General features: G+C 41.5%; 2 protein-coding genes across 2 annotated transcripts; one reads left to right on the top strand and one right to left on the bottom strand.

Moving 5' to 3' along the window:
- Positions 1 to 557: 557 nt before the first annotated feature.
- LOC145392251 (uncharacterized) lies at positions 558 to 9,775 on the bottom strand. Its single transcript, XM_080266715.1, has 13 exons — positions 9,603 to 9,775; positions 9,104 to 9,247; positions 8,606 to 8,718; positions 8,038 to 8,131; positions 7,543 to 7,717; positions 5,877 to 6,054; positions 5,254 to 5,433; positions 4,544 to 4,708; positions 4,267 to 4,361; positions 3,876 to 4,027; positions 1,609 to 1,801; positions 1,129 to 1,197; positions 558 to 668 (listed from the first exon to the last, which is right to left on the bottom strand). Exons 1-13 carry the CDS (start codon positions 9,773 to 9,775, stop codon positions 558 to 560), a joined length of 1,842 nt encoding a protein of 613 aa, XP_080122841.1.
- Positions 9,201 to 24,296, top strand: LOC145392138 (uncharacterized). Its single transcript, XM_080266590.1, has 14 exons — positions 9,201 to 9,267; positions 11,367 to 11,577; positions 12,502 to 12,741; positions 13,567 to 13,653; positions 14,988 to 15,101; positions 15,964 to 16,422; positions 16,897 to 18,162; positions 18,575 to 18,732; positions 19,251 to 19,340; positions 20,007 to 20,062; positions 20,671 to 20,792; positions 21,371 to 21,530; positions 21,766 to 21,911; positions 24,065 to 24,296. Exons 2-14 carry the CDS (start codon positions 11,374 to 11,376, stop codon positions 24,254 to 24,256), a joined length of 3,294 nt encoding a protein of 1,097 aa, XP_080122716.1. The 5' UTR covers positions 9,201 to 9,267; positions 11,367 to 11,373; the 3' UTR covers positions 24,257 to 24,296.
- Positions 24,297 to 60,948: the final 36,652 nt, after the last annotated feature.

Genomic DNA, 60,948 nt, shown 5'->3' with positions numbered 1-60,948 from the left:
CATGTGTTGTAAATCAGTGTTTGAAATAATTAACTTACATTTCATTTATAAAAACATATAAAAGTTCTCAACATTTCACAACTGCATAACAGTAATGCACATACATCAGACTTGCAAAAACTAGGATACATGGACTGAAGTTTGAAGAAGGAAGACAAGGAGGGGTTCAGGGTGGAGGTTAGGGCAGTGTTATGAAGTGATGCCTGGATAAAGTTAAACAGAAATCAGGCTTGGATAAAGAAAGGAAGTGTTAGGGCAATGTTATGGAGGTTTGGATAAAGACAGGATTGCTATAAGTTTCATAAAAAGTCAGATGAGAAAGAATTGACAAGATTGGATAAAGACAGAATTAAAATGGTCAGATAAAGATAAATGAGAATGACTTCAGAGACTTGGATAAAGAAAAGAAGTGTTAAGAGCCTCAGATAAAGATGGGGTGTGTAAATGAGGTTACGGCAATGTGATGAGGTGAAGTTTAGATGAAGTTATGGAGTTCGGCTTGGATGATGCCAGTGTGTGCTTGGAGGATGGGCTGAAGCTATGGTATGTGGGTGAGGCTAGGGTGTATATGTGAGACTAAGGGGTGGGAGTCTAGTGTTGGCTGGCCGCTCACCACCTATAGGCACACGTGGTCTCACTCGACTCGCCAATATGCTGCCACAGTCTTCCTGAAATTGAGGGGTAACATGACATTAAGCAGGGGCAGTAAGAAGGGGAATATTAGAGTCAGGGGAGGGAATATTACTGCAAGAAGGGGGAATATGACATTTTAAATCAAATCACATGTTGCCTGCCTTCCTCTTAAGGCATCCCCATACTGAGGTTAGCCATGGTACGCTAAGCTAAACTAAGCTCCAAACCTTGTAACTGCTTCCTAACAATTGCTGATAACAATTTTTCTTCATGTTCATTTTACTTTAAGTCTACATCTTCAAAATTAAGGGGTTAATGGAGATTGTTTCCATCCCAATGATTTCCACAGGTATCTAGGAGGCTAAAATGATCTAGCAACATAGAAAATAAAATACAGTATAAAAGATGTGACCGTATTAAAGGTGTTGATATAACCTAAACCAACATGAACATCCTATGCCAACCATTTTCAACCAATATAATATCGTTACTCACAGTGATCTGCTCTGGGTGCTGTCTTCTGTTGGCGATGTCCTTCAGCATGGCCTTCCCTTGCTCTCGAGTCTAAACAGTGAGTAAATATGTGGGTAAAGAAATCTCATAAAAAATATTGGTACAGTATGTCTGTCATGTACTGCAGCAGACATGGCCTGTACTACATTAAGAATTAGTCTAGCATCAACTGGAAATACGTTACCGATGAGGAATATTCGTATGGTTAGAGAACAGTAAACAAGAGGCTAATTATTTACCAAATGATTGTATCCTGAAAGGAATTAGGATATGACATAACTAGTTCTCTGTTAATACACCCACAAATATCAGGCTTAACAGTGATGTACAGTGTAGGCTATACCAGTAATCACATATGCCTTGGCTTGTAACCATCTATACAGTACATTCCCATAGCAGTCAGAACACAATAAGTACTGTACAATAACCTAATTCAGCAACAAAACATCTATACTCTCTCACCTCTGTAAACAGGGTACATTTCTGTGCATAGTCATAGGCCAAAACAAGCAGGTTCTTGTGAAGGCAGTGGTTGGCAAGAAATTGGTAAGCTTGGCCTCTGTCTTCACTTAGTCCTGCATCGGCTGTCTCCTGCAGGTAGCGCTCATACAACACCGCCCCTCTCTCTGCTTCACCAAGACGAGTGCTGTATAACCTGTACATACCATTATTTGGATACGGGAGGTATTGTAACACAAGGTACAAACTAGGCAGGCAATCACAAGGACCACTGACTGTACTACTGTATTAACCCTTTGAGGTTTCACGCCTGGGCAGTTTTTGTCTGTGCCAGAGTCAGCCACTCATGCTAACCCACATCTTCGTGGCCACTTTGATTGCTCTGTGTAAATACTGTACACTTTTCATGATAGAATGTTGGTTTTGGTGTCATTTTAAAGGTGAATAGTTGTACTTTATCGTAGTATGTTCAAAAAAGGAGAACAAAGAAAATAAAATGTCACAATGATGAGTTGAAGTTAGGCGAAAAGCAAAAATTTTATACCTTGCTGTAGAAAAATATTCGGCGAAAAATAATGAGGAAAGATATGTAAATTTGGTTTAAACCATGCAAAAATACAATAAATTACTTTTACAGTGATATATAGATTATGGTAATTTTTGCATTTCATTGTGCAGTAAAGCGAAAGGAAAGAGATGCACAATTTTATTTTAGTCTCGGCCGCATATTCGCTTCGCGATGTTTTTCTTTGATCGGTCAGTGTAAATACACTTTTTTATGATAGGATGCTGGTTGTGGTGTTATTTTGAAGCTGAATAGTTGTACTTTATCGTAGTATATTCATAAAATGAAAACAAAGAAAATCAAGTCAAAGTGACAAGTTGAAGTTAGGCAAAAACCAAAAATTTTATACAGTACCTTGCTGTAGAAAAATATTCACCATGAATAAAGTTATAAAGAAACAAAGCCATGAGTCAGACCTGCTATGCAGTACCGCCACACATAAAGCAACCATTCCGTGACATCATGCCCGAGCCTCTTTGTTATAATGCGTAAATGTGATTTATGGTGAATATTTTACAAAAGTTCCTGAAAATGACGATTAAAAGCGTCATCCGAATCTCTGAGGTTGGATTTGAAATGATGATCGAAATAGTCATCGGAATCTCAAAGGGTTAATATTGTATGTGGTCAAACAGATAAAATGCAATATACACAACATTATAATATACATGACAATGCTCATACGATGAAAAACTGGCACTTCTGTCAAATATGTTATTACAGTACCGGTATGTTAATAAAACAATGAACCTCCTTTCTACTACTAAGGATGCCATTTCCTACTCAAATAATAGGTATGGTAAGTTGTATTTCATTCTTTCTCTAAGTAACACATCCTTTTCCAACATAATCAAGCACCTCTCTTTACTAAGAAGTCTGTGGAGCATATGTCAAGTTATATGGTCTAGGTGCTGATGAGGGACACCTTCCAGATGTTGGGAACAACATAACTGGGCAGAGCTGCCAACTATACAAATGTCCTTCACCTCCTTGCCTATCCTCTGAAAGATAAATTCAGCCTGCAGTTCTCTAGGTTCATGTCCAGAAGAGCCTGAGGCTACAACAAAAACTATGTGACTCAAAAAACACAATCAACTGTAAATCCATCCATCCATCATCTAATCCTACGTTGCATCATGAGGAGCATGGAAGCCCGGGGCTAGGCAAGTTGGTCCTGACATTTAAGATGAGAGTGACCAGCCTCACTCATCCCTGAGTGGCATTACATGAGCAATAAACCCCAACCATCCCTTGGATATAAACCTTCTCCACTTCAATCCGATTGGAGCGCCATAATTACCCACTAAACCACCAGGTGCCAAAATTTGGTTATACGGTTACCACCCAGCATAGTAAATGGTTTCCTGGTGTACAGGAAACCATTTGGCTTGTCACTCAATGTAGAATCACCCATAGGCAGAAGGACGGGGAAAGAATGAAGGAAAGAAAGACAGAAGAGGGAGCATAAAGTCACCTGCAGGCACAAGGACGAGGAAAGAATGAAGGAAAGACAGAAGAGGATGGAAGGAAAGAAGGATGGAGGAGAAGGAAGGGCAGACACCTGAGAGCAGTACTACTTCCAGTGAGTGGATGGTGAGCGCCCCCACCTACCACCATCAACTGTAAAATCATTAATTAAACAACTAAAATTCCTCTGTGGAATCTTCCATAAAACTATTAAACTTTCACATGACAAAATGCTTACTTAGCCAGCCTAAGAAGTGCAATCCCCTCAATATCGCCAACACTGTGGGCCTTCAGGAAGCAACGTTTGGCCTCCTCCCACTTCTCCAGCTTTTCATAACTCTCGCCCAGTGCCACCAACATCCGAGAGTCATTGGGACGCAACTTCTGGGCCTGTCAGCAGGGAAATTTACACAAATTTTGTTGAATAATTTACAGAGCTTAGTACTATCAAGTTTTCTGTAATACAAGTATAACAGTTGGGACCTCTTCTGAATAACCCTAACACGTGACTTAAACACATGCTACTTTGCCCTACAATTAACAAACTTTCCCTAATGTACTTGTAATTTCAATGCAATATGGTGCAAAGGTAAGCACAAAACGTAACACAGCTAAGGGAGGATATATACCTGTTTGAAATAATAAAGGCAGTATGCCGGTAACTTTAGTAACTCATATGTCTGTCCAAGTCCATACCACGCACGGTAGTCTCGTCTGTTCACCTCTGAAATAATGTGGGAATAAGTAATTCAATCTGCAGTGCATATTCAGATCTCTGGGAACCTGATAAAATGAGAAAATCAGTGTTCTTCTGTTAACTAATATGGTAAAGAATATCAGATGATCACAAAGCAATAAAGACAAGAGAAAGATGCAATGATCAACACACATCTAATATACACCCACCAATAGCCTGTCTGTAGCACTGTATGGCTGCATTAGTGTTCTTCATCTCCATGTACTCATGTCCCATCAGTGTCCAGGCAGCCAGGTAGTGAGGGTTGAGGCGCAGGGCTCGCTGGAAGTACTGCACGGCCTTCTCGTGTTGTGACCGCAAGCTGTAGTAGTTTCCTGAGTTACCGAGACAAAGTATGTCAGCAACTACTCTGTCCTCTTTTAACTTGGCCTAAAAATCTACAACTGCCATCTCTCTAGCTCGAACAATGAGCTTTAACATGAGATGAATACTAAAATATGATGCTAGTTATGAAACAGTGTGATGGAAAGGATGGAAAGCTAAAGTACAATGTCTTGTTCTGCCACTGAGCTGTATAAGTTACAATAGGACAAAATCTCCACCAAGTTAAGCTCTATGAACTGTAGGTGGATGGTCTCCTACCATTAACCATTACAAAGCAATAATACCTCCACAGTGTAATATTAATGATACCTCCACAGTGTAATATCAAAATTAGAAAAGGGAACCCATACACCTGGAAGGGAGTAATATAAGATTGGCTGTTATAGTGCTCTTGTATTAGTTCACAGGACAACAACAGTTCTGGATAAATTATCATATTAGAGAACCTACTGTATACATTTATCTCACTCATCAACTTTTGACATTTAAAAGTACAGTATCTTTATTATACACAGGGGGGCTAAAACTAACTCACCAATGACGCAGCACGTCTCAACCCGATACTTCCCCACTTGAACAACTCGATGTGCCAGGTGTGAGAGCTCCACGCGCATCTCTTTGACGTACAGCAAGTTGGAGTATGTGTCCAGGTTGTCTAGGCGGAATGGGTCCAGAGCCTCTAGTTCTTTGAATATTGTTACTGCTTGGTCCACATCTGTCAGAAAAAAAACTGCATGAGTTAAGAGAGACCAGTGTATGGAATTATATGTAGTTTGATATGAATTTTACAGTGAATAACATTTAATCCAATATACTAAGATATGAATTATAAAAGCATAAATGTTAAGTAAATGGATGTACGGCTCACTTTACTGGGAACGCTATTAAAGAGTTCTCATACTTTCATTTTTCCTTTTATTATCTCTGGATCATACCCACCAGACTGAAAGAGCTGGAAACTGGGTTAAGAAATGATGATGATGATGATGATGTATGGTTATTATAGAATTAATGGATGACTAAAAATTAACTTAACTGCAAAAAATAATTGGTGATACAAGGTGGATCTCTAACTTGTAGCCTACAACTAAACTGAACTAAGAGCAAAAATTAAAACTACTGTACCAAACCTCATATAAATCTTTCCTAACACCATACCTCTCTGATTGTGATGTGTGATTGCAACTTGGGCCATGATATAAGTGGAGTGATTAAGGCCGGCATCTTGCAGGCCTGTGTAGATCTCCAGCGCTTCGTCATTAAGCTGGAGTTCTAAGTATGTGTGTGCGTGGAAGAGTTTGCGCATCCAGTGGTCCGGTAGTTTTAGTGTTGCCAACTGTTGGGAGAAGAGGAGAAAACTGGAACTCATTATCATCATCATCACTATCACCATCATCATATCTATCTAGCTATCTATCTATTGCCAGACGCCTCAATCCCGTTTGGGGTGGCCACAAACAAATCGCTTCCAAGTCGCCCTGTCCCCCATCATTTCACTGCCCTGCTCCCAACTCACACCCCCCTCTCTCATATACCTCTCCACCCCATCCCTCCATCTCATCCTCGGCCTCCCCCTCCCTCTTCCCCCCTCCACCCCACTCACATACACTCTCTTCGTCAGTCTTTCACCCTCCATCCTCTCCACATGGCCAAACCACCTCAGTGTGTTCCTCATAACGCTTTCTATCACATCCACATCAACACCACAACGCTCCTTTATATCATATCATTATTATTATTAATGTATTATTATTATTATCATTATTATTATTATTATTATTATCACCATCACCATCATCATCATTATCCAATCCTACGTTGCCCCATGAGGAGTGTAGGAGCCCGGGGCTAGGTAAGTTGGTTCTCACATTTAAGATGAGAGTGACCAGCCTCACTCATCCCTGAGTGGCATTATGTGAGCAATAAACCCCAACCACCCCTTGGATATAAACCTTCACCAAAAAAAAAAAAAAAAAAAAAAAAAACACCCCTTGGATATAAACCTTCACCAGTTCAATCTGATTGGAGCGCCATAGTTACCCACTAAACCACCAGGCACAAAAATCTGGTTATATGGTTACCACCCAGCATAGTAAATGATTTCCTGATGGACAGGAAACCATTTGGCTTGTCACTCATTGTAGAGTCACCCACAGGCAGAAGGAAGAGGAAAGAATGAAGGAAAAAAAGACAGAAGAGGGTGTGTTAAGTCACCCGTAAGCAGAAGGACGAGGAAATTATTATTCCTCGCCTGTTTTTCTTTCCTTCATTCTTTGCTCTTCCTTCTGCCTACAGGTGACTTTACACTCCCTCTTCTGTCTTTCCTTCCTCCATTCTTTCCTCTTCATTCTGACTGTGGGTGACTCTACACTTAGTGACAAGCCAAATGGTTTCCTGTACACCGGGAAACCATTTACTATGCTGGGTGGTAACCATACAACCAAATTTTGGCACCTGGCAGTTTAGTGGGTAACTGTGGCTCTCCAATTGGATCAAGCCAATGAAGGTTTACATCCAAAGGGTGGTTGGGGTTTATTGCTCACGTAATGCCACTCAGGGATGAGTGAGGCTTGTCACTCTCATCTTAAATGTCAGGACCAACTTGCCTAGCCCTGGGCTCCTACGCTCCTCATTGGGCAACATAGGATTGGATGATGGATGGATTATTATGATGATGATGATCATGATCATGAAGGGCAAATGAAAGACTGGATACTAATGGACAGATGGATGAGCAATTAGAATCATACTGAAAAAATAATTAAATTAATAAAAGTAAATGGCTAAATAAAATCAATAAGAAACAAAAGCATCCCACACCCACCATTTCCCTGTCAGTGATGAGTGCAGCGAGCTCAAGCCATGCGCCCCAATGCATAGGCTGGAGATACAGTGCCCGACACAGCACCTCCACTGCTTGCTGTGTTAGATCCAACCGCTTCAGCACCACCCCATACAGCCACAGCAGCCACGCGTCCATCTCGCCCTCGCTAACACTGCTGCTATGTGATTGGGTAATTATGATTCTTTTTATTTCCAAGCAGTTCTGATTCTAAGTCATGGCAATTTTTCAAATTATTTCAATTTCTGTCCATACATCTGGCACTGTAAATTGGGGAAAACTGGAAAATCTGATTTGATGGCTACAATGAAGGGTTAGTAGATATTTATGAATTAACTGGGAGATTTAATAGCAAAAAAAAAAAAAAAAAAAAAAAAAAAAAAAATATAAATATATATATAAATATATATATATATATATATATATATAAGGATTTACTGTACTGTGGTGAATCACTATAAATAAAATCACACTAACCCAGAGGTGGAAGTGGTAGAGAAGAGAGAGTACATTTTGGACAACTCTGAGTGTAGCTCCTTCAGATACACTCCCTTGTGTTGATCATTGGTCACTGCAAGAAAAGGAAAGCTCAGGGGGTCATAGTCTTATGCTTTGGAGACTTTCTAACATCTCCTCTTTAATGTTTTAATTCTGTATATGGCATGTTTGAACAGAGTATTCACTTAAAGCTGTAATATTTAGGCCAACTGGGGTAAACTTACCATTTTGGGTACTGCTACTCCAAAATGCATGTACAGTATGCTGATGCAATCTTACAAAATAAAATAAAAATCCTCCCCCCCAAAAAAAACTTGTATTCTTAAAACAATAAACTTGATGTAGAAATGATCAATTACCATCATGCTACAGTGTGTTCACACAAATATATTTTGTGCTAATTTTATATTTTTTCTGGGAGGTGGGGTTCATGGCATCCAAGTGAATGCATACTCAAGCAGCTATGTCCAAAATGATATGTTCACCGTATATCAATATTGGAAAGATACCAAAGTACTTATGACAGCAAATGTAGCCTTCAGCTTACCAAGTGTGTCCACTATGTCATCGTTCTTTTTCTTCTCCCCAGAGAGATATCGTGCGTAAAGATGGAGGAAGCGCGCCAGGGCAGTGGTGCAGTGCTCAGTAAAGTATGCACATCTGTGTAAATGTATATCTCAGTATACATATACATACATATATATATATATATATATATATATATATATACACATACTGTTTATATATTAGTTGACAGAAAAAGGTTGGACAGCAGAAAAGCTTGGAATACATTAAACGCTCCTCATCCTCCACATAATTTTTTGTATGTTCATGTTGACCTATTGTAGTGAACAGACTACGTAAGTGCATCTAATCCTTTCACCAGAAAATGTCTTCTCTAAACTGAAAATAAAAAACTGATTCATGGTAGCAAAAAATAAAAATAAAAGGCATCATCACACTGAATGGGGTAAAGATAAATATAATAAAAACTCTTATACAGTATAGAGTTATTTCATTTTACTGAACTTATGTGAGCTGTTACCTGTCATACTCTTTTAGGTCAAAGTATGATTTAGCCAGGTTGTAGTGGTCCAGCTCTGAGCCCAACTGGTCTGGCAGGGTTGGGGGGCAGGGTAGGGGCTCCTCCAGCTCAACATCGCGCACACACACCAGCAACTCACTCAGCCTGTCGACAACAAACACCAGGTAAGTAAAGCGATAAATGGTCATTAGTATATTTTATTTCAATGATTTATGATGGTACAATTAACAAGAAAAATTATGTACATACTGTAATACACCTACAACACATCAAAACTTACAGGACCCAGTTGACACTACTGGTATGGCGATAATCTTGAGAAAATCAACTCAACCAGTGACCACTGTTGTTACCTAACATGCATCTGACCACAGATTTGCTATGGCAGGTGATTACATGAAACAGGCAAAATAATATACAGAGAGTAACCGGCCACTTTTGCTGTTACCTTACGAAATACTGTGCTAAAAACTAAACATAAAAATATCTGCCATTTTACCACTTAGTTGTTTGCAGGAGACCTCGCTGGTAACACTGTTCTCTCGCCACCACCAAATCTCTCTTTACTTCTTGGAGGAAATGTAAATCTTTCAATGGCGAGACTGAGCCCGTTTCACTGACATCACCAAATCTTCCCGAGGATTTATCGCAAAGCCCCTCGTAACCCGCCATCATCACTTTGTAAACAAACGGTACGAGCTCAAATAATATAGAACAAAAAAAATACCTTCGATCGGAATAGAAACATTGTGAATGGAGTATTATAGTCATTATAAGAGGTACAGTATTTAATTTAAATGGAGTTAATTTTTAGTCATTCTAGTAGTCTGCTGGTAATTATCTTAGACATAGGACTTAATTTTATAAACGTTAATTTTAATGATACACTCAGCAAGTTGTATTGACATAACGATATTTTTGCTTTATATCAAATAAATTGGAACTCTCGCTTAATATAACATTATCTATCAATCTACTTAGGCGAATATGCAAATAGAGATTGTCCAAAGATTACGTAGCCTCATCAGCTCAGCTGGACCAGAGGTGTCAAATAAATGTAATGTCAAATAGGCCAGTAAGGTAAGGAAATTCAGCGGTAAAAGTTTAGAAAGTTTATTTGACTACATCTGGAGAAAAGAAGTAAGCCAGAAGTTTCCAAAGTGTTAGTTTGGATCCTTTATTGGTCTTCTATCACTTTCATTGCTCATTCATACCTTTACAAGGACACTGTAAGGACTTTGGCAGAAATGGTACCGGTATTGTGTTTCATATGTTAATTTAGCATCTGTCATATTGTGGAGTGCATGATTAAACTGTAGATCCCATTAGCATGTTAGGTTTGGAGAAAATCAGAAAATCCTGTTGTTAGAGTGGCTTCAGGAGTGTTCAGAAGTGCTTCATGTATTGTACAAACTTAATTCTATTGAAAAAGCTGCATCCATGCTCTCTGAAGCATTAGCATTGCTTTAAATCCTCATCATTAATGGAGGGCATGTAGCATACCAAAAAATGCATACTTGCCTCTTTTTCTGTACAGCACCCCAGTGCAAGAGTCAGCTGGTATTCTCGGTCCTTTATCTACCAAACTGATCAACTTTGGAAGTGTCATACTCTGTTTTCATTTCCTCTGACCTCCACATCTCCAAGTCTTTTAAACACTGTGTCCAAGCAGCATAAAATGCATGGTCTTTGATTTTGTCATTCTTTAGTTAGAACTTCATTTGGAAGGATATTTTTGTAGTGTCCCAGCCTTTGTTTGTTTTTTGTTTTAATTGTGTCTACTTTTTGTTTAGGTATTTTTAGTTATGTATCACAATAAAACTTTTACTGTAAATGATTCTCTCTTAAGTTCCAAAAGTCACAATGGTTGACAGGTTGAGCATATCTTCTTTCTGGGCATTGAGCAGTCACCTATGCCTTGATGTTCTGCATTACATTAGCCTAGCCTGGGGTCTTTATACCTAGCAATGGGTAATACTGTTTAGGATTTGTTGCAGTTTTCTGTGTGTCTTTTGGGTGCAACTGAGAGTGGTGAAGGTTGGAATGTTGATTGAATTGGTGTGTGGCATCATTTAATGGATATTGGTGACAGTGTCTGTGTTATTGCTGTCTGTTTTGCCAGGATGGTAATGATGATGATGATGAAGAATATGCTGGTGATTATAGAGAAAGTAATGCAGATGATGGCAGTGTTGATGATAACAACAGTGATAATTGTGATCTTCCATGTATGTGAGGTATCATGTATATTTTGACCCCACAGAGGCAGCATGGCAACAAGTGGTGGTGGTGGTGGTGGTGGGTGGGTGCCAGGCCACAGTATGCCTCCACTTGGGTTTGGGGTGGTACCACAGCAGCCCGGGGGTGGCATGGCAGTGGCGGCAGCAGCACCTTCACAACTGGCCACCATGGCACCAATGGGTCACCCCAGTACTCAGTTCACATGGCACCATCATCAGTTTATTGCATCACAGGTAATTCACAAGTGTTATATTTATTCTTTAATAATAATAGTAATAATAATAATAACAATAATACAGTGGTAATAAGGATGATGATGATACTGGAAATCACTCTCTCTCTCTCTCTCACTTTATCAGAAGCACCAGTTTTTCATAACCCCATCACTCCAGTTACTTTATTTATTTTTTTTATATATATGTTAATGCCTCTAGTCAGAGGAAATGACATTTTTATATTGTATTCTTGCTATATCTTGATGGTTTTATTTAGCTTAGAGGAGATGACTGTGGTGGAGATGTTAATGAGGGCTTTAGTGTACCTCTCTAGTTCCAAAAATCTCGAGTAAAATCATCTGGAGAGAATGGAGAATGAAAGACTGACTAAGAGGGTGTATGTAGGTGAGGTGGAGGGAGGGAGAGGGAGGGGTAGACCGAGGATGAGGTGGAGGGATGAAGTTGAGAGGTATATGAGGGAGGGGGGGGTGAGTTGGGGGGAGGGTAGTCAATTGGTGGGTGACAGAGTGACTTGGAGGCGTTTTGTCTGCGGCCACCTTTTGCGGGATTAGGGCGTCAGGCTATAGATAGATAGATAGATAGATAGAAAATCATCTGGTACCGTAGCAGGAAGAAAAAATATAAGATATCCTCTCGCAGAACAGATTAACCCATTCAGTAGAAGGTAGAAAACGTTGCCAGCTTCATGGGATTGATCCAGTCTTACTGGCAAGGTGGTGGGCATGACAAGGTCCCCAGTAGGTGTACAGCAATTAACTCAGCAACAGCAGCAGCAGCAGCAGCAGCTGCAACACTTGTAGAGGTTTTCACAACACCTTCAGCAGCAGCAGCAGCAGCAGCAAATAATAAAAGACCCAGTGCTTGTAAAATACTATTTTATCATCAGGTTTAAGTTTTAAAGCCAGTCTTACATTTGTTCAGCAGATGGGAATGGCAGGGTCCCCAGTAGGTGTGCAGCCACTGACTCAGCAACAGCAGCAGCCACAGCATTTCCAGAGGTTCCCACAGCACCTTCATCAGCAGCAACAGAATCAACAACAGTGGGCAGAGGCACAGCGGAAGGCAGCAGAGGAACAACGGAAACTGTATGAGCAGATGATGAAGCAGAGGCAGTTTGATGAGCAGAAGATGAGACTCAAGGCTTTTAATGCATCCAAGAAGGTGTGAAACTTTCTTAGACTAAAAAAAAAAAAAAGTAAGAAGAAAAGTAGAAAGAAAAAAAAAACATACTAAGCACTCACTAGGTGGTACGTGGGGACACTTACCATCCACTCACTCATTGTAGTGCTGCTCTCGGGTGTCTACCCTTTCCTCTCCTCCATCCTTCTTTCCTTCCATCCTCTTCTGTCTTTCCTTCCTTCAGTCTTTCCTTGTCCTTCTGCCTACGGGTAACTTTTCACTCCCTCTTCTGTCTTTCTTTCCTTCATTCTTTCCTCTTCCTTCTACCTGTGGGTGACTCTACACTGAGTGACAAGCCAAATGGTTTCCTGTACACCAGGAAACCATTTACAATGCTGGGTGGTAACCATATAACCAAATCTTGGCGCCTGGTGGTTTAGTGGGTAATTATTGCACTCCAATTGGATTAAGCCGGTGAAAGTTTATATCCAAGGGCTGGTTGGGGTTTATTGCTCTCGTAATGCCACTCAGACAAGTGAGGCTGGTCACTTTCATGTTATATGTCAGGACCAACTGCCTAGCCCCGGGCTCCTATGCCCCTCATGGGGCAATGTAGGATTGGATGATGGATGGATGGATGGAGCACTCACTGTAAACCATTAATTTAACTAACAGATATTTTTGCTTTCATACCTAGCAATTATTGTGGTGTATGCTGACATCATGACCAAGTGTATTCCAAAGTTTTGATAGTTTGCAACACATGACTGACATACTGAGGCCGTGACAACAGCCTAATGTAATCATAACCAGCACAATTTTTCATGTCCATAATGAATACAGTTTTTCCTTTGCATTACTTTTCAGAGCGGTGTGAGTGCAGACACCATGATTGAAAGCATCCTGGGCAGCAAAGACACTGTCAAGCCAAGGTCACCACAACCACCAAAAAAGGTTTAGTATTGGACCTTTATGTGCAACAGAGCTTTCATATGCTTAATAAATTTGTCTGATAGGAAGCTGAATAATACTGTCTGATAGTAGCCAGAATAAGATGAGTAAATTATTCTAACAGAAGACAGAATAAGATTGAGTTGTTATTGTATGAGGTGATTGAATGGGTAATCCTTTGTTGGAGTAGGATAAAACTGTATGATTATAACCAGAATTGAGTTGTCATTGTAATGGAGGATGTAACGGAGAGATTTTTGTCAGCTGACAGTACCCAGAAGTTTTCCCTAAAATGAATGAAATTCCCTGGAAATACCATGACTATAATTAAGAAATGACACATCTTAAAATAGGATAATTTTTTTTGACTTCCAAGTTACTCATTCTGGTAAGCAATATTATTTCATGGTAGCCTAAATATAGTAAAAAAGCTGCTGCATGACAGTTTTGTGATACCAACTCTAACTTGTGGAGGTGAAACATGAAGCTTGTTTGAAGGACACAAGTTAAAAGTGAGGGCAGTGGGAATGAGTTATTTGAGAGGAGCACGTGGAGTTACTTGGAGAGACAGACCGACAAATGAGGAAGTGAAGGAGTGTTGTGGTGTGGATGTGGATGTGATAGAAAGCATTAGGAGAAATAAATTGAGATGGTTTGACCATGTGGAGAGGATGGAGAGCGAGAGACTAATGAGGAGAGAGTATGTGAGTGAGGTGGATGGGGGGAGAGGGAGGGGGAGGCCAGGATGAGATGGAGGGATGGAGTGGAGAGGTATATGAGGGAGGGGGATGTGAGCTTGGGGGAGGACAATGAAATGGCAGAGGACAGGGTGACATGGAGGAGATTTGTTTGTGGCCACCCTTTATGCTTTTAAGGCATCCGGCAATAGATAGACAGATAGATAGATAGATAGAGACTGAATATAGTATAGTAAAAAATTGTATGCATAGAAAGGAAAGTGTTATATAAGATCATTTTCAACCCTCAGATTACTAGAATACTGTATTCACTTTGCTAAGCAAAAAAATAAAAGTGTAACGTAGGGTTACATCAGGTAACTTTGAACCTACTGACCGCAAAAACTATCTCAGTTTAACATATAAATGATAGTTAAGGGTGTCTGTGGAAATAGCTGGCCTGAATTAAATCTTGCAATATCCAGAATAACAAGGAAGAAGTGTTTACAGTGATGATGAAAGTGATAATGATGGTGTTTTGGATGGTGATGATGATGAGAGTAGTGATGTTAATGATGATAATGATGAAAGTGAGGATGTTGATGATGATGATGATGATGTATTCTGGACTGCCCCTTACCCTGCCATCCTCGCTTTCAGACTCAGAGTGGTGGGAATGAGAACCAGCTGCCAGCATCTCATCCCAAACAGGGCAGTGCTGTGGACTGGACTAAAATGGACAACATGAACCAACTGTTCGCACCAGAGTCACAGGTTGGTTAGAGAAAGGCCAAATATCAAGTGCCTCTTCACTATGTAAGGTGGTGTTAGAGAGGGATGCCTCCATGTAGTGGCACGAGTATGACCGGACAGATCCATTGCCCGGGTATACGAATGTCCCTCAACTCCTTCCCTATCTTCCAAAAGGTGGATTGTGGACCACTGCAGGAGGGCAAATTCAGCCTGCAGTCCACTAGGTTCACATTCAAATGAGCCTGGGGTTGCAACTACTTTGACTACTATGTAAGGTCTACCCTAAGCTGAATGCAGTGTGCAGGATAACAGATTAGTGGAGACAATTTCCAACTCACTGTCTGTCCAGTCTTTCCCAGGCTTGATATAATTTTTTGGATGTGACAAGAATAAAATGTAAAAGTCATCACCATATTGAATGTGTTACTGGAAACTGGTTGAGACCCTTTCAGTATAAAGGGTTCATGTATAAGAAGTCTGACCTATGCACAGTGTCAAATATAAAAAAAGAGTATGTGTAGGTGAATGTGTAGATATGTAGAGATATCAGAGTTCACAGTGGTGGAGTGGAGCCTTATTGTTGTGATACAGGGCAGTGATAAGGTGGGAGAAAACAGCTGAGCTTAAATTAGAACATGATTGCTGATACTGTGGACACTCTTTAGTTGACTTTGTTCATACAGGTGATCATAACCATTCCATTATAGTGATGTACCAGTTATTTTTATATTTTTGCTAATAGTTTTTTTTTTGTTGTTGTTGTTGTTGTATAAGTCAGAAACAGTATTCATTAACCTCTTCAGTACAGTAACATGTTACTAGCCAAGAATGAGTTAAGTTAGGTTCCAGATAATACAGTAATTAATGATGGTGGTATTTGCAGGTGCCTTCAGTAGTTCCCACTGGAGGAATGATCCCCCAGCCTGGCTCTGACCTTACACAGCCATCTCCCTGCCTTCTTTCCTCACCAACCACTGACTTCACACCCACACCCTCTCTTGCCCCACACGACCATCCTAGACTCCCTCCAGGCCAGGCTGCAGCAGGTCCAGGCACTCTTAGAACTCCCCAGGAAGGTAAAATGGAGGGTAAACCCCCTGTTGTACTTCCCGAGTGGCTCAGTGACAAGTCCCGAGTGCCTGAGGTGTACCAGAGGGCAGTGGGTCTGGTGGAAGGGCAGGATGGATGGATTGACACCAGCAGAGCACACATGTTGTTGCTGCGAACGGGCCTGCCTCCACCCCTGCTGGGGTTACTGTGGGAGATGGCAAACTGTACTCGTCCCGGCCAGTTGACTCAGCAAGAATTTACTGCATTGTTGGGTCTGGTGGCACTTGTACAGGTAGGGGCATTTCACTGTTAGCAACATGATTGGCCATATTTTCATTGGCTAAGGACCATTCAAAAGAGTATTTAAATGTAATAGGCATAACAGATTGCCAGGAAAGAAGTGCAAGAAATCCTTTTAAGCCAACAGGATTACGGCCAAATACAATAAAAAAACTTCATTGTTTAGCCAATTACATTACAGTATTTTATTTGTATATTTCAATAATACAGTGTCAACAGGATGTATGTTACTTATGTTCAATAATGGGTCCTTATACCTTGGAAGTTGTCCTGTGCCTAGCATTTTTTTCACCATTTTGTATTACCGGTACATTAAACTGGTGCTATATTTTTCATGTAAATACCTGTATTGCTAAACCTTTAAACTTTTGTTGATACACAGTACATCTTTGCCTCTTCCTTCAGCTGTTTTAGATGCAGTGACCATAACCTTGCAACCTTATTCTTACTTTCTCTCTCCCTTCAGACGGGCCAGGCAGTCACCAGTCGAGAAGTGCTGGGTGCTTTCAAGGAGCCATTGTTGCCAATACTTGACCACCCAGTGCTCCTACCACTAGTCCAGGATTACATCAAGCACAGGCAGCAGCTACAACAGCAACAACTACAACAACAGCAACAACAACAGCAAGCCAGTCAGGATAATGGTACCACTCAGGATTCCAGTCAACAGTTACCTCAGTCAAGTGCATCTCAGTTTAATATTCAGCAGCAGCAGCAGCAACAGGGTCTTATAACAGCTGATAATAAGAGTGATGATGATGAGTTTGATGATTTTGTGAGTGTCGGTGGAACAGGAATGAGTACCTGTAACCCTGTATTCGATGGACAGACTAAACAAACAGAACATTCTCCACCCTCACAGCCCCCTTTACTCACCCCCACCCCAATGCATCACCCTCTCATGCAGCAACAGCAACAACTCCAGCCTGAGATTCCCACCATTGACAAGATGAAAGCAATGAACCTTCCCAAAGTTGGTGTCTCCCCGGAAATGTCGCCGACCACGAGTTTTGACCACACTGGTGATGATGAATTTGATGAGTTCCAGAGCGCTGGCGTATCTGTCGGAGCGTCATCGACTTTTACGGGTTTTGTATCAGGGACAGGTAAAACTTCAGCACCCCAGGAAACACCTAACTTGATGCCTCTGCAGCCGGAGGAATCGGGGAATGTTGGAGATAAATATGCAGTTTTCCGAGAGCTTGAGACGTCTGCAGACCCACCATCATCTTTGAACCTCACTCAACCAGCAGCAAGTGAATCTGACTTGGCTGGAAATGTGGATGACAGTTTTGGTGATTTCTGCAGTAGTGAGCCTGTGAATCCATCTCATCCCCAGTCCTCGTGCTCTTCAGTCCTTAGAGTATCCTCAGCGATCCCAGGTACTGCATCCTTCCCTCCGATCCTTCCTCAAACCACTACAGGGTCAGGCACCAACAATACATCCCCAATTAGCTTTGAGATCTACAGCACACCCCCAGAGGCCCTCCCAGAGACCAATGTTGATGGGTATTTTGAGGCAGACTTTGGTAGCGTCTTTGATAAACCAGCAGCGAAGGCCCCCGACAACTATGCAGACATTCATGAGGCCATGAAACGAGCAGAGCAGGAACAGAGGCGGAAGGCGGAGAGCGAGTGGAATGATCCATTTGGGGAATTTGAGGAGGCCCCAAGTCTGAGTGCTGCTAACAGCTCGTTCCAGCCTGGCCCACCAGATGTTCCTCAGCTCAATGTAAGTTCAATCATGCATTATGTGTATGTCATACAGTAGTGAATGTATAATGATTACTCATTATTTTTTGTAATTTATTAGTACCGGTATTAACAAAAAATATTTGAGCCACATTTCTTTAATGATTTGTGTTAATCATAATGTGAGAAAAATAGATGTGGACAGGAGGAAATATAATTACTGAAGTGATGAGAGTAATAGTGTAATAGTTTCAGATGATACATAATTGTGTCAGGAGGCTGGTTTTGTAGATTGGTCTGTGTGACAGTAGTCACTTCTCATCTGAACTCTGCATATGACAGAACTGTTGTCAGCTCTTGTGATGTACACACAGTAGTGATAGTGATGATGGCAACTGTAGACCTTCCTCATGGTCAGCTAACTTCTCTATCCTTACTAACTCCTTTTGCAGGTTGATGGTGGTGGTGGTGATGGCCTGGATGATGACTTTGGTGACTTCATGGGTCCGGGTGGCATTGGGGAAGTGGGGGGTGGCGGGGGATTCACACCGGGACAGAACCAGCCCTTGGGGCTTTCAGAAAATTTAGCTGAAACTCAGTCTGTCGCCAGGTGAGGATTGCAGTGTATTTGTGGCTAACTGTTTTGTTTGTATGGATGCTTATATGGTAGTTAGAAAATCATTGACCAATGGATTGCACTACTGGATATATATTTAGTATTTGTTTTCAGTGTTTATGTCTAACAGAGCAAAAAGCCCTCTGCTGGCGTTATATGTTTAGGGTATGGTTTTCAGGAGTGGCATAATAAAGCATCTACCGAACAATGGATGTCTTACATAATCTGGTGTGTGTGATATAGTAAGGTACTGGAATGTGGTAAGTGAGGGTGTTCAAACTACAAAATCCCATTCTCCTGTCATGCATCTCTCTTGGCTGGATTCTTAATTGCTTGAATGTGACATAGTGAACGTAAGCACATATTATCCCACATCTGTTTGTGATAATGTGCACCTTTGTCCACTCTGTATCAAACATTGCGACTCCAGCAACGAGAGAGGAAGGAGAGGTAAATGGACTACCGTATTTGGCTGTACATCACACTGAATTACCATCACTTTCCATACCCAGCCTTGAATTGCCTGGCCTGGAGGTGACTGTTGGAATGGACTGTCAAGGTAATGGGTCCAACCAGTCACCGGACCTCACTCTCCAGCACAGGTTAGTAATGAGAATGATATTTTGTTTTTTGACTTGTTTTTAATGTTACAGTCCCAGGATTGTCTTTGGTTAATGTGATGAATGGATGGATTCTTGACCTTTAGCTAATTTTGATATGTCTCCAAGTTCACTGAAATGTGAACCCAGTGGACTGCAGACTACAGTTGTGTTTTTCCAGCAGTCACCATCATCCTTCTAAGGAATAGGGAATGAGCTAAGGGACATATGTACCGTACAGTCAGGCATTGAAGCCACCTAATTATATTGATGCCACAACATGATTGTGTCTTGCCAGCACTGGCCAAATTATAACAGAGATATAGTATTGCACTGCATATTGATATACAGTACAGGGTATTTGAAAATTATTATAAAATTAAATGTGTTGTCACTGCAGGAATGATTGCACTATTAAGGAGCAACTGCAAGCCCACAAACAATTCTCCTTCATGACACCATATCTTCCACCATTGGGCTGCTCTCCCTCCAGCTTACATCAGTCTCATATATATATCTCTCCATCTTATCTCTCCACCTTATCCTCAGTCTTCCTCCACCTCACTCACATACATATCCCTGCCCTTGTTAGTCTCTTACATACTTTTCATTTACTGTCTAATACTTTAAAATTCCTAAAGGTGTGCTATAAATTTGTTGTTATTGTAGGAATGATGGCAGTGTTGAGGACCAGCTGCGAGGTCTGTCCCTGGACCCCACACCAGGTCAGTACAGTACAGTAAGCATGTTTCTTAAGCCTGTATTCTCATTGGATAAGGGGGTTCTGTAGCACCTCCTCTTACTCAGTTTATTTGTAGATGTAACTGGTTAGTATCCTTTTGTAAGTTAATTATGCAATTAACTAGTTAGTATCCTTTTGTATGTCAATTATGCAGTTAACTGGTTAGTATCCTTTTGTATGTTAATTATGTGAAGTACTGTATGTTGATATTAGAATGATTTCAATGATGCAGAATGAGACAGCAAAGTATAATAGTTGAAATAAATCACTTAAGAAGTGGTGTTTGAGGGCCTCTGTAACCAACAAGAATTCTCTCCTTGGACTCATATTTTTGTTTGTTATTTATGAAGTCTATGGTGAAGTAAAGGTAACATAAACAAGTTAGAGAATGCAAAATTATTTCATGCAAAATACATCTAAGTTAATGAGAATAGACCTTTCAGCTGTGTACTCAGTGATGATGATGATGATGATGATGATGATGATGATGATGATGATGATGATGATGATGATGACAGTAGTGATGATGACAATGATGCTGATGATGATGATGAAAATGATGCTGATGATGATGACTGTGTATTTCCTTAGGGAATAATGGTGTTGGCAAGAGCAGTGTTGGTGTTATGAGCCAGCCATCGCCAGCAGGACTGGACACCTTTTCTGGTGGGCTGGTGGATAGATATAGCAGCATCAGGGATGAGGCTGCAAAGGTGAGGCACAGAATTATTGTACTGCAAATAGATATGTTGATTTGTATGTTTAAAAAGAGTGTTGTTCTCAAGCCGTGTATTACTAGGAAATAGGATGGTAATGATGATGATAGTAGTAGTAGTAATGGTAGAAAGTTATAGCCCTACTAGAACAGCCCAGTGGACTGCAGGTTGAAGTTGCTCTCATCCTGCTGTCAGTCATCCTCCATTTGGAGGATAGGGAGGAAGTTAAGGAGTGTTTGTGTACCGTAACCAGGCAGTGAGTCATGATTATATCAATGCCACCACTTGGACACATCCCTCTTTCAGCACTGACATTGATGGTTGTTATTCTTGTTGTTGTGGTTGTAGCCCCAGGCTCATCTGGATATGAACCTGTTAAACTGCAGACTGAAGTTGACAATGATGATGATAAACTGTAACACATACCCTGTGGTAAAACATCTGTTTTATGTTATGGTATTGTATTAGGGTGAGATAATAAATAATAAGCTCACACAGTATACAAAAGCACCTATCTTATAAAAGTCCAAAGAGCACAGTAAAACAACCATTGTATATAATCACATCAGGGTGAGAGCCAACATGATGAGGCACACACGGGGTCCTGGGAGCGCTGCCTGACTGGCTGCATTGGCCTCCTCTCTCCTGCCGCAGAAACTCTAGACAAGCTCAACACATCACCGCATCTCAAGGCACAGGTCCTTGATACCTCACAGATGCTACAGTACTTGGCAGGTAGGTTATATGTTGGTTGAGTTATATGCATGTGTTAAGCATGGATGTATGTGTCATAAGTTTTGAGGAAAAGTTCAGTTGAAAGAATTCCTAATTCATAGGGTTCAGAATCTGTCTCCAGTAACCTTGTCCCTGCCATTGGTACACCAAGGAACTTTATTTAGACCAAAAACCAGACCTTTCTGTTAAGTTTAGAGATCCCAGCAGTCAGAATTAAGCACTCCATTGTTGTCAGATGTCCGGGAGGTGTGGCAGGTATGTGAACGCATCGCCTCATCCAGCCACCATGTTACCACCAGCAACAAGGTGGATCAACTCCTGGTAGATGCTGCTCGACTATGGGATCAAATATCTGCTGCAGCACAAGATGCTTTCGACAAGGTGAGAAAAGAGGAATTTTTGTCAGTGTTCCAACACTGTTACATATTACTGAAATTACTGAGCTTTTCATGGTACAGGACATAACTCCAGATTGAAGGCATTGGCAACAAGCTATAATCAGTTTATTTCTACATGATGAAACTGGGCCACTTCCCTAACATGAATACTAAATCATGGTCGCATAAAATTTGATTAGCTTTAGTTCTGATGTTGAAATGATTTTCCATGGTTTCTAGTGTGATAAACCCTCCAGGCTGACTACTATGCACTTGGCCATCAGGTGAGCTGGAAGATGTCAGGGTTTTTCGTCAAGTTAGAACAAATGTGCTGTTGGTCTCCCTCTTTTATGATTTCTCTTTCCATGTTTTGTGGACTTTGCCCTTTGATATTACAGGAAGGTAGAGTCCCGGAGGATTGGAAGTCAGGTATAATTATTCCCTTGTACAAAGGAAAAGGGGAGAAAGAAGTGTGTGGTAATCATAGGGGCATTTGTCTTCTTAGTATAATAGGAAAAGCGTATGGTAGGATACTTATTGACAGAGTTAGAGAAAGAACAGAGAAATTAGTTGGAGAAGAACAGGGAGGCTTTAGGAAGGGAAGAGGTTGTGTAGATCAGATATTCATTCTCAGATCTTTAGTGGAAAAGTTTCTAGAGAAGGGAAAGAAGTTGTATGCGGCTTTCATGGATTTGGAGAAAGCATATGACAGGGTGGATAGACTAGGATTGTGGAAAGTGTTAAGAATATATGGAGTAGATGGGAAGTTGTTGAATGCTGTGAAGAGTATGTACGATGGTGCGAAGGCTGCAGTGTGTGTGGATGGTGAACTAAGTGAATTTTTCTCTTTGAAAGTTGGTTTGAAACAGGGATGTGTCATGTCTCCATGGTTGTTCAATCTGTACATGGATGGGGTAATAAAAGAGGTACAAGGTAGGGTAGTGGATGTTGGAGTGGCCCTGGTGAGAGAGGATAGTGTTTGGAAACTCCCTGTACTGTTGTTTGCAGATGATACTGTGTTGTTGAGTGAAGACGAAGGGGAGCTGCAAGGCTTGGTGGATGAGTTTGAGAGAGTTTGTAAGAAACGGAATCTGAAGGTGAATGTAGGAAGAGTAAAGTGATGGTCTTTGAGAGAGGTGAAGTCAGTGAATGTACAGCGAGGTTGGATGGTGAGGAATTGGAAAATGTGAGTACGTTTAAGTACTTGGGTAGTGTGATGAGTAAGGATGGAGGTTTGGAGGGTGAAGTGCTTGAAAGGGTACAGCAGGGTAGAAAGGTTGCTGGTTCTTTGAAAGCAGTGATAAGAAACAGAGAAGTGAGCATGGAAGTGAAAAAGTTACTACATGACAGTATTGTGATACCAACTCTAACGTACGGAAGTGAAGCTTGGACGTTGTTGGAAGGACACAAGTCAAGAGTGAGAGCCGTGGAAATGAGTTATTTAAGAGGAGCCTGTGGAGCCACATGGAGAGACAGGCTGACGAATGAGGATATAAAGGAGCGTTGTGGTGTTGATGTGGATGTGATAGGAAGCGTTGTGAGGAACACACTGAGGTGGTTTGGCCATGTGGAGGGGATGGAGGGTGAAAGACTGACGAAGAGAGTGTATGTGAGTGAGGTGGAGGGGGAAAGAGGGAGGGGGAGGCCGAGGATGAGATGGAGAGATGGGGTGGAGAGGTATATGAGAGAGGGGAGTGTGAGTTGGGAGCAGGGGAGTGAAATGGCGGGGGACAGGGCGACTTGGAGGCGATTTGTTTGTGGCCACCCCAAACGGGATTGAGGCGTCTGGCAATAGATAGATAGATAGATAGATATTACAGTGCCATGATATAATGTTGTTTGGTAATCAGTATCTTTTATCCTTACTGGGCTGAAAAAGATCAAGGCCGGGGCAGCCTCATTGGTGAAGGTGAGGTGTGTGGCACATGATGTTCATGTGTGGCATTTCTCCTCATATGATGATGCTTTAATGATTTTTTTTTTTTTCCTCACTAGGTTGAACAGGTTGAAGGTGAGGGTAGCTAGTTTGGTGAGTGGAGCAGGTTTGCTGCCAGGAGTTGAAAGGGGACATGAATCTTTGTCAGATTAGAAGAAACATGCCGTAGTTTATGTTTAATGTATTGCCACTGTGAATACTTAAATGTTTCTTCTCGCCAGGTTGAGAAGGACGAGGGCGAGGGCAGCCAGCTTGGTGATGGAGAGGTGTGTGGTGTGTGTCTGGGTGGTGGTGGGTCTGGGGGTGGGAGGCTGGTGTATGGGGGTCACTGCTACCACCCACCCTGTGCAAACCTCTGGCTTAACTGCGTTGACCTCCTCCTACCATCCCTTACACCTGTCACTCTGCTCTGACCTTTGCTGCCAGGAACAAGGGGGTAGGAGTTGTCATCAGCTTCCATTGTGCTACACGACTGTGATAAGTTTTTCACCTGATGGAACTGGGTCATTCTCTGAACTTGAATGTTGTCATGGTTGCTTAAAATTAAATGAGCCTTGGTTATGAGATATGGATGAGTCTCTAAGGCTTCTAGTCAGATCAGCTTTCCAATCCTAGTACATCTGACCATGAGCTAAGTTGAAAGGAGCTGGGGATCTTTGTCAGGTTAGAACAAATGTACTACACCCACTGCAAAAAACCTTGATACTTTCCTATATTTAGCAAGAAAACTTCAACATCATATAACTCTGATAGGCAAAAATGTCACTTTAAAGCGATGTTTTCACCTATCAGAGTTAATATTTTTTACTTTTCTACATCACTCAAGTACTTTCCATGCATCTTAGAATATGTCAGGTGAAAATATAACACTAGGAAGACATAGGGAAGAAACTGAGAATTTATGCAACAAGAGCATCAACAGTATACATCCTACCCTGACGAGAGCTCAGTGAGCACTGGCGAGTTTAGTGTATCAGTGAGTCTGGGAGTGTCCAGGGTGTTGCCAGATGTACATTAACAGCTGGATTAACTCGGGAGATGGTTGGAGTTATGCCTACCATAAATGTGTTTTCCATAGGTCTCAGAGGGATGATGGGATCAAGGTTTTTTCCGGAGGGTGTACACTTTAGTGTGATATGGTGGACTGGTGAGTTTAAAATGACATATTTAAGACTTGGGCTCCTGTGAATCACTCACAGCAAAATACAGTTGTCTGACATTAGCTGAAATAATGTAATAGAGTTTCACAGTCATGCTTACAGGCTGTGGTGACTTACTCTAAGCTGAAGAGAATTATCTGGCATTAAGTGGAATATACAGTTAATTGAGTTGTCCTGACCACGAGAGTTAACCCTTTGGTGTTTATGGGTGTGGTGCAATTTTCATGCATTCGTTACCATTTGACGCAGGTTGCATTTGCACACATTTCAACTGCTCGTTACCATTTGACGCCGGTTTCGTCAAACAATATGGCCCCTGTTTTTTTTGGCTATGGAATGATTTTGCATCCATTTCTGGGTGAGAACAAAGCAGTGCGTGCGTCCCCATGTATTCCACCGCGGCGCTTAACCCACCCTGCACCCAGCGTTGCCCCACTGCCCCAGTCAGTGTGCTACGAGCCTTGCTCGAGCTTAAGATAATTGCCCTTCACGCTCTGTAAAATTGGCCCTAATTGGCCTACAGTAATTCTTTATACACCAAAATGTAGCCAAATAAATACCCTATAACTTTTTCTCAGTAACATTTACCATAAAAATTGTACTACTATGAGAAAAAATGAAAAAACTGAAGTGAAAAGAAAATAAATTAGGGCATAATTTACATTTGGCTCATCTTTTTTACAACACCATAAGCAAGTACATTTATTCAGGATTACGGTAAAAAAAAAAAAAAAAAAAATCGAAGCATGTATGAGGGTGTGAGGATAAACTGTTTATGAACTATCGAGTGCGTGGGAATAGCATAGTGACGGGGGGGTCTCTCAGTGAGTGGCCTTGGGCACCCAGGACTGTGTCCCAAGTACTCGCTTGCGGTTGGACGCAGCCTGCATTGACTGGCAACAAGAAGGTTAACATGCCTGAGAGTCATATGAAGAGGGGTCATTACTTAGTAGGGACAGAAATGCCTGGAAATCTTGTTATTGAGGTCACCCCTTGCTTATTGTGACCTCAGGTGCATCTGAACATGAACCTGGTGGACAGGAGGCAGAAGTTGCCCTTTTCCTGCAGTTCACCATCCTTCTTTCAGGGATAGGGAGGGAGTTGAGGGACATTTGTATAACCATCATGTTATGTCAGTTCCATTGCCCAGAGGCATCGCTCTTCTGCTGCCCCAGCAGATAGCTGAAAGAAATATTAGTGGGTTTACTCTGATGAGGCCAAGAAATCAGATTTCCAACTCATTGGTCACAGGTACACAAAATAAGCAAGATTTGTATCTGTTTTTATAATACCAATAATTTTGCAAGACTGCTATATTTTGTGTTTATTTACATTGTATTGTACTGTAATTATCAAGGACAGAGTGCAGGTATATAAAAATATAATCCTCTACAATCTCTTTGTGGAATAACTAATTTTGAATATATGAATTCCAATGTTACTAGTACTGTACATAGTTTATTAATACAATGTGGTCTAGATGTCATGCAACATAAGGACTGTAAATATACAGATTATGCTGTAATATTTCCCTGTGGTTGGACTAACAGTAGCATGCCCAGTGAAATGGGCTAGACACTCATACACTCACCATTCAAGCCCCAGGAACCCTGGCTTTACCTCACAGGCCCAGCCATTCTCACTTTATGTTTTGGTATTTTTCTTAATTGCTGTATTTCCAGTTACTTGCCAAATAGAGTCAGTCTATTGATTACCAAGTTGAAATGGAAGTGCTTCATACATAATTCATCAAACCAATTCACTTGCCTGTCAGTTGCCTATGGGGTCAAGGAATTGGATAAACCAACCATTCCATTTGATACAGTATTGGATGTATTTTGTTGTAGGATATCCAGACCCCCCTCTACAGGTACATTATTTCACTATGATGCACTATTTATCTCTTCATTATGGACAGTCTCTCTTAAGCTAATTAATTTACCTGTTAGTAGCAATAGTGTGTATAAAATATAAAGATGCCTTTGTTGTGATAGGTTTATTGGAGATATCTGAGCCCATCACTATGCAGGAAATGGTAGGTGGTGTTAACCATCATCCACTCACTTGATGTAATGCTGTCTACTTCCATCACCTTTATCATTCTGTTTCTTTGTCCACCCTCCTCTCCTCCTACTTCTCTTTTTCCTTTCTGTCACTTTTTATTACTTTTCTTTCTATGTCGGATGGCTTTACACTGAGTGACAAGTCTGTGGTTTCTTGTAACACAAGAAACCGCTTACAATTTCAGGTGGTAACCACATAACCAGATCATGGAGTGATGTGGAAACTACCACAATGCCCTTGTTAACTGGGTGGAGAGACAAATGCATCATCCACCCAAGAACCAGACTTTCACACTTTTTCCCATGCCTTGCTGTGATGAGGCACTGTTAACCAGAAGGAAACATTGGCTCACTATATGAGATAGCCTTGCAAAAGTGGTTGCCTGCTTGCAGTTGATGGGTCTGCACAACCAGACATTTTGGGGTTGATCAACAACGACTATGAAAGATCTCTTGTAAGTTTAACAAAATCATCTGGCAGTATTATGAACACTTTATTGTATTGAAGGAGTTAACTGCTTCAAAATGATGGTTTAGTTTTATTCTATCATTGCTACTGCCAGATGATTTCATTCAGGTTAGGAGAGCCTTTTTGAACTAGAGAAGGTAGTTATACCTCTATTAACCCCTTCACTGATAAAGCTTTGTCCCAAGTTGCATAAAATGGCCTAGTGGTAACAGGAATATTGTTGGAGTCCCAGACTCCTGTGAACATGAACCTGGTGGACTGCAGGCTGAAGCTGCCCAATTTCTGTAGTTACCATCCTTCTTGTGGAGATAAGAAGGGAGTTCAGAGATGTTTGTATAACCATGCAACAATGCATCTTTGTACAGTAGTAGTAGTAGTAGTAGTTGTTCCCTAGGCAGTTTGGCCGAACAGCTCCGAGTCCTTTAGGAAGGCCATGGCCAAGACCGGGCTTTCCCACAGAGCTCTCAAAGAGTGTATGTTGTGTTGTTGGCTTAGGTGATTGTGTGCAATGCAGTCTTCCATAATGTGCTTAATAGTATGGGATCCTGTGTTGCATCCTGGACAGGCATCAGTGACGGAGTTATCCAGCCTCTTCTGGTAGCTTAAGAGGGCTGGATGGTGCCCACAGCTTAGCCTGGCCAGGTGGACCTTGTCCTCACGAGGGAGATAGGATTCAGAAGGGTGGATGTCAGGAGGCCGTGCATGCAGCTGTGTGTTGTCTTTAAGTGACTGAATGGAGCGGCGAGTGATCTGAGTTTGGATATGCTTCTGGAAGCTGGTCTGAGGTGGGTGAGGGGGGAGAGATGACAGTATTTGTGTATGGTATCATGTGCTGGGTGTTGTTTTGATGTTCCTTGGTGTGGGTGGATGTGCTGCCATGTTGTATAGTGGTTATTGTGGGTTTGTGGAGGTTGCAGCAAGAAACTGGGTGCCTCTCATGTCTAGGTGATCCTTGACTTTGAGGACTTTGGTTTCTTGATGTAGGTGGTCTGTGGGTGTAGTAGCTGTGCAGCCTGTGATTATTTTTAGGGCCTTGTTCTGTATGGTCTGTAGAGTGTTGTAGTGTGTTTTGGTGAGGTTAGGAGCCCAGGCAGGGCTTGCATAATTCATCACTGAACGTATGTGTTGTTTGTATGCTGCGGTGATGGTTTCTTTGTTGTGTCCGAATGTTGTATGGGCAAGTGACTTCAAGGCATTGAGTCTTGGTGTTATTTTATTTTTAATGTTTGTGATGTGTTGTTTAAATGACATTGATGTATGTTACACCAAGGATTTTGTGTGTGTGTGTGTGTGTGTGTGTGGTAGGGGATTGTTGTTTATGGTGAGGTGTGGGATGTGACTGTTCTGCTGTCCAGTTTGTGAGAAGGGACACTATAGATTTGGTTGGGGCTATTTTGAGCTTGTTTGTGGTGAACCATTTGTGTAGTGTGTTCAGGTAAGGTTGGAGGATGTGTGCAGCTGTGTTTGCGTTTTGGTGCGTACATGTGTTATATTATCTGTATAGGAAGCTATGTGTGTCTGTGGTGTGTGGGGTGTGGGTATGTCATGCATGTATAGGTTAAAGAGTGTAGAAGACAAAACAGATCCTTGGGGGACGCCGTTTGTGAAATTTCTGATGTTAGAAGACTGACCGGTAAATGTTATGTGTGCTCATCTGCCTGCTAGGTAGTTTGCCAACCATCTTTTTGTGTTATTGTGCATGTTTGTGTTGAGTATTTTGTTTGTGAGGTTGTGGCGGGGGATGGCATCAAAAACTTTGCTAATGTCTAGTGTAATTAGGAGTGTTCTGTGTGGTGGCGTAGCTGAGTTCATGCCATCAAAAACTCTGTGTAAGGTCTGTAAGAAGGGTGTTTGTAGAGTGTAGTGGCCTAAAGCCATGTTGTGACTGGGCTAGGGGAATGTGAGATGTGACTAGTTGTAGTACCAGTCATTCAGGGACGTTAGAGGGAGTGCAAAGGAGTGTGATGGGGCGGTGTGAGGAGGGTAACGTGGGGTCTTTGTTGGATTTAGGGATAGTGATGATAATGCCATGCTTCCAGATGTTGGGTATTATGTTGTGTGAGTAGGTGTAGTTTGATATGTTGGTGAGTGCTTGTATGCCTTGTGGTCCAAGGTGTTTAAGGTGAATGTTGCTTATGTTGTCTGCTCCACAGGCAGATGAGTGCTTAAGGTTGTTATTGATGTGCTTCATCTGGTTGTGAGTGAAAGGTGTGTAGTCTGGGACTGGGGAACTGTCTCTCACGTTGGATGATACGTCGGTCTTTGGGATGGGGTTTAGATGGCTGACTTGTGAAAAGTGATTGATGAGAGTGTTTGCCTGTTGTTTGTTTGAGGGAATGGTGTCTGTTGTTGTGAAGGCAGTGTGTGATTGTGTGATGTTGCTGTTGGAAAGTGTGATGCTGTTTAGCGTTTTGTAGAGTTTGCTGATGTTTGTTTTGTGGTCAAGTGTTTGGAGGTAATTTTTCCAGTTTAGTGTTTGCTTTTCTGATATTTTATTGTTTATTTGAGTATTGAATTCTTGTATTTGTTGTACGGTGTCTTGTGTATGGGTGTTGGGGAGTGTCACAGTGTGTCCCGTTGTCTGATGAAGCCTTGAATTTCTGGTGTGAAGTTGTGCATCTTTGTTTCATGGTTCTGTCAGTGCCACCATGTGAGGGCATCCCTAACCAACAAGCAGCAAGAATGAAGTACAATATACAATACGTCACGTGATTGAAGGAGTTGTATACAGTATGTAGCATTGCCTACCATCAGTTTAAAAAATATATATATTTATATATACGTATATTTACAGAGGAGATATGTGTACCAGTACCTTGCATCACATACATTCCAATAATTATAATGTCTACTTATAAATTATAGTTGTTGTAAATAATTTGTACAGTGCTTATTTTAATTTAGGAGCCTTTATGATAATCTAGTTGTGTTCATTACATGTGTAATAAATGTATATTCAGTATAGTTTGCTGATTTGATTTTTGAACTGTGAGCCCCAGTTTGTGGCAGCTGTCAACTGAAATACCTGCAAACTCTAACAGCCACTACCCACATATGATGGCCATAAACTGAGCACAGTATAAATTAGACAAAGCAATACAGTCATGGTCTAAAACAGCCATGAACCAAAACAGCTGCAGACCAACATGACCCTGAACTACAGTAACATGCCTGTAAACCAAAATGGCCACTGTTCACATATCATGGCTGCTAACCAAAAAGGCCAACATGGTCTGCCTTGCTATTGAATGGAAATAAACTGATAATAATTTCTTCTTTCTTTCTTGAAATGGTGAAGAAAATTGGTATGGCACAACAAAAATGAAATAGGAAGGGCTTATGTTCAATAGAGGAAACCGACCTGCAAATTGGTAATTATGAACATGATGCCAGTAATGTTGCTTTGTTGTTGCTATTGTGGCCCCAGGCTTATCTGACTGAAACTGGTGGACTTCAGGCTGAAGGTGCATTTCTCCTGCAGCCCACTATCCTTCTTTCAGAGGACAGGGAATAAACTGAGAGGCTTTTGTATAACCACACAGTAGATCCATCTTGCCTTTTTGGTGCCCTTCCCATTCAAAATAACCCAAGGCTGGATGTTATGTGGCATAGGAGGCTTTACTGCACCTCTTTATAATTTATATTGTACATTACAGCTTAGCATTCGCTTGTATGTTCTTTCATCTGTAACAAAAATATATAAGAGGATGGTGAGGAGCACTATGCAGAATAATTTGCTATATACAGTAAAAGCAGTTAAGAAATCTCCAAAGTCACTTACAATATAGCCCTCAAAACAGGTAAGTTCAGGACCAGGTAAGTATATTTTTCCAAGAACTATTCAGAAGATGTTGCTCTTGTGCTGCCCCAGTCTGTCTGATCAAGTAGACCCATCAACTGTCGTCAAGCAACCACCCCTGCAGTGCCGTCCCAAGCAGTGAATTGTTCCCATGTGGCTGACAGCACCTTACCATAACGAGGCATGGGGATTAGTGTAGAGGTTTAGTTGCAGGGTGGATGCTGCATTTGCATCTCTCCATCCAGTTAACAGGGGCACCACAGTAGGCTCTACATCATCCCATTATTTGGTTATACAGTACGGTTATCATCCAGCGTTACAAGTAGTTTCCTGAGTTACAGGAAACCATTTGACTTGTCATTCAGTGTAGCATCAACTGAAGCAGGAAGAAGAGTAATAAATAGTGACAAAGGTGGGGGAAATAGGAAAAGAGGAGGACAGACACACAAAAAGAATAAAAAGACATGAAAGAAGAAGTAGGCACCACTACATCAAGCAAGTGGATGATGGGTGCTCCCACCTACCTCCAGAAATGTTCAGTACATGTATTTGTAAGACATGTTTACAACCTTCATTCTCATACTTGTCCATACAAGTCTCTTCATATCAGCCAAGAGGTATTTGTGTCACTTTAGGTTAGTTTTGTTTTATTTATGCCATCTAACTTCATTTAACTCCTCACAGTCCCAACACACCCTCGCACTACTCACACTATCTTACCCACACATGATCACACACACACACCCTCACACTACCACACACACCCTCACACTATCCCACATACACCCTCACACTATCCTACACACACCCTCATACTGCCACCCCCCCCTCACACTACCACACACCCTCACACTATCCCACACACACCTTCAAACTACCCCATACACCCTCACATTACCCCACACACCATCACACTATCCCACATACTCCCTCACACTATCCCACACACACCTCATGTTACCACACACCCTCACACTACCCACACACCCTCACACTATCCCACATACACCCTCATACTACCACACACACCCTCACACTACCACAAATTTAAGGATATGTACGATAAATATGGTTTAAGACACGGGACAGTACGAGCTTGACTCATTCCTGTAAAGATACAATTAGGTAAGAACAATTAGATAAGAACACACACACTCACACTAAAACACACACCCTCACACTATCCCACACACACCCTCTCACTACCACATGCACCCTCACACTGCCACACACCTCAACTACCACACACCCTCATACTACCCCATACACCCTCACACTACCACACACACCCTCACACTACCATACACCCTCACATTGCCACACACACACCCTCACACTACCACACACACACCCTCACACTACCACACACACACCCTCACACTACCACACACACACCCTCACACTACCACACACACACACCTTCACACTACCACACACACCTTCACGCTACCACACACCCTCATACTACCACACACTCTCACACTACCACACACCCCCTCACACTACCACACACACCCTCACACTACCACTTACATCCCCACACTACAACACACTCCCTCACACTACCATACATGCCCTCGCACTACCATACACACACCCTCACACTACCATACACGCCCTCACAATACCATTTACATTCCCACACTGCCACACACACCCTCACACTATCCCACATTCCCTCTCACCACCACACACATCCTCACACAACCACACACATCCTCACACTACCACACACATCCTCAAACTACACACCACACTGCTACATCACATCACAACACTGCCACACCACTATACATCATATCACAACACTGCCACACGACATTGCTACATCACAACACAACACTGCCACACCATCACAACGCATTGCCACACCATACCATATTACATCACAGCACACTGCCACACCACATTACATCACATCACACCACACCACTCCACATCACACTTCAACACAATGCACCATGCCATGGCACACCACACCATACCATGGTACACTACAACACACAGTACTGTGGTACACTACAACACCACACCATTATGGTACACTACAACACACCACACCATTAGGGTACACTACAACACACCACACCATACCATGGTACACTACAACACACCACACCATTAGGGTACACTACAACACACCACACCATACCATGGTACACTACAACACACCACACCATTAAGGTACACTACAACAAACCACACCATACCATGGTACACTACAACACACCACGCCATACCATGGTACACTACAACACACCACACCATACCATGGTACACTACAACACACCACACCGTACCATGGTACACTACACCACACCACACCATACCATGGTACACTGCAACACACCACACCATACCATGGTACACTACAACACACCACACCATACCATGGTACACTACAACACACCACACCATTAAGGTACACTACAACACACCACACCATACCATGGTACACTACAACACACCACACCATACCATGATACACTCCAACAAACCACACCATACCATGGTACACTGCAACACACCACACCATACCATGGTACACTGCAACACACCACACCATACCATGGTACACTGCAACAAACCACACCATACCATGGTACACTGCAACACACCACACCATACCATGGTACACTACAACACACCACACCATACCATGGTACACTGCAACACACCATACCATACCATGGTACACTACAACACACCACACCATACCGTGGTACACTACAACACACCACACCATTAGGATACACTACAACAAACCACACCATACCGTGGTACACTACAACAAACCACACCATACCATGGTACACTGCAACACACGATATCACACTGGCACATCACACCACACCACACAACACTTTACACTATACCATGACACACCACAACACAACACCACATAACACCATTACCATGATGACACCACGTATCACCATATCACCACAGCACTCCACATTACACCATACCATGACGACACTCCACATTTCATCATACCACCACAACACTCCACATTACACTATACCATGACACACCACAACACAACACCAGATAACACCATTACCATGATGACACCACATTACACCATATTACCACAACACTCCACATTACATCACATCACACCACACCACTCCACATCACACTTCAACACAATGCACCATGCCATGGCACACCACACCATACCATGGTACACTACAACACACAGTACTGTGGTACACTACAACACCACACCATTATGGTACACTACAACACACCACACCATTAGGGTACACTACAACACACCACACCATACCATGGTACACTACAACACACCACACCATTAGGGTACACTACAACACACCACACCATACCATGGTACACTACAACACACCACACCATTAAGGTACACTACAACAAACCACACCATACCATGGTACACTACAACACACCACGCCATACCATGGTACACTACAACACACCACACCATACCATGGTACACTACAACACACCACACCGTACCATGGTACACTACACCACACCACACCATACCATGGTACACTGCAACACACCACACCATACCATGGTACACTACAACACACCACACCATACCATGGTACACTACAACACACCACACCATTAAGGTACACTACAACACACCACACCATACCATGGTACACTACAACACACCACACCATACCATGATACACTCCAACAAACCACACCATACCATGGTACACTGCAACACACCACACCATACCATGGTACACTGCAACACACCACACCATACCATGGTACACTGCAACAAACCACACCATACCATGGTACACTGCAACACACCACACCATACCATGGTACACTACAACACACCACACCATACCATGGTACACTACAACACACCATACCATACCATGGTACACTACAACACACCACACCATACCGTGGTACACTACAACACACCACACCATTAGGGTACACTACAACAAACCACACCATACCGTGGTACACTACAACAAACCACACCATACCATGGTACACTGCAACAAACGATATCACACTGGCACATCACACCACACCACACAACACTTTACACTATACCATGACACACCACAACACAACACCACATAACACCATTACCATGATGACACCACGTATCACCATATCACCACAGCACTCCACATTACACCATACCATGACGACACTCCACATTTCATCATACCACCACAACACTCCACATTACACTATACCATGACACACCACAACACAACACCAGATAACACCATTACCATGATGACACCACATTACACCATATTACCACAACACTCCACATTACACCATATACCACCACAACACACCACATTACACCATATACCACCACAACACTCCACCACATAACACCATTACCATGATGACACCACATTACACCATATCACCACAACATTCGACATTACACCATACTATGATGACACTCCACATTACACCATATAACACCACAACACTCCACATTACACCGTACTATGACGACACTCCACATTACACCATATCACCACAACACTCCACATTACACCATACTATGATGACACTCCACAGTATATCATATAACACCAGAACACTCCACATTACACCATACTATGATGGCACTTCACATTACACCATACCACCACAACACTCCATGTTACACCATACCACTTCACACCACACCACGCCATGTATGGGGCAAGTCTAATATTTCAGCTAATGCCAGATTATTTTATAAAGCAAAGAGCAGGATGTATGAAAGCCTGAGAGTGTTAATACCAACATAATTTCATGGATGGATAGGTTTAAGTGGGTGTGGATGGGTAAAAGTAGGTGTAAATGGGTGTGGGTGGGTGTAAGTAGATGTAAATAAGTGTGGGTGGGTATAAATACAAACACACACACACACACACACACACACACACACACACACACACACACACACACATATCCTCACACCACTACACACACCCTCACACTACCACACACACACACACACACACACACACACACACACACACACACACACACACACACTCATACTACCACACACACACACACCCTCACACTACCACACATACACACACCCTCACACTACCGCTCGCTGGTGCAGTGGTAACGTTCTCGCTTGCCATCTGGTAGACGGGAGTTCGCGCCTAGCTCAGGTTGCGAAAAGTTTCACTGACGAAGTGGGTGGTTACTGTCCCCCTTGAGCAAGGGGACGGGTGTGTGGGTGTGTGAAGGTCACACCCTTGCCCTTAGATCGGACTATATGAGCTCTCAGCTCCCTTCCGGGAGGGTAAAAGCTGACGATCACGACCATCAAGTGATCCTGACTGACCCGGTGAATTACACACACACACACACACTTACACTACCACACACACACACACCCTCATACTACCACACACACACACCCTCACACTACCACACACACACACCCTCACACTACCACACACACACACCCTCACACTACCACACACACACACCCTCACACTACCACACACACACAGACACACACACGCTCACACCACCACACACAGACACAGACACACACACACACACAGACACACACACTCACTCACATTACCACACACCCTCACGCTACCACACACTCACACAGTACCACACACTCACACATTACCACACACACCCTCACACTACCACAACCACACCCTCACACTATCACACACCCTTACACTACCACACACAGCCTCACTACCACCCACACACTACCACACACACACCCTCACGCCACTACACACATCCTCACACACACACACACACACACACACACACACATATACCCTCACACTACCACACACACACTCACACTCTACCACACAAACACCCTCACACCACTACACACACCCTCATACAACCACACACACACACCCTCACACTACCACACACCCTAACACTACCACACACATCCTCACACTACCACACACCTACACACTACCACTAAAAGCACTAAATAAGAATTTCCAATTAGTTTTTACAGAAGAAAAAAATTTTGAGAGGGACTATGTGGAACACGCATGTCCACACATACTACCAGATATACAAATAGCAGAAAAAGTAATACAGGAGGAGTTAAGTAGATTAGACAGAGGAAAAGCAAGTGGTCCTGATGAAATTTCATGTTGGGTATTACGAGAATGTGCAAAGGAGTTAAGTAAACCATTATTTTTAATTTTCAAGAAATCCTTGAGTCAAGGTAAACTACCTGATATTTGGAAAAAAGCAAATATTGTCCCCTTATTCAAGAAAGGAAATAGACAAAATCCACTCAACTACCGACCAGTATCACTGACCAGTGTTGTAAGCAAGGTATTAGAAAAACTTATAAGAAAAGCTTGGGTAAATCATCTAGAAGAACACAGTATGATAACAGAAAGACAGTTTGGTTTCAGAAAAGGAAAATCATGTGTTACTAATCTGTTGAGCTACTATGACAGAGTAACAAACACAATACAGGAAAGGGAAGGATGGATGGACAGTATCTATTTAGATTTCAAGAAAGCTTTTGACACAGTACCACACCAAAGACTTTTATGGAAACTGTACCATCAAGGAGGAATTCGAGGCAAACTGTTTTGTTGGATGCAAGATTTTCTCATAAAAAGGGAAATGAGGACAGTACTAAGAGGAAACTACTCATCATGGAAAGAAGTGACTAGTGGAGTACCACAGGGTTCAGTGCTGGCACCAATCATGTTTTTAGTGTATATAAATGATATAAACAGTAACACTGGAAATGAGAGCTATCTGAATATTTTTGCAGATGATGCAAAAATACAAAGGAGAATTACTAACACAGACTCTTGTAAAGAGCTACAAGAAGAATTAAATAAACTTCATGAATGGAGTAGTACATGGCAAATGGAATTCAATGTGGACAAGTGTCATGTAATCAAGTTTGGTAAAAGTGGAAAAAGACCTGATTGGGATTACAAGTTAGGAAATAAAACCCTATACACATCAGAAAGAGAGAAAGACCTAGGTGTGATTATCAATAACAGACTATCTCCGGCTGACCACATCAGCGAGAAGGTACGGAACATGTATACACTGCTTGCAAATATGAGAATAGCATTCACATACATAAATGAAGACATGCTAAGAAGGATAATAACATCATTCATTAGACCAACCCTGGAATATGCTTCAGTAGTCTGGAGTCCTCATCTCAAAAAGCATATAGACAAGATTGAAAAAGTTCAAAGGGCCGCTACAAGATGGATACCAAGCTTAAGGGACCTAAGCTACGAAGAAAGACTAAATAAACTGAATCTACCAACACTACAGGAGAGAAGGAAAAGAGGTGACATGATAATGCTATATAAGTGCATATCAGGAAAAGAGAAAATAGACATAAATGATTACTTAACATATGGAGAAGCATCAGCAAGAGGACACTGCAAAAAACTGCATAAGAAGAGAGGTGATAAAGACGTACCGTAAGGAAATTCAGTTTCCCAAACAGAGCAATTGATCAATGGAATGCACTACCGAATGAAATAGTGTGCCAAAACAATTCACAAATTTAAGGATATATACGATAAATATGGTTTAAGACACGGGACAGTACGAGCTTGACTCATTCCTGTAAAGATACAATTAGGTAAGAACAATTAGGTAAGAACACACACACACACACACACACACACACACACACACACACACACACACACACACACACACACACACACACACACACACACACACACACACACACCTTCATACTACCACCCACACACTACCACACACACCTTCACACTACCACACACACACACACCCTCACAGTACCACGCACACACACCCTCACAGTACCACACACACACACCCTCACACTACCACACACCCTCACTACCACACACACTATAGCTGAGCATAGAATGGGTGGGTGTGGAAGTGTAAATGGGTGTGCGTGGGTGTGGGTTAGTATTTGTGGGTGGAGGTGGGTGTGGCTGAGTGTAGGTGGGCGTCGATTGGTTTATGGGAGTGATATGGTTGGGAGGAGGAGGAGGAGGAGGAGATCGAGAATAAAATGGGGAATGAGAGACTAACCCGGAGTGCATGGAAGTGGGACGGTAGAGGAAGAAGAAGACCAAGAACGAGCTAGAGAGAGATAAGATGCGGGAATGTGCAAGGGAGGATCGTGGTGTGTAGATGGAAGAGGGGTCGGTGTTGAGTAGGGACAGTATGCAGCGTCAAACAAGGACAATAAATGAATAGATGAATCTACGCTCACAACTCGTCACATTTCACTATCTCACGTTGTAAATGGCGCCAAACCACCCCCTCAGAGGACACACAGTAATTATTAGTTTGCACCAAATTCAGAATGTCCATTCCTGAACCACGAATCGATGCGTGTAAAAGTTACGTTAAAAAAAAAAAATAAAAAAAAATAAGATTCGGAGTTATGCTACCTACATAAAATTAAAGTTGGTGAAAGCAGTTGTTAATGAAGAGTCGTGCGTGTGTAAATATGTGTGGATAGCCAGTCGTGTGTATGTAAACAGATGTAAATAAAGAGTCGAGTGTATGTAAGTGTGCTCATAGGCAGTAATGCGTACGAGGATAAAATGTAGGTTGGTGGGGATAGACAGTCGTGCGTTTAGACAACAGTTTGGTTGGTGTGGATAGACAGTCGTTCATATGGACATAAAATTTAGATTTGTGAGGATAAAGAGTCGTGCATTTGAGCAAAAGATGTAGATGGATGTGGATAAGCAGTCGTTATTCTCTATCTCTTCACCCACCCACATCTACAAACACCCACTCACACTCATCTACACCCACCCACACGTACCTACAGTTACCTACAACCGCCTGTAATTTCTGTCATAAGATGAGTAGAAAGGCTTCAACAGGACAGTAAATAAAGACTCTATGCAGGAATGTGGAATTTCTCCCATAAGACCTGTAGTGAGATCTCGATAGCGATCCTATGCAGGTGCAGTACTGCATCGGGAATTATTGCCGGAACAGGACAGTAAATAATAATTCTGAGAGAGAGAGAGAGAGAGAGAGAGAGAGAGAGAGAGAGAGAGAGAGAGAGAGAGAGAGAGAGAGAGAGAGAATAACGAACAATAAAGATGAGGTATGTTGATTTTTTTTTAAGGGAATGTCAGTAGGTACTTAAACAAGAGGCTGCTATGCAAGGAAAGCAAGGAAAAGAAAAGCAACATAAATAAATAAATAAATGTCTGTAGTATTGCTGCCAAGAAATAAACAGAATTTATACTTTTATGTAATAAGACTCCCTTTCTACGATGATAACTTTGTGCAAACCAGCCTCATCTTTACCGTCTTCATTTTATTCTCTCTTTCCTCGGTGGCCAACTTTAAAATAAGGATATGTGCAATGAGCTTTTTTCTTTTTTTTTAACTTTCTTTTGTCCAGGCGGGTGGAGAGATGTCATTTTCTTTTTCCTTCTTTTTCTTTCTTTTTTTTTCAGATGAACAGAGGAAGGAAAAACAAATTAAATACAACATTACCATCATTATTTCTTGCATATATACCTGACAAATATTATGCAAAGCTAAAATGATGTGTTGCTCAATGTTTACAGCTATGAATGTACCCGTATCATCTGATTTCGTTCCAAGGGTGCTTAGAAATAGCCACGTGATTTAGTTGGTTATAGTTGTAGTCTATGTTATTTTCTTTGTTAATAATCCATTTAGAACTCAAATTCTTGTAACAAACTTTCCTGCTTCTAGTATTTCAGATTATTCAACAAATCCTGCATTCCCTGGGTATTGGGTGATGCCCCGGGAGTGTGAGAGATAGCTGTAAAAGATCTTAATAAATTCTTACTACTTCTTACGATAAGTTAGTCTCTGTAGAAATGAATTATGATCTGGACTCTATCAGTAAGGTCGCAGTTCAACAAATGTGCATGGTATTCAGTTACGGAGTACTGGTAATTGGAGGGGTGGAGATGAAAGCATACTTATACATTGCCGAAGGCCGAGATGGTTTATAAATATAGCCCCAGGTTTTGATGGAACTATTTCAGTCACGCCTCTCAGTGTGCTCTTAGTGTGCATATGATCTCTAGTTTAATTGTCCACAGCCATCAATACCCACCTGATATCAGCCATCCGATTACACCCACCTACACCCTCCCCTACCCATTTACACTTATACACCCATTCACACTCACCTACATACACCCAGACCCACCCACACTCACTTACATCCACCCTTCCCCATCCACTTACACCAACCCACCCACATCCACTCACACGCACCCACCCATACCCACTTGCACCCACACACAAATACGCACAGCCACCAACACTATCCTGCTACCACGAACGCACAAGTATCCTCACCTATACCCACCTATGCACAGCTACACCCACCTGCATCCTCCCCTACCCATTTACACTTATACACCCATTCACACTCACCTACATACACCCAAACCCACCCACACCCACTTACATTCACCCTTCCACATCCACTTACACCCACTCACATCCACTCACACGCACCCACCTATACCCACTTACACCCACACACAAATACCCACAACCTCCAACACTATCCTGCTACCACGAACGCACAATTCCTCACCTACACCCACCTATACACAGCTACACCCACGTGCAACTTCCTACACCCACTCTTACCCACCTACACCCATTACACCCACCTTCTTCCTTATCTACATAGGCTTTCTTTTCACATCCTGATATTCTCTTCCACAAAACATGTTTTGATATCGAAGTGTTGTTTAGCATGCAAGAAATACCACAGCTTAGTGTGCAGAATAAATCGTTTAGGATGACAAGTAACGCAAGCCGAATGTCACCGCGTCCACGTTGCCATGGAGACCACAGGAGCGACGTCCAAGTCACCCTCTCTCGTCGGAAGCCAGTTTAAAAATGACGATATGTCTACTATTTGATCTTTTTGGACTGTTCCTTTGGTGCAGACGGGTGGGCAGCTGTGTAGTACAATATTGGAATCACATATTTCTTGATTATATAGCTTCATAAGATTATAAATAGCTAAAATCATGTGTTAATCAGTGTTCCCAATTATGAAGCTCCCCGTATCGTCTGATGTGTCAAGGGTACATAGAAATTATCATGTCATGTAGTTTTTCTTATGTTTTTAGTTTACCTAATGTTTTTCATCCATCATACGTTTAGAGCTTATACTGTTCTAATAAATTTTCGTGTTTCTCGTATTGCAGATTATTCAACAAATCCTGGGCTCCTGAAACAGCGGTCTGGTAATTGTGTGGTACCTCGGGATTCTGAGAGATGCACTCATAAAAGATCTAACAAATTCTTACGAGTAACTAGTATCGTCAGAAGTTAACTGTTGTCAGAAATCGGTCTGTATGGTTGGGGTTACATTTGATATCCAATCTAATTTGGTTATGATGTGTTAGTAAATGCAGTAGTAGAGATATAAACATATACCAGTATCTTATACACAGCTGATGGTCAAGAAAGTTTATGAATACAGCTCCAGATTTTAGTGGAAGAAATTCAGTCGCGTCACTGAATGTGCTCCTCGTGCACAAATGATCTCTAATTTAGTTACTTATCGTAGCTACCCTCAAAATCCTTCGTTTCCTTGTCACAAATTTAACAGTAATAATGAACAGTGGATATCCGTCGCTAAAATAAAAAATTTGCTTGTAAGCTAATTTTTTTCGTGTTCTTGGTAAGACGAGAAACTCTTGCTGGTAGAAAACGTAAATTAATTTGGTTGAACTAATTTTTGTGGCTTTCCCTTGTTTAAGAAGCAGGTAATTTTGAACACTAGCAATCAGTCTGAAGGGATGTGCTATATTTGTATGCAAGGATTGAGAAAAATTAGCCTTCAAATAAACAAAAGTCGCGAAATATATATCTTGTATTTTTTGTGTGTGTTTGTATTCCGCTGACCCAGGGTGGCTGCCAGAGACTGCCAAGACTACCTTCTGATAATTTCAACAGCAGTTCCCAGGGCTGTGTTAATTTTTTGGCTCCCTTGGAGGCATTTGACGCAGATAAGGTACGTGAATTAACTCTCCTAATATGCTACTGTGGCAGTGTTGTTGATAATTAGCATCAAATGAGCGTGTAACGAAAAGAAGTAGGTTATCTAACATCCTCGGGTCGAAAGGAAAACTGGCGGCTCCTTTGATCTTGGCTTATGTTTGCCATCAGGTCGCCTTCTCATAACTTCACCCGAAAATATTGGGGCTATGTGTACTTTCCGACGCCCATGGATGCATTTAGCGCAAATATGATACGTGAACTGGCCATCTTGGCTTGCTACTGTGTATGTGCGGACAAGTTTAAGAATGTCATAAGAGAGCAGTTTAGGGCAGTGGGTCGTGGAAGCTGGATGTGAGGAAGCCTGCAGATGTGTTCTGATGACAAGCTTTATTTTGGGGGGCAGCAGGTCAGCGTCAAACACATGCCACAGGTAAGACAGTCTGATATACTAATGCTAGAATATTGTCTTCAGGGTCAGTGAAAGGACTGTGAGCAAGAAACAAGTAAGTAGATGCGTCAAAGAGAGACGACTTGAAGGGCATTAATGACAGGCTTCCCATTTCAAGTGTAAAGGTTCTCGGCAGATAAAGAAAACTGGTAAGCTATTTTCGTGGCCAAGGGAAGGAACAGTGAGGAAAGAGACAGGAAGTGGTATTCAGAAGCGGGCGTGACCAGTGTTAGGACAGGAATGTTGCTGTCTTGGTTAGGTTAGGATGGGTGAGGTGTAGTTAGAATTTGTTTGCTTGTAAAAATGGCGTTTTGTAATAACACGAGTTATCTTTGCACATTTCCCCAGCTGTTTTTGATAATCAGGTTGTAATCAGTAAAGGAAAAAATGTAATGGGAGTGGGAGGTCTAGATTTTCTCTAAGTTTTGGGTTAGGTTAGGTGTGTCTTGTTTTATCCAAAGTTCATGCTGTCTTGTTCCTTGAGGCAGTGTAAATGTACTGTATTTTGTATTTTGATGCTGAATGACAGTAATATTATAGGCTGTAGATTAGATTAAGCAGAAGAGTGGCACTGTAATAGCCTATTGTTTGCAAATTCCACGGTACCCTAAATAAGTTTTGCCCCATCATAACTTTGAAGCATTTGCAGTCATTGAAAATTTTGCGTTCCAAATGTTTTTCCTTTTTTTTATCCGTTGTTTTTTATTTTCATTGTATTTTTGTGTTCTTGTGTGCCATTGTTTTTCATTTTCATATTTTTATTGTGCTAATCTGCCTTTTTTTGTTTGTTTTTACTACTCAAGTGTGATTTTCTTTTTCCATTGTTTGTCATTGTTTCATTATTTTGTAGGTGGAAGAACAAGATGGTGGAGTATATGAAAGAGGGAGTTTTGGAGTGGCATGATGAAGATGACAGTGATGGTGTTGAGTGGAAAGAGGGGTTCACTGCTGAGGAAGAAGTGCCTTGTGTCCTAAGGCCGCACCCACATTAGATGATTGCCAGCGTGGACTTGTGTGGCTGGGAGTTCTGTATCACTGAAGCCCAAACAAGCAGCCCCATTAGACAGAACAGGTATGGATGAGAATTTCAGTGGGTTACAGTATTGCAGAAGAGGAGGGTGTGAGCTGGAAGGAGGGCAGTGAAATGGCAGAGGACAGGGTGACGTAGAGGCAGTTTGTTTGTGGCCACCCCTTAAGGGATTGAGGCATTTGGCAATAGATAGATACATTCACTGTGGACATGGCCATACTTTAAATAGGGTTAAGTGTCAGGTAAGAGATAAATGCACTAATACAGGAGATAGATAGATATGGTATCAGATGGATAGATAGATAGATATGGCAGTAGATATTTACAGTAATAATGAAAATCACAGTCAAATATATTTCATATGAAGTTTTATAGTGGTTGTTTGTGAGATATAATTTTTCTTAAGAGTTTGTTGTGTGTTTATGATGGACTTACAGCACTGTTTTATATATATTGGTATCACAGCACATTTATGATGAAAAAAAATGTGTAGTGTAGTTACAGGTGATTAGTGTAGTTACAGATGATTATGCTTGTAAGGTGGAGCTAGGATTCAGAAGGCTTGAAGATGTATTAGTGATTGTGTTACCCATTCCACTGACCTATTAACCTTTTGTCTGTCCATCCATCTTGGACAGTTTACTGTTGTGATGATGAAGTGTAGATATTCTGTAAGTATGTAAATGTGATGGAGTGTTTGTAAGTTGTTCTCATTGATTTTATTGTCCGCAGGAGGTGGTGGAGAGGGGTGCCTTCATGCAACAAGTGATAGTGGATAGTGTAATGGAAGCTTGCTGGATATACTGTACCTACACCTTCCGCAGTGCCACCAAGGACATAGGTTAGTCTCTTTGCCTGTAACCTCTTCCTTATGGTGGTGGTGTTTGCAATTTTACTTTTGATGTCCCGACTCTTATCCAGCTTCGGAAGGACCTCTTGTTTTGAACTGATTAATGTAGGCTGTAAGGAACCTCTCCAGTTGAAAAAAATCTCTGTTAATTCAAGTAAAATCTCTTGGTGATAGCAAGAATAGAATATAATACTCATCACCACACTGAAGGGGTTAATTGTTTTGAACTACATTAGCCTAGCATCAGACCCCTATGCTCCGAGCGGGGATGTATGGGACAGGCAATTACCATCTTTATCTCTCAACTCATCCCAAGGGTCTTATTCTCATCAGCTTAGGCTTTCTAACACCTCTTCAATACAGATTTATTTCAGGAGAGGACGAATTCATACTTTTTGTTGTTACGCATTCTGTGTCTATATTGAGAGGCCACAAATAACATCTGTTATATCCAGATGCCTTAATCCCAAAGGGGTAGCCATAAGTCCATGGTAATTTACAGAATAATTGCCTGTTAAAATTCCTTTGCTACAAATCAAGCTGGTCTGCCAGTTTCCTCCTAATTTTCAAAAGCAGTTACGTGGCAAAAGTTTTGATACTTTATAACACACCAGTTAGCAAGGACTTGCCTGTCATAACTGTGATGTATTTTCCCAAGAAAGACAAGAAAAGGGGAGAGCAGTCATCCTGTGTTTCCTATTCATTCTACAAAAGCAAATCTTGGTTTGAGAGGAAAATTATCATGGAAATTTATTTATGAGTTGGAGTTATGACTAAAGGGTGTAAATGATGAATGAATGAGTGTGTGGGCCATTTCACTGCATGCTTTTGACAGTTCTCCCTCTGTTTTATTTTTTCCTCTATTCTTGCTTTTTGGGCACTACCTCACTCCATCTTTACATGGGTGAAGAGGTAAGGATGATGATGAATTTACAGTACTTCTCCCTATATTTTGTTTATCTCTGTCCCTGCCTTCTGAGCCATACCTCTACCCATCAATAAGTGGGAATAAGAGGTTGATACTGATATTAATGTAGTTATTATTATCATTATTATTTTTTTTATTATGATTGGATGATGGATTAGGAGAAATACACTGAGGTGGTTTGGATTAGGAGAAATACACTGAGGTGGTTTGGACATGTGGAGAGAATGGAGAATGAAAGACTGACTAAAAGGGTGTATGTAGGTGAGGTGGAGGGAGGGAGAGGGAGGGGTAGACCGAGGATGAGGTGGAGGGATGGAGTTGAGAGGTATATGAGGGAGGGGGGGGTAAGTTGGGGGGAGGGGAGTCAAATGGTGGGTGACAGAGTGACTTGGAGGCGTTTTGTCTGCGGCCACCCTTTGCGGGATTAGGGCGTCGGGCTATAGATAGATAGATGATGGATGGATGGATGGATTATTAGTATATTATTTATTTATTTATGTGTTATTATTATTATTATTATTATTATTATTATTGTTATTATTATTATTATTATTATTATTTTATGAAGAGATCAGGATGATGATGATAATTATCAGTTTCCCACAGGCTGCAGAGTTTTTTTGGGCAGTAGAAACCAGCTCAGAACAAGTTGAAGAAGTACAAGAACCAGGACAGAACAAGATGAAGAAGTATAGGAGCCAGTACAAAACAAGAGGAAGAAGTGTTGGAACCAGTACAAAACAAGATGAGGAAGTGGAGAAACCCGTACAAAACAAGACGAGAAAGTGTAGGAACCAGTATAAAACAAGACGAAGAAGTATAGGAACTAGTACAAAACAGTACGAGGAAGTGTAGGAACCAGTACAAGACAAGACAAAGAAGTATAGGAACCAGTACAAAACAAGATGCAGAAATGTTGGAACCAGTACTGAACAAGAATTAGAAAGTGATGTGGCCTGGGCATCAAATGGCATTCTGTTATCCTCCCTTCAATCAGTAAGGCAGTTAGGGACCTGTATGGATTATTTAACTGCTGCAAAAATTGTGTTCTAGAGGAAAATTGTCACATAGAAAAAAAAGTAGTGCAGTTGGGAACCTGAATGTAAATTTGACTGTTATGTGTCATGTTTGTAGGGAAGACTTTGGTTTAGAAAATGTGATTGTGTTTCTTAATGGCCCCTGTGTAGCTGATGAGGGGTATTTTGTCATTTTTATAGTTTAGTCTCATTCCTCCCACATTATTTTATTCAGTTTGGGAAGGGTTCATGGCAGTACCATATTGTATAGAGACAAAGATAGGTTGGATCTAACCCTTGAAGTTCAAAAAGTAAAGCTTAGTAAAATTGTCAGTAGATAGCAAGAATGTATTAGAATGATGTCTTCTGGCTGAAGGGATGAGAGTGAAGGAAGTGTGGACACACACAGTTCTTTCACTTTGACATTGCCCAGATATTCCTGCTTTTGCAGCTTATTGCACTTAACTCAGTGGCATAACAATTCAATATTGCTGTACATCACATTCCATAGCACTTTGTGACTTGCATCATATTCTAGTATGGTATTACTTTGTATTTGAAACTTAGCATTGGAGATGGAGAGATAGGCTGTTAAGTTATTAATCTTGGAAGAGGGTAGATATAGCCATCATTAACCTGTTAGAAGGGTCTCCTAAACTGAATGTAATTGATTAGTAGCAGCAGTAGTAAAATATAAAGGGTAAATGCTGGGTAACCCCATTAGTAGCAGACCTATCATATTTTATTCCAGCTGTCTTCGGACAATTTTTATACAGTTTATGAAGGATCTTTTTGTAGTGGGGTGGTTATCCCTCTTATGGATGAGACAACTATAGCTGATGTCAGATCATTTTATGCATCTGAGAGTAAGTAGTAGTAGATACCTGATAATGTTAATGCCATCACAATTAACCCTTGCATTGGTAGGACATCTGTATTACTCCAGCAAACTCCATGTGATATTATCTAGCTGGGAGTGTCATTAAGTGCCTGAGAGTGTTAGTGATGGCATCATCTAACCCTATCTTTCATATGTGTCACCCTTTTTTTATTTTATTGGTGCTGGAGAGTGATGCCATCATATGGTGGCACCAGTAAGACCAGCTGGTAGAACTGCCAGGCTATACAAACATCCCTCAGTCCCCTCTCATTCCCCAAAAGGAGTGATTGTGGACTGCAGAAGGGCAGCTTTAGCCTACAGTCCACTGGGTTCACATTTCAGTTGAGCTTTGGGTTGCCATTACTTTTGCTACTACTGTATTTATTTTATTCTTGGTATTTCCAGACTATTTTGTTCAGCTTAGGAAGGAGCTCTAGGTGTGAAGGATTAATGAAGGTTATATTTAACCATTTTTTATGATCTGATGGTTACGATTCCCCAGTTTGAGTGATGGCCTTGCATAGGTTTGACAAAAAAGAGGTGACTGGTTTTTTTTGATCATATAAGGTCATCAGGGGAAGTAGACTGGTCCTCTGCACTTACATATACTGGATTACAAAAGCTTAACTTTGGGTCTTTACCCTTCAAAGGGTAATGTACAAATGGCTGTTATGTATATAATTTATTTATATTTTGTCTTTAGCATGTTGCCTTTATGGGCCCCATCCTGTTGCAGTGCCATAACCCACTAGACCACCCAGCATCTCCGTTGATTTGTTGTTGCATCCTTACTTGAAAGAGATTATATTTAATAAAGGTTTTACTATGAAGAATTACCCCTATTTGTCCTAATTCCTCTGTATAGTTGAGAGAGAAGGAAGGAACCATTCAATCATGTTTTACTGGAAATTTTATTGAAATATTTTTGCTGCTTCCAAACAACATTATCCAGCTTCAGAGAGACTTCAGACTGGAGGAGTGAGACAGGGCCTTCATTAACCCCTTTAAGTCCTAAGCTGAATAAAATTGTCTGCTACTAGCCAGAATGAAAAGAAAAAGATATAGGAGTGAAGGAGTTAGTACCAGGAGAAATCATATCCTCTTGAAAGAGGTAATGTCTTTTGTTGAATTGTTCTTGCTGCCTCTAGATGATTTTAGCGTAGGACAGACCCCTATTAGTGAAGGGGTAAATGTAGGGTGTATCTAAAACCCATCCACACCACATCACATCATACACCACACCGTACTGCCACACCACATTGCTGCATCACAACACTGTCACACCACACTACATCACATCACAACACACTGCCACATCACACTATATCACAACACACTGCCACATCACACTATATCACAACACACTGCCACACCACAATACATCACACTATATTATATCACTACACACTGCCACACCACAATACATCACATCATGACACACTACCACACCACAATACATCTCATCACAACACACTTCCACATCACACTACATCACATCACCATACTGCCACATCACATTGCAGCATAACATCACAGCATTGCCACACCACACTACATAACATCACAACACACTGTTACATAATGCCACATTATATCACATCACACTGTCAACTCACAGTACATCACATCACACCACACCACATCATGCTACAGCACATCACACCACACCACACCACACCACATCACACTACAACACAATGCACAATGCCATGGCACACCACACCATACCATGGAACACTACAACACACAATACTGTGATACACTACAACACCACACCATTATGGTACACTACAACACACCACACCATTAGGGTACACTACAACACACCACACCATACCATGGTACACTACAACACACCACACCATACCATGTTACACTACAACACACCACACCATACCATGTTACACTACAACACACCACACCATACCATGGTACACTACAACACACCACACCATACCATGTTACACTGCAACACACCACACCATACCATGGTACACTGCAACACACCACACCATACCATGGTACACTACAACAAACCACACCATTAGGGTACACTACAACACACCACAATATTAGGGTACACTACAACACACCACACCATTAGGGTACACTACAACACACCACACCATTTGGGTACACTACAACAAACCACACCATTAAGGTACACTACAACACACCACACCATTAGGGTACACTACAACACACCACACCATACCATGGTACACTACAACACACCACACCATACCATGGTACACTGCAAGACACGATATCACACTGGCACATCACACCACACCACACAACACTTTACACTATACCACAACACAACACCACATAACACCATTACCATGATGACACACCACATTACATCATATCACCACAACACTCCACATTACATCATACCATGACGACACTCCACATTTCATCATACCACCACAACACTCCACATTACACCATACTGTGACGACACTCCACATTACACCATACCACAACAACACTCCATGTTACACCATACTATGATGACACTCCACATTACACCATATAATACCACAACATTCCACATTACACCATACTATGATGACACTCCACATTACACCATATAACACCACAACACTCCACATTACACCATACTATGACGACACTCCACATTACACCATATACCATCACAACACTCCACATTACACCATACTATGATGACACTCCACATTTCATCATACCACCACAACACTCCATATTGCACCATACCACCACAACACTCCACATTACACCATACCACCACAACACTCCACATTACACCATACCACCACAACACTCCATGTTACACCATACCACTTGACACCACACCACACTATGTATTGGGCAGGTCTAATATTTCAGCTAATGCCAGATTATTTTATAAAGCAAAGAGCAGGATGTATGAAAGCCTGAGAATGTTAATACCAGCATAATTTCATGGATGGATAGGTTTAAGTGGGTGTGGATGGGTATAAGTAGGTGTAAATGGGTATAAGTAAGTGTAAATGGGTGTGGGTGGGTATAAATAGGTGTAAATGGATGTGGGTGGGTATAAGTAGGTGTAAATGGGTGTGGGTGGGTATAAGTAGGTGTAAATGGGTGTGGGTGGGTATAAGTAGGTGTAAATGGGTGTGGGTGGGTGTAACAAGTGTAATTTATTATATGAAATAAAAAAAATTAAGTAAACCGTATGTTAATCACCTTATTTATCATCTCAATGCAAACGATCAGATTTTAAACACCTCCATGCATATTTACCACAACAGGATATCATAAGGCCCCTGTCCTGTGCAACCCAGCTTAGTTCATAAAATGGCCACCAGGTGGCGCTGCTTTCCCATCAGGAACAGGAGGTCATAAGGCCCCTTCCCTGAGTTTGGTACGGGAACAGCGCCATCTAGTGGTCATGTTATAAACTAAACTTGGCCAAGCTTAGTTTATAACACAACCACTAGATGGCGCTGTTCTCGTACCTAACTCAGGGAAGGGGCCTTATGATCTCCTGTTCCTGATAGGAAAGCAGCGCCACCTGGTGGCCATTCTGTGAACTAATGCTGGGTCGCACAGGACAGGGGCCTTATGATTTCCTATTGAGACAACCCTTAACAAAAACAGTTTGTTGGTGCCCGTAGGTGCAAGGTGACTTTGTGATGTTTTGTTTATTATGATTCTTTTTTCTCGTTCATTCAAATCCTATCAAGGGCATACAAAAGGCTGTTTTGTTTTATTTTTATTCACCTCATGTATAAAGGCAGGGGGAACGAAAGGGGATAGAAATACTGTAGAGATAACATATTTAACCTCTTCAGTACGAGGATGTCCTTTGTACTTTGTGCTGCCACCATACGATTTTAATTGGATTATATGAGAAGCGTGTGGTAATGAAGGGGTTTGTTTCTATCGCTATTGTCTCGCTACACCGACCTACACCTGCTTACACCCACCTATACCAATATACACCTGCTTACAGCCACCTATACCAATATATACACCTGCTTACTCACCTATACCAATATACACCTGCTTACACCTACCTACACCTGCATACACCCACCTATACCAATATTCACCTGCTTACACCCAACTATACCAATATATACAGCTACTTACTCACCTATACCAATATACACCTACCTACACCTGCATACACCCACCTACACTTGCTTACACCCACCTACACCTACTCACACCCACGAACACTATGATTTAAATAATACTGTATTAGTACTTTTTGTCATATTTTCACCTTTATAAATTCTGGATTGATTATGAAGGTTTTAAAGCAGAAAAACGTATGACAATTATTAACACCATTTTAACCATAAATTAGGCTTAAGAACGTTTATGAACACATTGCCTCGTCATTCATTGATGTAAGACAATCAATGAGCACTGTTTACTTTGTTAATTTAGTAAATTACACTTGGTACACCCACTTCCACCCATCTACACCTACCTACATTTGTCACACCAATCTACATGCATCCACCCACACTCACCAGCACCCTCTTACACCCATCCACAACCACCCACACCTACCTCAACCCACCCACACCTACCTGCACCAACCTACACTTGCTCACACCAACCTAAACCCACCCACACCCTCCTGTCCCTACCTACACCCACCCACACCTATACTCTCAGCCACCTACTGTATGTTCACTTAACCCCTCCACAAAGATGACAGCATAAAATGGTCTAGTGGCAGCATCAATACTCTGCAAATGACGTTTGGACTGAAGGGGTTAAAATCCTCTGGTAAGGCACTCATGAAAGCTAGGTGGTAGTGGTGTAGTACGGAGTGGAGTGGTGTAGTTTGTAAGAACTGTAGTGTGGTGTGGAGTGGTGCTGTGGTATGGAATGGCGTATGTGATGTGACTGGTGGTGTAGTATGGTATGGCAGTGTGGTGTGTGGTGTAATGGTGATAGTTTTCATTTACCCCTTCACTACATAAGGTCTAGGTTGAATTCAACCATTATGAGGCAGCAAGAACAACAGTCATGAGGCGGCAAGAACAAAGACATTATCTGATTCTAGGGGCATAAGATTTCTCCACTACGTACCCCTTCACTCTAATGACATTCATTTTGTTTGGGCCTCCACCAGATGATTTTATTCAGTTTAAGAAGGGTCTTCATCATTAAGAGGATAATGAAGGCTATGTCCATTTTCAAAAGTCCCCCAGTTAAATCTAATAATTCTTGGACAGCAAAACTTTACTGTGTCAATATCACTTAAGGTTATTCAAGGTACATTCATTCTCTCACAACTATACAGAGGAAACTGGATAAATAGTTAATTCTTAATAATGACTTTATTTAACAATTTCATAGTATGGTGGTAATAGTAATATATCTGTAAAGGTAACTGGTGATTTAGTGACTTAAGACACTCCTATAGGATAAATTTAAATTCAGGGGTGTTTGAGGTCTATTTATCACACTCAGGGAACAGCAACTGAACATTCTCACCTTAAATATCAAACTCAGTAGCCTAGTCCCAGGGCCATACACTCCTGAACAAGCAGTAAAAGATTTGGAGATGGATTATCCTATACAGTACTTTCACTTCAACATGACTAAGATTTTTGTCATTTTGCGGCCAATTTGCCACAGCTCAGAGGCAGAAAAAGACCAGGCAGTACTATGGATTTGCAACCTATCCATAACACTTGTTCATGATGAACTTCGTGTTCTACTGTTCCAACTTAGCATTCAAAAGAAAGGAAATAGCAATTTTAGGCCATGTCAGAGCGAAGAGTACAGAGCAAAATTCCAACAAACTATATGACCTCTTTTATATGGTGACACTCTCATGTGGTGAATAAAATCATCTGGCAGTTGCAATAACAACAAAAAGAACATCAATGGTTAGAATGAGTCCTATTGACAACACAAGGCTCAATACAACATACAATAATTTTTCCACCTCACAATATTCCTCTTGAACATGACCTGCAACACTCAAATTTACAGTCACAAGGTCTTCATCTGTACTTTTTTTTCTGTCACAATTTTCCCCTAGAATGTAAGATACAAAAGTTAGCTGTACATGTAAGGCCCCAATTATACTGCATATTGTGCAGAATCACAATTTTCCCAAAGAACATAACATACAACAATCAAGTTTAAATCAAGGTCCTCAACTGTTTTATCTATTTTTAGTTTTTTTCTTTTTTTTTTTTACATTAATGTGGTAGGTGGGGGCACCCACCATCCAATAACTCAATGCAGTGCTGCTTTGGGTGTCTGCCTTTTCCTCTCTTCCTTCCCTTCTCTTCTGTCTTTCTTTCCTTCATTATTTCCTCCTCCTGCCTACAAGTGACTTTACACTCCCTCTTCTGTCTTTCTCTCTATCATTCTTTCCTCTTCCTTCTGCCTATGGGTGACTCTACACTGAGTGACCGGCCTAATGGTTTCCTGTACACCAGGAAACCATTTACTACGCTGAGTGGTAACCATATACCCAAATTATGGCGCCTGGTGGTTTAGTGGGCGATTAAGGCGCTCGAATGGGACTGAGCCGGTGCATGTTTATATCCAAGGAGTGGTTGGGGTTTATTGCTCACGTAATGCCACTTAGGGATGAGTAAGGCTATTTACTCTCATCTTAAATGTCCGGACCAACTTGCCTAACCCCGGTCTCCTATGCTCCTCATGGGGCAACACAGGCTTAGATGAAGGATGGATGGATAACCTTCCCTTCATACACAACCCTCAGTAATCAAAGTTGCATCTAGGGCACCAGTTGTATTTTTGTTTCCTTTCTGTCCTTTTTCTTGTCAATCTTTCCCATTTTACAATCAGGTCCACAACAGTACTGCTGGGTGAAGTGATGATGATAATCTGATGCAGCCACTTGATCCCTGGATAACTTGAATATCCATTTCTTTATCTTGTTCAGTACTGGTTCCACTTCATCAAGCTTATCTGTACGACTCCTACTTTCTGTCACCCTCTGCAGTTCCTGTGGGGTATGAGGTGGTATGAGTTAAATAGTATGGATTATAAGGTAGGAATGAGTCTCCCTGGCTAGTAGACAATCAACCCTCCAATATGGACAACACATGGCCATCTACTGAGCTGAAAGGGGTTAAGGATCTTAATCAGGTTAGAAGTAAATACCCATTAGCATGTTTATTTAGCTAAGGGGACTTCCAATAATGAAGGACTAAGGCTGCACCCACTTATAATACATACTGGTATATATCCTTCTTTATGCATGAAATTCATACAATATCCAGGCAATTTTATAAAGGTTACAAGAGCCCCTTATTTATGAAGGGGTTAATGATGGCTATATCTAACCCTTTCACTTTCAAAAAGCCCTCTTAATCTAGACTTCAAGGTAGCAAGAATAATATAAAAAATGCACTGCCAGATTCTAGCTATCTATAGCCAGATGTCTTAACCACCAATGAGGAGGCAACAAATGAAATGACTCCATGTCATCCTGTCCATCATTGCTCTGCTCATCTCCTACTCATCATACTCATACACCATTCCACTCCTTCCCTCCATCACATCCTCAGTCTCCTTACCCTCTCCCCTTCCACCTCACTCACATACACTCTCCAAGTCAATCTCTCATTTTTTTTTTCCTCTCTCTCTCTCCACAATATATAGGAGTTACACTTAAATACAAACTCATTAATGGTACTGGACATGACTCACTTCTATTAACTGCCCCACCAGAAGTGCAAGGGCCCAGGGCCAGGCTACACACTCCATACATTTAAGGGTAAGTGACCAGTCACTCATCCAGACGGGCATTATGTGACAAACCCCAACATCCCCTCGTGCTGAATTTCAAGATGGAATATTGGAACATCAGAATGTTTGGACGCCTTACCAAAGAGCATTTACGGTTAACCATAATGCAGTTACAGGAAATCCTCATTATAGGTCAGACATATGTTCATAAAAATTTCTACTTTTTCTATACAAGTCTATGTATCTATCTATTGCCAGACGCCTTAATCCCGTTGGGGTGGTAACAAACAAATCACCTCCATGTCGCCCTGTCCCCCGCCATTTCACTGCCCTGGTCCCAGCTCACACCCCCCTCTCTAATATACCTCTCCACTCCATCCCTCCATCTCATCCTTGACCTCCCCCTCCCTCTCCCCCCCATGCACCTCACTCACATACACTCTCCTCATCAGTCTCTCTCCATCCTCTCCACATATCCAGGTACTAATACAGCTTTAACGGATACTTCTTTTGTAGTTTACTGTGGATGAGAGGAGAAAATAATAATGCAAACTAAAGCAACTTATTAAAAAAACTTATTGTACCTATGCAAGAGTGAAAATAAAGAAAATATTAAAAGAACTTACTGTACCTATGCAAGAGTGAAGTGCTGATGGGAGAAGATCCTGATACAATGAAAATCTCCCTCCTGTCACAGTTAACTTCCTCCAGTCATTATCTTCAAATCCCATCCTGTCACCTTTCACTCCCTTCAGTCGTCATCTTCAAATCTCTTTCTTCCAGTCACTTTCATCTTCCTCCTCTCAGCACCTTCTACTGTACCAGACAATGAAGACCCCAGGATCTCCATGGTTATCATCTGAAAAATAATAATGAAAATTTAAACAGAAGCCAACAATCATATGGAAAGCTAGGGCAGTCGGGGATGCTTACTCTTAATGCTACTGGATAATCTTACTTGGCTTAGAGGTGGCCCTTGTAGAGAAACGTATAGTCAAGGCTACACACTAAGCCCTCCAGTTCAAAATGCCCATCCTAAGCTGTATAATATAGAATAGTCTGGTATGAGATGTATTAGTGATGTAATGTATAAAGGATGACTGAGATACGAGATAGTATGGACATGTGGGGAGAATGAAAGAAGTTTACTGTGTAAGGGGTATTAGGTATATGAATACTGAAGGGATAGTGAAAGTCTCAAGCATCCTTCAATCCCAACCTGGCAGAATGAAAAAAATACCATTATGTAAGGTCTTGTTAGGATTATTTTTCCAATTTCTTGAAAAAAAGCAGCATAAATACTCTTAATAATAATAATCAAAACAAAGTTACTGTACCTTTCTTCTTTTACCTCAAAGATTAGGAGAACACAGAGGTTCATATGTGCTCTCTGACACCACGTTCTTTAGTTACTCAAGAAAATGCTATGTTTACTAATACTATATGATATATGTGCTATTGCAAAATATACTTTCACTTTTGCAGTTTGAATTAACGGAAATAATGAAAACTTTACAGCAAGCTAAACTTAATTACTAGCCTGGAAATTATTTCACCACTCTGCTAAACACAATCTATACCCTAAAAATTATTGTAACATTCAGTATCAAAATGAAAAATATAATTACATTAGAAAACACACAATACAGCATATACTCTGCAATGTATACAATAAAAGTAACCAAACCTAACCAAAAATTCCAACAGAGTATTGGATATTTCTCCCAATTTTATATTAGTCTTCATCAAATCAAAGCGCAAAATAACCACCACACCTAATATACTTCAAAACTAAAGCCTCAGCCAAACATATCTAAACCAAAATTGAAAAAAGTGAAAAAGTAAAAACCCTGTATGAGGGTTCCATGTTCCTGTATCTGCTAACAGACACCAATCATAATTTAAACCAATTTATATCTTACAGTCAATCTTCATTACAGAATAAAATATATATTGCCGATGGCATGATTTAAATATTTTGCGTGGGGATGATGTCCCACTGGAGTGAGTTTTCATGCCCTTGCATACACCCCTTCTCTAATTTTCCGGCCTCCTCACTCGCTGTTCCTTCATCTGTCCATTGAAATAGTAACTCAGCACACGAATATCAGTTTTTCTTACCTCTATATACTATGTGTGCACCATAATGAGGGTAAAAATGGCTGGACGACGGGACAATGCACCTCCAATGACTGTCTTCCCATTTTCCTTGTACTTCCCTGTCTTATCATTCATTGTTTTTTACCTAGGTACTGTAAATACAGGACTCTCACATAAATAACAGACTTTCGTACCTGTGATGTATATAAAACTCTGTCTAGCTCCATGTTAACGGATGACCCAACTCCGAGGAAATTTCAAGCCCCTTCTAAGTAGCTATGTACGAGCCTTCCTCACATTTATTTCCCTCCTCCTAGCCCACGAAACCTTCACTTCAGCTGTAAAACAATCCCTCAGCTCACACGTACCAGATTTTCTTACCTGTGGTGTGTGTAGGCGCTGAATGTTTGTGACTTTCTGACGGATCAACACCGCTGTCCTCCCTCCCGCTACCACCGATCGCCCTCAACTGCACTCTTGTAGTACACTAATATTAACCCGCACGTTCATAACAGCACTCCGAGATGGTTAATTCACTTATCATATTATCGTTAATTGCACCCATTAGCGTCAGAAAACACACACAGTCCCAATATTTTCTGGTGAACATATGAGACGATGGCCTGAGAGGCAGACATGTTGGAATTTCAACCAGAGATCAAAGGTGCCGCCCAGTGTTCCCTGCGACTCGAGGATGTTAGATAACCTCCTTGTTTCAATACACGCTAATTTAACGATTACCTTCACTAACACAGCCACAGTAGTACATTAGCAGGGTCAATTCACGTAACTTATCAGCGGTAAATGCCTCACAGGGCGTCCGAAAATAAACGAAGTCCTAGAATCTGTTGTTAAAATCACCAGAGGGCAGCTTGGCAGTCTTTGGCAATCATGTTGCAGGAAGGGGGGAAAAGACACAGAAATTACGAGAGATTACCTTTTAGCGAATTTTTTTATCTGAAGGCAAATTTTTCTCATTCTTTGCATATTTACAGAGTTCATTTCGTAATCTCTTCAGACTGATTATTAGTCTACTTGATAACCTAACAACTGCACAGGAGATTGCCACGAAAATTACTTCAGTCAAAACTAATTTACGCTTCCTATCTACAAGAGTTTCTCGTCTTACCAAGAACACAACCTCAGTCATAAACTTTCTTAACCTTCAGCTGTGTATAACGTAGTTGATTTACACCTTTATCTTCAATACTAGAGTGACCAGACACGTCGTGATGATGGAATGTTTACTGAAAATGCGATTATACAGATTGATTTCTGACAATACTTCGCTTCTACAGATCCTAATTTATCGTAAGAATCGGTTAAGATCGTTTGTGAATTGCATCACTCACACTCCCGATGTGTCGCACAAATACCAAATCAGTGTTTCAGGAAAGTAGGTTATGTTGAATAATCTGTTCTACGAGGAACAAGAAATTTATTTGTCGAGTTTACCACGAAAATAATACTGCCTAAAACTGTAAGAAAAACTAGATTACGTGGCTTTTTCTACATGATCTTGGAACAAAATCAAACGATGTGGGTACATGTTAAGCTGAGAACACTGATCGAAACATCATTTGACCTTTAAATAATGTTATTCAATTACATTTGCGAGAAATAAGTGATCCCAGTATTGTAACAAACGTATGCCCACCCTCCTGCACCAAAGAAACAGTTCCAAAAGGTGAAGTAATGGACATAACTTCATTTTTAAGTTGGCCGTCGAGGAGGAAGGGTGTATGGGCACTGCCCGTCGCTTCTCACACCTATGGCGCGAAAATCAGCGGTCTCCATGGCAACGCAGAATCGGTGACACGTAGACTTCGATACATTTCTTCCTCTTATATGTTATTGATAAAAAAACATTTCGATATTAAAATAATAAAAGTCGTGTTAGTGCAAGCGCATGTTTGTTATAATTACAGTATATCGCTAGGGAAGACGCGGTAAGAAAGAGGGTGGGTACTTGGGTGTAAGTGGGTGTGGGCGGGTATGGGTGGGTGTATGAGGTGGTAGGTGGGTGTAGCTACGTGTACGTGGCTGTAAGTGGGTGTGGGTTGGTGTGAGTGGGTGTGTGTGAGTGTGGGTGGGTGTAGGAGGTGATAGGTGGGTGTAGGTATGTGTAGGTTGATGCACGTGGGTGTAGCTGTGTGTAAGAGGTCGCAGGTGGGTGTAGATGGTTGTGAGTAATTTTAGATGGGTTTGGGTAGGTGAATGGGGATGTGGACAATATTAGTGGGTGTAGGTGAATGGAAATGAGCGTGGGTGGGTGTAGGTGGATCTGTGAGAGTACATGTGGATGTGGGAGAGTGTAGGTGGGTGTGGGAAGGTCTTGATGGGTGTGGGTGAGTGTAAATGGGTGTGGATGGGTGTAGGTGGGTCTGAGTGGGTGTGGAAGGGTGTAAGTCAGTGTAGATATGTGTGAGTGGGTAGCCTAGATGTAGGCGGAGGTTGGTGTGGGTGGGTTTGAGTGGCTGTGGAGCATTATGGGTGAGTGTATATGGGTAAGGGTGTACAGGGTGGGGGTGTAGGTAGGTGTGGGGTTTGGTGGTTGTGGGTTATTGTGCGTGAGTTTAGATGTGTATGGCTGTGTGTACAGGTGTATTGGTGGATGGG

This window comes from Coenobita brevimanus, chromosome 21 (genome assembly GCF_032717465.1).
Source record: "Coenobita brevimanus isolate Jiangsu-jjx chromosome 21, ASM3271746v2, whole genome shotgun sequence".
In the NCBI taxonomy this organism is placed as follows: domain Eukaryota; kingdom Metazoa; phylum Arthropoda; class Malacostraca; order Decapoda; family Coenobitidae; genus Coenobita; species Coenobita brevimanus.
Note: the sequence above shows the minus strand (reverse complement) of the source record. Positions and strands in the feature narration are given on the sequence as shown.

Excerpts from the sequence above, each read along its gene's own strand:
- LOC145392251 (XM_080266715.1), bottom strand. The coding sequence starts at position 9,775 with ATGGCGGGTTACGAGGGGCTTTGCGATAAATCCTCGGGAAGATTTGGT. Across the intron at positions 4,028-4,266 it reads GCCTTTATTATTTCAAACAG|GCCCAGAAGTTGCGTCCCAA; the intron begins GTATATATCCTC and ends CCCTGCTGACAG. Across the intron at positions 669-1,128 it reads AGCACCCAGAGCAGATCACT|GAAGACTGTGGCAGCATATT; the intron begins GTGAGTAACGAT and ends CCTCAATTTCAG.
- LOC145392138 (XM_080266590.1), top strand. The coding sequence starts at position 11,374 with ATGGCAACAAGTGGTGGTGGTGGTGGTGGTGGGTGGGTGCCAGGCCAC. Across the intron at positions 18,163-18,574 it reads CAGATGTTCCTCAGCTCAAT|GTTGATGGTGGTGGTGGTGA; the intron begins GTAAGTTCAATC and ends CTCCTTTTGCAG. Across the intron at positions 19,341-20,006 it reads GACCTCACTCTCCAGCACAG|GAATGATGGCAGTGTTGAGG; the intron begins GTTAGTAATGAG and ends TTGTTATTGTAG.